Source organism: Molothrus aeneus, chromosome 1 (assembly GCF_037042795.1).
Source record: "Molothrus aeneus isolate 106 chromosome 1, BPBGC_Maene_1.0, whole genome shotgun sequence".
Taxonomy (NCBI): domain Eukaryota; kingdom Metazoa; phylum Chordata; class Aves; order Passeriformes; family Icteridae; genus Molothrus; species Molothrus aeneus.
Window position 1 is genome coordinate 135,897,396 of NC_089646.1, and position 72,089 is coordinate 135,969,484.

General features: G+C 38.6%; 2 protein-coding genes across 3 annotated transcripts; both read right to left on the reverse strand.

Annotated features, from left to right (window-relative positions):
• Positions 1-7,151: 7,151 nt before the first annotated feature.
• Positions 7,152-22,463, reverse strand: LOC136555383 (carbonic anhydrase 3-like). The gene is made up of 7 exons (XM_066547995.1): positions 22,297-22,463; positions 21,221-21,418; positions 14,242-14,360; positions 13,316-13,408; positions 12,412-12,477; positions 11,379-11,534; positions 7,152-8,330 (listed from the first exon to the last, which is right to left on the reverse strand). Exons 1-7 carry the CDS (start codon positions 22,340-22,342, stop codon positions 8,211-8,213), a joined length of 798 nt encoding a protein of 265 aa, XP_066404092.1. The 5' UTR covers positions 22,343-22,463; the 3' UTR covers positions 7,152-8,210.
• Positions 22,464-39,063: 16,600 nt separating this feature from the next.
• Positions 39,064-50,848, reverse strand: LOC136566508 (carbonic anhydrase 3-like). 2 transcript variants are annotated; one of them, XM_066565680.1, is made up of 7 exons: positions 50,812-50,848; positions 50,535-50,732; positions 47,062-47,180; positions 44,955-45,047; positions 43,228-43,293; positions 40,812-40,967; positions 39,064-39,619 (listed from the first exon to the last, which is right to left on the reverse strand). In XM_066565680.1, the coding sequence occupies exons 1-7, from the start codon at positions 50,846-50,848 to the stop codon at positions 39,500-39,502; spliced, it is 789 nt and encodes a 262-aa protein (XP_066421777.1). In that variant the 3' UTR covers positions 39,064-39,499. The 2 variants fall into 2 exon arrangements, with proteins under 2 accessions (XP_066421777.1, XP_066421786.1); XM_066565689.1 differs by having other exon boundaries at positions 43,228-43,263; positions 44,931-45,047.
• Positions 50,849-72,089: the final 21,241 nt, after the last annotated feature.

The window sequence follows — 72,089 nt, forward strand, 5'->3', positions numbered from 1 at the left end:
GCAAGATGTGTCAGGAGACATAGAATTCATATGCAAACATAAAAGCAACCTTTTCCAGAAAAGCACACCAATTCCTGATTTTATTTTTTTTTTTTGAATGCAGAAGGCTGTAATGGATCAGATCTCTCAGTTCTAGCCAAGCTGGTAACAAGAAAGTGAGTACACATTCCTTACTTCCTGTGGAAAACTACTCAATTATGTGCACTCCTGAAGAAACTAGGAACAGCAAACTAAACCCCAAAGTTTTTAGAGGGGAAAATGTCTACTGTTTGTGTTCTTGTTACTGAGAAACAATTTTCAACAAATGATCACAGGGTGGATATCCTTGAAATTCATTGCACCTTCAGAGCTCACTACTGCAGAGTGGAGCAGAAGAACAGTCCCCAGGACCCTGATATAGATTTTCTGCTTACACTATCAGTGGGACTTTGCTCAGGAGAAAGGGATTGGACCCAAACAGTGGGAGCTAATATCTCAACTTTATTCATGAGGCAAACAGTTTTAAATGCACACTTTGCCTAGACATGTAGAACATAAAATCCATTAACTAAAATCTTGTAATACCTTGAAAAAATACAATTGCAATTCTAGTATATGAGTATAGAATAGTATATGAGATTATTTGCTATCAGATCAAAGATAAAGTTTCTTCTCATATATTTGTTGTTTACAACTAAAAATCCAACAAATCTTAGCCAAATATAGCTGCAGGAGTACAAAAATTGAATAAAAATAATTCTGCAAAGGAAATAGAGAAGCCTTCATATCTGGACTGACAGCTGCTCTGACACCTGATGTTTCAACAGCATGCAAACTATAAACATACCCTACACTCAGAATTTTGCTGTATTTCTTGACAGACCCAAGGAGCAGCCATATAGTAAGCTTTTTTTTTTCAAGCCAAACTAATAACAAGTGCAGAACAAAACCTTCTCTAAAGCAGTTTTTGTCACTTTTCTTTAAAAAGTTTTGCTGGGACACTCTGCATATGTGAGCCTTGCAGCTGTCTAGGCAAAGAGTGTTCAGACATAAGACTTTTGCCAGCCAAGGTTCATACACTACTAACTAGGTCCTGGAGATTCTTTGTCCTCCAAGAGTTGAAGGTGGTGAGTTCCTGAAGAAAAATGTGAAATATTCAGGGGTCTGGAGTGAAAGAAGGAGAAAAAAGGTTGCTCAACTCCCTTAGCAGGACAGTTGTGATTTTCACATGGATATAAGACCCATCTCCTAGTTCCAGAGACACTGCATCCACTATGTACAGCGACTGCTTATCCTAAGTCATTGCTTGGGCCAAGCACTGGCAGGAGTTTACACGCCTTCTCCCAGGACTAGTTGCTGTATTCCAGGGTAAAGATGGAAAGAAGAACCTGCCAAAGGCCATCAAGTACCTTAGTGGCTTGAGCCACTGACTCCAGTCATTGAATACTTTTGCAAGGCAAGATCAGCAGCAGTGTTAGCCTCAGGGCTACATTTCACTGCATAACAATACTGTGGGAAATTCATCCTGGCCTGGCTGGACAGAGCAAGACACTGGGGAGACACTGAAGTATTTGAAGTGAAAACCATCAGCATCTCTTCCTAGGTCTGCCAGAATAAACAAAGGGATAGATGTCAGTTATGTGACTTGTATGTAGGGCAAATATACACTTAATCTTCTAGTAAATCACCTTTTTTCACACAAAGATCATCAGTGATCCCTAGAAGAACAGCTGCTCAGACACATTGGGCCCTGGCCTCAGAAACCTCCCACACCAATGTCATGAGTAAAAAGCTATAAAAGAGTTGGTCTGCCAGTTTGGAGGGTCAAATAGCAGCCTGGAAAGGCATGTTATAGGAAAGAGTGTAGCTACTGATATTCATTCCTCTTTCTTAATGGCCTTATGCAGATGCAAATAGCTAGATTTTTTTTTAAAAGAAAAAAAATAGATGACACTCACAAAAAATTGATAATTTCAATTACACTTATTGCTGAAGTATATGCTTCAGCTAAGAATTTGCACTGATTTTATTATTTTTATTATTAAAAAATATCTATATTGGAAAGTATCATCTTCTGAAACACTGATCTAGAAAGATCTACCCACTATCAATCTCTTCTAAAGAACATAATTATTTTTATTTCCTTACAAGAGAACTAGGCAGAGGGGAGATGAGAGTGATTTAAAATCTCAGTAAAAAAGAACACAAATTTACTAGTTTCAAATAACAACCACTAAGCAAGCCAAGCTTACTCTTTATTATAAGCCATCAATTAAATGCATTATCTCATGCTTTGTGTTGAGCTCTTATCTACAGAAATTGCATTATTACTGTCTTTATTCATAAATTTAACAAAACAGTAAGCCCACAGAAATAGTGTCTTTATCATCTTATAAGAGAGAGAAACATATCTGCAATCATGAAATTTCAGGTGGGCAGGCTTGTATTTTTCTATTCTTTATAAAGGCCATTTTGATTTTTAATGCCTGACCATTTTGCTTAGCAAAACAAAATGTTCTTTTGTATATCCATATGTGCATACCTCTGGCAGTTGGCCCCTCCATGTTTGAATCTATTGGCCAAATTTGATAAAGTAAAAAATCGTCTCAAAGTTTTCAAAGTTTTCTCTCCTGCAGGTTGCATGGAGCAGCCAAGAATATGGGAGGGGACCTATCCATGCCCCTTCTGGGGAAGGACTATGACTTTCCTTGGGTTTGCTGCACAGCCATTTCAAAGAGGACAGAGCAATCATTCCCACTGTCAATTCCCACAGGCCACAGAGGCTTCTGAAATTTGTGTGTCATGGATTTTACCCTGACTCACTCCAAAATGAATTACTTACAGATGGCATAATAGTGTTTGCTTTCATTGAAGATGTCCAAAATGCCAATCAATACCTAAGCAGTGAGGAAGTTTATAAGAGCTGGTTGGTCACCATGGGCAGCACTGACAGAGCATTTATCAGTTTGTCTGTTTCTGGTTTTGCCTTTATCATTAAATGACACTTGAAATTGTATACACAGGTAGATACAGTTTTTCTCCTGTTGTATCTGTGAAGTATCTCTTCAGCTACTCTTTCTGAAGCTTATAAATTACTTTGGAACTGCAACCTAATTTACCAAAGTTTAATAAAGACACTTAGGAATACCATTCTGCATGTCATTTTACTGCAGGAGTTATCATTAGCAGAGTGAACCAAAATAGTCAATTTAAGTAGAAACTAGATATGTCAAGAGTTCATATCTACTTGAAGCACTTTGCTTGTTTCAATAAATCCATCAAGGATTTCACAGCAGGAACTTATCTCAAAGGCACCTTGCAGAAGAAACATGATAGCAAAGGTCAGAGCATTTCAAGCAGGAACATGACCACTGTTGAAAGGTTTATAAACTTTCAATTTAGTAGCTGACTTACCTCCCAGTATTCCTGGTCCAGACACAGTCATTCAAGCAAGAACCTCCTTCTCAACTGACAGTATTTCTATGCCCTTCTCAGCATTTGAATGGGAAGGAAGAAGTAATTTAGAGGTATTTTAAAAACTGGCTAAATGAACTCATGATTTTTAATGTCCCTCCTACATGTCATTTGTGTGGGAATGCAGAAGAAAGCAGTGGAACAGTAAATAAAGGAGTGCCAAGGATTTCTGCCTTGAACAGATGATGCCTAAGAAAGCGATTCTGTACAGTAATGCCAAGTAGTAACATCCTAAGAAGTGTGGTTTGAACTTGTGGTAAGATTTAGTTCTAGAGAATAATAAAATCTAATTGAAGGATAGGTTGGAACTGCTACAACAGAAGCTCAAACTGAAAAACCCTAAAGAACAACCAAGTCAGAAGGGCAGTTCTGAAATTAAATAGAGCAAAGAACCAAATATTATTTAGCAACAGCGCTGGTGTTTAGAAAACATTGGGTACAAAGTCTGTTATTCCAACCATCTTAAAGTCATCTGAGGATCTCAGTGTCTCATACCCTCACTGCTGCCATGTCCTTTCTTCCAGCACCAGCAAACATAACCTTTCTACTGTTTGCTAACATAATTCTCTTGTTCTGTCCTTTGGATTGTGTCACCGCCTCTATGAATCCTGGCTGTCTTTTTTTGTCACATTAAACACACAAAACTCACTTTGACTTTCAAGGTCCTTCACAGACTTCTTTCTCTTGACCTGTTATCTGAAACTGGGAATCCAAGTGCCATCTCTAGTCTCTGACCAGCAAGTGTGCTCTTAGGCTTCTAAGCAAGCATTTTCAAGCAAGATAAGGTTATAATGGCCCCAGTGATCTGAGAAAGAAGCATACCTGCTCCAAACTGAGGAGTTATTTTATTATTGGAAAAGGAGGGAAAGGGAGCTGTTTCCTTTGCTACTTTATTCTGGAAGACAGCTAGGTGTGGCAGGCAGCCAACCATAGACAGGTTTGTCAAACGCACACTAACTTCTCTAGAAGGATGCTTTTTCTCCTGATCCTGAAATTAGCTGTAGTTTCAGACAAAATACTATTGCACATTAATCAAAATCAGCAGCAGAATGTGTATTTATACAGTACATATGTTTTGTGTATATATTGATAGACACATATGTATACATATCCACAGACAGACAGTAAGCTGTAAAAACACTGAGGTATAGGCCTGTTCAGTGGCAAAAAGGCTTTGAGGTGAAGGAATGAAACATTTTCCAAACCAAGCCAAACTTGATGCGTCCTGATGACCATGACAAGGGATTTGCTCTGTGTGCTTCTGGATGGGTGGCTTTCCCCAGCTGACAGACTGGAGTTCAGCTCCAGTGAGCTGCCACTGCTGCCACACAGCTGGGCAACAGGACAGAGCATCTGTCCCAATAATCATTTGTGATCCCAGATCTGAAACTTGAGCAAAACAATTCTGAATTCTGCTCATGGTAGGAACAGCTCTGCATACAGGTTGCAAAATACTGTTTTATTTATTATTTTTAAAAGGGTCTTAAGATCTGTTCATTTTCCTATAATTACTATAATGAAATAGAGAATAGGCTTAAATTTGAAAATAAATCAGATTTAATTAAGTTTCGTCCTGTTCTAAAGATTTGATGAGTAAATTCTACAGAAATATCCATCACCTGAATTTTGATTCTTCTTCAACACTAAAACCTATGTATATTTTTATATAAAATTTTAGATTATCTATATCTACCTCCTCTTGCTCACCTCTGAGAGGTCCCCAAAGTGAGACTGCAGGTTGATGGTCTCCTGCCCCGCTGCAGACACGTAACCCATGGATAACTTCTGTTATCAACATGTTGGGGCTAGAGAAAAGGCTCCCAATGAGAAGCATAAGAAAGTGGACTCCCCAGACATTTACCATGGGTATATTTTAGTTTGATGAAGTTTAGAAGGGGAGATCCTATCTAAAGTTAATTGTGGAAGAGCATAATCATATCTTTGGTGCTACTGCAGCTGCCAATTCATTCCACAGCACTTTCTTGCTCATGTTTAAGATTGTCAATTACATGGATGCGGGTACAGCCATACCACTAAAATGTTTCAAGTTTTGAGAAGACTTGCAGCACCACAGAGCATGGCCATGTCATTTCTGAGCTCTGCAGTAGATGAAAAGTGACTTGGAGAAGGGGCTGCAAATGAGCTGTGCAGTGTGTCTGTAGGTCTCATTTTTGTTTCATAGGGGCTGTTTCTAATTAGCACTGATGTCACCAAGTGTAGTCAGGTATACCTGGTAAGAAAGTCAAATACAGTAGTAATTCATTGTGTTCTATCCCACCAAGATGAATACTGGGTGTCTTTTTTTTGACCAGGTATTTCTGAACACAGTGCTCCCTGCTCCTGTAGTGCAGAGTCAGCTCACATAGTGGGAATGTGCAGGTAAGAAGTGAGGTATGACGGATGTTACTACAACGTGACCTGAATTCAGTCATATCAGTGATTAATTTTTCTTGTACTTGGGGAAAGCTGCAAAGCAAAGGGTAACTACTGCAGAATAACAATGAACCCAGCCAGAGAGAGCAGGAAATTGCATGACATATGAGCTCATTCTAAATGCTGACTCACAGCACCCCATATTTCTCCCTGTTGCCTTCAAAACTCTCCCTAAACTCCTCATATATTCAGCTTACAGTGTGATTCACAGGGTTCCTGAAGCACCCCACCCCCATTCTTTGGCTTTTTATTTTCCTTCTACTCTTTCCATTTTTCCCCTGATGCCTGTCGTACCATTGTTTTCTGGATCTGTCATCATTGCTTCCAGCAGTCCCTGAACATAGGAACAGGGTCTGTAAAACAACTGCCAAAACCCTTTTTCACACACTTCCTCCTATCTGCAGCTCTCCTGGGTCGAATTTAGTCTACTTTTTACTAATTATAAATACAGATAAAATGAAAACAACTGCATGGAAGAGTCAAATGACACTTTCTTTCAAGAGATTACTTCAGCTTTTAAGTTTCCAAATTAATAAACATGGCTCTGGAGGATGAGGCTTACCTCACCTTCATTTATAGCACCCAGACAGCTCCTTTGCAAAGCATGACTGGGAAGCCACCATATCATTAAAAACCCCAGAGATTACTTGTTCCAGATTTGCAATACCATGAATTGCAAGGAAAAAAAAGCGCCTGCTCTAGGATATGCAACTCATTTTAATAAAGAGCCTTATAAAACAACTTACCTTGTAACTCACAACAAACTAAGCATTTTGGAAAATCAATTTTTGCTTCAATTTTCCTTTTTGTAATGAAGGATCATTACCCTTCTCCCATCAGCAAGCTCAGCAATGTCCTCCTGCCCCTTAACATGGCAGCCAAGAATCCAGGCCAGAGCAGCACATGCTTTGTATTTCCTGAGCTCAGTGGTAAATTACCTTTTGGTTTAGTGAGTTTGGATACAGACTGAACTTTTCCACTCTGCAATCAACTTGTGAAGTTGATTCATATGATGTTGCAAGAAAGCTATTGTCAGAATAGAGATGATCTCACTAAAAGAATAGATGTGGATGTCTCAAGGATGTGGCTATTTTGGTGTCATGTGAAATCAGTACTCTTGTAGTTCAAAAAAATATCTGAAAAAGATACTACACATCATCAGTTTCTATAAAGATATAACACAGAGGACATTGACAGGTCTTTCTTTAAAATTCTGTACTTTTACATGTTTCTAAATAGTAAAAAAACTACAAAACAAAAAAATCTTAAGTAAATGTTTTATTATTATTTGACTTTTTAATGCAGAAATAGTGTTATTCAATTAGAGGCTTACAACCCTGTTTCATTGCTCTTTGTGCCAAAACAAGAGACAAGAACATGTTGGTCAATTGCATTTTGATTAAGAGTCCAACTGTGGTTTCAGATGTTTATGCACAAACTTCATTGACAGCAGGATTGATTACATTTGTATATGAAATGAGAATTTGTCTCAAAAATAATTAAAAAGACTAAGGACTCTTCTTATTTTAACACCCTTTTTACACAGAAAAGCTATTTGCATACATGAATAAAATATATACGAAGGATACAAAGAACAACTTCACAAAATTTATGTCACCTTGACTGCTACAATATTAAAATGGAAATTAGTCTTCTAATAAAGAGAACCAGTTGTGACACAAAAAGAAAGAGCTCTTCCCCCTTCCCATAGTTTTAACTACATATAACTCGGTGAATACAATTTTCAGAATAGACCTCTACTTCACCTGTCCATTGTTTTAAGAAAGTAAAAGTTTAGCTCTTTATTAGTCATTATAACACAATTTCCTGTCCTTTCATATTTTACGTACCAAAGACCAAAAGAGTTTATAATTTCCAAGAATGCCTTGTGGATTAACTGGTGCAGCTCAGAGCTGGATATGGGTAATGCTGAAAACATCTACTGAAAAATATGTCTTTAATGGTGAAAACAATCACTTCTCTTAACTGAAACCTCTTTAGCATGCAATCAGACAAGCATCAAGGGTCATGTGCACAATAGGAAATTGTCTTGTAATTAGTAGTAGCATCTTCCTTCTTCCTTTGAACTATTAACAAAAGCGAATGTTAAAGCAGTCATGAAGAACCAAACAGACTCTCTACTTCCATTTTAACAGTAGGATTTGCCTAAATAAATGTTATCCTCTGAAAGTGAAATTCTCATTCCACAACTCAAGTTTCAGCCTCCAGACCTACAGCTGGAGTTCTGTGTAAAGGACACAAACAAAACCACCTCTTATTTCTAGAGGCTGCCTCTCTCAGAGCCACCCAAGAGGAGGCAGGTCCTAGAGGAACGACGCGCTCACCATCCTGAAATACCGCGGCTGAGTTGGGCGCCAGTTATCAACCAAGGGGTGATCGGGTTCGTTCTCGGCATTCTTGGAGAGGCTGCGGAGCTTTGCCATCTGCAGAAGAGCAAAAACTGAAGTGTCCTGATGGAAATCCTTTGGGATCAAATCCACAGCCCAACAATTAAACTAAGGAGGCTGGTCCAGCTGGGGAAAAAAGTCTCCTTCAAAGTTGTGAAGATGTCCTTCACCCCACCACCAAAAGAACTCTGAATAATCCAAACAGAAAAATGGGTCCTATTTGAACAGCATTGTGAAAAATAGTGTCATTTAGGTACTGTCTACAGAACTGTGTACAGACACAGAAACTCTGGGAAGCACTCAGAAAATGTGAATACAGCGGCACATGCTGTAATAAACCTCTCCGACTCTAACCCTGCCTTAGTGCCTGATTGTTAAGAATGCTTTAGAATTACAAGGTTTTAAAGCTGAATTATAAACTAATAGTTCATGTTCATGGTAGGTCTGCAGCAGAGGATATATTTTGCTGCAGTGACACAAGAAGTTCATTATTAGAAACAGGAAGTGGAATTTAAATGTGGATAAAGACTTGGTGAAGGTTTCAAATGGTTTGTAAAAAAGGTCTGCAGTTTGAATCTCCTTGGCCATACCAAAGTATGTTTCCTTTTTCAAGAGATGCCATATGAACAGTTCTGCCCATACTCATCAAAATTATTTAATACTCTTTCTGTATTGCTTTCTAATTTTCAAAGGATGCAACATGTATACAGATACCCTATATTCATTTGTTGTCACTACCACGCACTGCACTAGACCCAAAGCACATCAGCTGTGATTCAGACACTTGAACCTGTCCCTGTTTGAATGACTTACTGTGAAAAGCACTCACACATTTCCCATGTGTAACTTGAAAACATAGCCCCATGCAGGGATGCATTACCTTTGTCTGTGAGGAGCTTCAATATGCTGAGGTATCTACTTTTCAGTACAGACTTCAAGGCCAATACAAGCAGAACTTCTGTCTAGATTGTAAAGCCTAGGTTCACTGTGATTAAACTTGTTCCAGTTTCTGGACTGAGCTAGCTTGGGCATCTCAACATTACTATTCACTGAACAGCTCAGAAAAGCCAGCCATCTCAGTCTGCCTCAAAAATGATGGGATCACATTTATAACCAGCATAATATGCATCCAATGGATTAATATTCTGAAATTAAATTTCAGATTTCAGATGAAGAATAACTTGTACAGGAAGAGATGAAAATTGTTCATCAGTTTTGTTAAAACTGATAAATTACTATTGGAGAAGGGTGCTGGAGTTTATTATTTGTGGAAGATCTGCTCTACTCAGTAAAAAAACCAACATGTATTCAGGCTACAATTACATAAAGATGAAAAAATTAGTCTGCAATTAGACAGAGTTATTCCACAGTTAAATTCCTGTTCTTTCATTAAAAGTAATCTGAGCAGCTAGGCCACCCACACTATATCTCCCTGGGATTTCTGGTGAATTGATTTTCCTGCAGAGCACTGATTTGCAGCAACTGCACTTCCCCTTGTGGCTAATATATGGTTACCATCTGGCTGCAAAAGCATCCAAGAAATCCACTGCAAATGCACACACACTTAAAATAATCACTATTAATGAGGCTGCCATGGTACTACACTGTCTAGGATTAGAAATAATTGGCAACACAATCCTCTTATGAATACGTTATTTAGAGTGCAGGCACTCTGGCGTGAGGGAAGTATTTCTATTGTATTTCTAGACAATAACTCACACACGCTGCCAATACTGCCTGAAAAGCAGCTACCTCAGGGTAAGAGCCAATGTCTCGTCTTTATGTAGCAATTTCATCTTCCACTTAAATGCTCCATTTTTTCTAAGGAGGGATAGTTAAAGAACAGTCTGTATGTTTCCTGAAACTCACTACTTTTAGAACAGCTGAGAAAAAGACCATGACCCAAACAAAACTGTAGTCAAAAAGTCTTTTCATGAAGCTGGATCAATAATGTGATCAGTTATTTCTTTAAAAATGCATTTTAAATAAGAGATGCTCAATAATGACTACACTTTTCCTAATATAATCTGTAGCTGATCTTCTGTAATATAAACATCTAAGATGATTCATTTGGTGGAAACCAGTAACAGCATATTTGTATTTTTAACACAAGTACACACTTTAAAATAGCCCCTGTATTTTAATTTTTGGATGGACAAGGAAACAGAAGGCAGAGCAATTCAATAAGGTCAGAAAATTAAGCCGTAAGTTATATGAACACATTACCATATTTCATCTATTGCCAGCTAAGTTTCTCATCATACCTGAGTTACATTACTTAAAAGATAAAGAGCCACTTAAATAAAAAGTACTAGAAAATAAAAAGACTTCCTTTTTGTCATAACATCCACATCAATGAATGCACTAAACACATTATCATCTTGAAAACTTAAAATGAGAAGTTTTGTGTCTAAATATAATACCTACATAATATGTCAGTCTCTTGATTAATATTCATGTGCTTTGTATTCTGGAGCCTTGAAATCTGTGGTATTGCATCATTAGTCTGCTGACTAGAGGAATAACCTCAAGTGAGAAAACTGACTTGTGTGGTAAGAGTGGAATCATAGGCTGAAATGAGCTTAAAGAGGGCATTCAAACTCCTGTAAGTGGGTTGGGGGGAAATTAGGATAGGAATTAACAAGAAATACTTCTTTACAGTAAGTGACAAAAGAAGTTTTTGATATTAACAATAAATTGTAGTTAGCTGATGTTGCTCCAGTTTGTGACAATTTAGCTGGTATGCCTTCCAGAAACAGGTATCAAGCATGTAATTCAACACTTCCAACTTGCACTCCCATCTGCAATACAGGGCAGATAGAATCACCAGTCCCATTACATTTGTATTCTGATAAATGATATTTCTGAAAAAAAAAACCCTGACCATCTACACTGTGGTATGTTTTTACTGATTTAAAAAGCTCTCTGATGTCTGTGGGCTTGAACTACCATGGCGTTGGATATGGGGTAGTTCTTCACTCTCCTTTTAATCCTGCAATTTCTCACAAATCCAATGACTGTTTTCCTTGTGAAAAGAATAAATTCAGGTTATTGCATGTAAATAAAATGAAGGGTGAAGTTTACCTGGTCTGAACTGACTATGATGGGCTCTCTAAGAATAATCCAGGTAACACACTCTTCACAAGGTGGAGTAGTGACAGATCCATGGTATGTCCAGTAGTCATGAGATTTAGGGAAAAGAATTGAGGGATCAAAGTTTGGAAAAGGAGCATTTTTCCCCTTTAAAATAAAAACAAAAACACAACAAAACAAAACAGAAAACTTCAACAAATCTAGCCAAGATTCACTTGCAGCTCTGTTATTTTAAGAAACGGGGAGTGACTCAGATACTGCAAATGTATGAACTGAGGAAAGTAAGCACAGATCTACACAAGGTATAATGGTGCAGTGAGACAGGGGAACGAAATGACCCTCACAGATGGGCCCAGAGAAGCATGATGAAACAGAAAACTCCCTGATGCTGCTTCTTGTACCTCAGTTAATTCATGTGAAGCAGCGTCCAGTACCAATGTGTTTCACTCATTTCTGTGCAGAAATACTCCTCCTTCTGGCCTCCTTTCTTATGGAAATTCTATCTATTGAATATTGCATTAGGTCATCATGCAATGAAGTGAGACAGGTACTGCTTTTATAATATTTGTGCTAATAACAAACAAGACAGCCTATGAAATGTAAGATTTATCACATAATGTTATCTAAGACACAAATGTCTAGTCAGTGGCATTTCCAGAGATCCATTAGGCAGCCTATATATTAACACCAAATGGACCAATTTCTAAACATGCCCTTTATTTGGCACTACCCACTGAGGCAATAAGGTTACATGCCTAGTTTTTAGGTGAGCAAAGACTGGGTAAATTGCTCATTTTCGCCAAACTCATATGCCCTGCTAAAGTCAAAGAAGGCTCTTATGTAAATGGAAGAAAGGACTTTTCATGTTAAGGAAAAGCTACTCATGGTTTTATTCCCAAATATATTCTAGAAATGTTGCAGAGCAGAATCTGAAAATTAGGAAGTCAGACATTGTTATTCTTTTTTTTTTTTTGTCCTGAGACTTTGAGCAATCTTCCTATAATGAAAAGCTCAACATCATTACCTTTGTTTTGATAGCATTTATTTCTTCAAGAATTCTCTTCATCTCTGGTTTGGGAGTTTCCCCTACCTGTAGAGAACAAAGTGTGAGCTAAGCAAGGAGTTCTGCTTGACCAGGTTTCTTCTTTCTCCTATTTTTCTATATGAGCATCTATCAACTATAAACCTATGAGCATCTACCTAAACATCTATCAACTATAAAATTATAATGCATTAACCCAACCTATCACCCCTACCAGCTTGGTAAGCTATGTCTTCTGTCTGTTACCTCTGCCTGTATCTCCCAACAGATATTATGATACAAATGGGGAAATTGTTTCAGTACAGAAATTTTAGCATAACAGATAATTTCACAACACACATTTCATGGTCAGATATATTGTTTGCAATTGATGATCTCAAAAAAGACATCCAGCTTTCTATCTCTAGTTCTGAGTCTAGTGAATATGAATTAAACAAAAGAGAGCAACAGCTAATATTTCAGGCTAAGGCTGCATGCCCCTAAAAGGATTTAAAAAAAAAGGCTGAGTAATATGTATATTGCCTGCGAGATATTTTGTTTGAGAGAAAGTTCATGTAAAACCTAGAAGAGATACATGTCCTTGAAATTTGTCCCCAGTTAGCAAAAAAGACAGCTGACTGCTGTTGGTGAGAGGGCTACTTCTGACACATGTCTCCATTCCATGACACAATAGCTGCAGGGACAAGTGTGTGTAGTTTTGGATACCACTTGAGATAATATGACTCATGCTCTGTAACTTGAAAGGGATACATTACTGAAAGTCAACCCCTTCAATGTGGTAGGATCCCTAGAAAATATACCCACCAGAGAGTTTTGCTTTTTTTTAAGCCTCTAAAATAGAAACTTCATAGTATCAATGCAAAGAAAGTTGCATGCTTCTACTTACTTGCAAAAATATGGCCAAAACAGCAATCCCATCAGTTCTTCTCTTAGCATCAAGGTAATTACTGTATTTGGGATTCCAGTGTAACAAATGTAGCTTGAAACAGAGGAAAACATGTAAAAAGCCCCATTATTCAAGAGCAAGCCATCAGAAGGCTGAATTTACAGTTCTTCATATAACTGTGTAAGTTTGAGGAAAAAAGGGGTGATAATGAGGTCTTCCAAAAAAAGAGATGAAAAAGGGACAGCAAAGTAATCTAATAGCTGTATCTAGCTATCTAATAGCATAACTATACTATTTGCTTTAAAAGAAACTATTAATATCTGAATAAGAAATTGAAAAAAATAACTGTAATCTCATCTTAAAGCTGATCAAAAGTTGCTGAAGTAATCAGGTAGACCATGCAGTTCAGACATCCTCTACTGATATGTGACTCATTTCCATTTGGCATTTGAGTTACAGCAATTCTATCAAAGAATCCATATGAATGTCATTCATGTATATTAATAGTCTACATTTCTCATGTTCTTTACAATCCTAAGGTGCTCAAGAATCAAGGTAATTCATTCTTCCCACCCCTTTCTCTCAGTGCAATTTTATACTTCTACTATAATTCTGTGTTTTCAGAATACTGTTTTAGGAAGTTTGGACTGCATCTGAGTAATTCAGTCTTGCTGTGCTGTTTCACACCACACTGGTTTGAGAATATGGAAACCTTCACTTCATACAGAATTTTTCTTTTCTCCTGCTGTGAGAATGACTTCAACATGATTTATAAGAATCAATGGGAGTAAGAATAAAAAGGCACGGATAAATAAACAGAAAGAACTTCCAGAAAAACAGAGAAATGACAAATTTTGTCCCAACAGAACAATAGTGCCAAATTTTATTTTACACCCTGCTTTAAAGCAAGAAGTGGTGAGTCTTACCTCTCCTGCATACCTCACTCCATTCACGACATGCTCCGAACCGTGGTCGTCAGATGAGCCCCAGTGGAAGTGCAGCTGCCGCAGCCTGTAGACTCCGGGAAGTGGCCCACCTCTCAGCACTGCAATTGATAATCTGCAACAGCATCAGACTCAAGATCTCCCAATGCTTTTAAATGAAATTCATATGTATCTACAATATTTACTCATGTATTTACATATTTGCTGTACAGATGCCCTGTGCTCTGAAAATCTGCACTGATTTTAGCCACATGTCAGGCAACCACCTCCAGCCATACGCACCTACAGGCAGCGGAGAACTCTGGTGTCTAGGCTTCCATTACAGTCACCAGAGATCACTGGTTTAATTCAGGTACATGAATGTGCACCTAGTACTTTCTGGAATAGTCCAGAGACATCTGGACAGGACTGAGAGATCTGATCCAGGATCTGTGGAAGATCTGGTAGAAGATCCAGATCTTCCAGGATCTGTGGAAGACTGAGAGATCTGATCCAGGATCTGGAAGGTTGGTACATTCTAAACCAAAATCTGGAGGCAAGGGGAAATAGATTAGGTTATCAAACATGTCACAGGATGCCTGTGTTTGGGTAACTGAAGTAACCCCTAATCAGAACAGTCAAGCCTCTACAGTAATTCTACTTGCCTTAAAGTACACACTCAACAAAACAGTGACCTGAATTGCTCTCTGGATTCCTTGAACTCCAACTCTGTTCCTCAAATGGCAGTTTAGATATAACCCAGCAACTTTTAAAATCCCACAATAAAACACCTAAATTTAGATGTCTTAATCTCCTCCTGAATTGAATCTAGGATTGGCTGATGGGAAAGTACACAAATATAACCAGCATTAAGATCAACTACTGAAGTGCTAGATGATAAAAAAATTCCCAGAAAACACAACAAAATTGTGTATCTTACTGCAGGCTATGACTTATTTGTTTAAAGAGTTATGAAATCAGTGATGCTGCTTCTGCTCTAATAGCTGCTCCCTCCAGTTATGGAAGAGGAGAAAGAATGCAGAAAATAAACCAAAGAAAAGCAAACACTAAGAATGCAAGCTATTTTCCTAAAGAAAAGTCCAGCCACTGATGAATGATATCCAGTTTTCTAAATAATGTTACCATTCATAAATAATATTGTAAATGGAGGTGGTCTATTGAAAGAATCAAAGAACTAGAAAAACATATTTACATTCACCAAATACTAGAAGATACTCAATTCTCATTCACTTTTTTTGAGGATAGAAGTTATAGCATTCCTATAAAACTTTCAGGAGTTCTCAAGAACTGCTCTTTATATGCCAGAGGAAAAAATATCCTTCAATCTGAAAATAATTAAATACATTATCATCTCAAGAAATACAGCACTAAGAGTTGAGCAAGCTGTTTTTCTCAACAAATTCCTTTTACTTCTTCCCACAGACATTCATAACTGGTGAATAACTGGTGAACACAGTCAGGGTAAGAGTAGTAGTTGACAAGGCCATCAATTCTCCATTAAAATAGATCTGTAAGGCCAAGTAATCCTCTTTAAGGTAAAAGTATGTAATTATTTCCACTGATGGGCCATCAGCAGACATTTTTGATTGGGCATTAGGTGAAGCTCTGCATCATCTCATGCCAACACATTCCAGTTTTACTCATCTATAAATAGGCAGTAACTTTTACCTAGCACACTTTAAGCAGAAAGAATGATGCAAACAACATCTCCTGAAGGACAAAAAGGTATTTCCTTTCTTGTAATTACAAGTGTGTAGTATTAAACATAAATATACATGAAATGACAGTGTAAATAAATTAAATCTTCCTGCATTTTAAAAAGGGAAAAATAAACAAAAATAAACAAGAATTAAGTTCTCTAATATTTAAAACATTAAAAATCCCAAACTATGTCTACATAGCTCAAAATTAGTAAGGTTTTTGTATTTTTAAGCATGTGCTTTGGAACTTAAATTCTAAACATATCTTTACCCTCTTGGGCTTCAATACTATGCAAATAAAAATGCACAACCACATGACAAAAAAAGAATATAAAATAAAGTTTATAAAAGAAGAGATGGTATCTTGACATTATTTTTCAACAATGTTAGTACATGTAAGAGGGAATTTTTCTGACAATTGTTAAACAGGAAATGTTCACCTTAAATATCTGAGAGTCATGGTAGAATTACCAAAATATAACTCGGCCCAGGTTCAGGAATACACAAATCAGATCAGGAAGACAGGAGAGAGAAGTATTCACTCCTTTTTAATGCCTTATTGTTGCAAACTCTCATCCCATTGCTCAGTGACTGACTCCAAATGGGTTTGCACATCACCCTCAGTGACCCATCAGTGCCTGATACCAGATATAAAAATGTCAGTCTGTCTTGCTCAAATTCTGTGCTCTCCACACATCCACAGTGAAGAATGATCTATCACGAAACAATCCTACATGGACATCTGCTCTGGAAAAAAAGCTCACCTTTTATTTGATATGTCATCAGCTGAGCAGCATGAGGCAAAATGGGCTAATAAAAGAACAGGCTTTTTTTGACTTTCAGTGTAATCACTAGGGTAAGTGTTACACAGAAGGATGTAACCAAGTCAAAAAACCCCGTCTCTCACTCTGTGACACAACAAAAGGAAGGTGTCATGCAGTTGAGTGGAGATGGCTCCTCCAGTCACTTTATCTCAACTAGCTGGGTTCCCTTGACAACAGAAAAGTGACAAGAAGCTTTTCAAATATGTGCATCCACTTGCTGAGCAGCAACCAACCCTGTAGGGGTCTGGTTGTTAACCTGTGCTAGTGTCAATTGTCATTGCCCTCGCTAAAAGTAAAACTGGCAAAGTTATGCCTACACAAAAGTGTTCCCTGTCTGCTGTAAAGGCAGATGAAAAAAACCCACAGAGATCAAAGCAGACTTATGAGATGAGTTGTGTTTATAAACATGACAAGAAATGACTGTTCTAGGAAGATTTATGATCACACAACCTCCCAAATCCATTAAATGCACTGGTAAACCCCAATGGAATTAAATTAGAAATGTACTACTGCATGACAATTGAAAAGATACATTACCTTTGTTATGCTGCTTCATAATAGAATCTAACAGTGCAGTACAGAACCCACAGCTGTTTCACATCAGTGGCACATTCTAAAAGTCATAAGAAAGCCTCTGCTCAGAAGAGGATCTCTGTACTGAAACCGTCCAGCTAACTGCAGGGATAAAATGTGTTTCCTAAAAGCTTTTGGAACTCAAATTTCAGTTCTCACTGAAATATTCTTTAAGCAAGCACTGAATATACATGTAGCACCTTTGTATGCAACTTTGTACTCTTTTAGGGAAGACTGGGAAAGAGAAGTATCAGACAGAAGCCTGTCAGCTTGCCACCCACCCTCACCTACACTGTAATACATCTTTGCCAGTTTTGTGCCCCTGGATCACAGCCGGTTCATCAGTGAGCTCCCAATTCATACTCATTTGTGATCTGTGTGGCTGCCCCACCTCCAGGGACAGAAAACTGTCAGTCCTCTGTGTAGCTGTAGCCTCAGCAGGCCCTTGACTAGAATTAAAAGTCAAGCACTTTTAATTCTAACAATGGAAATTCAAAGTTAACAGAAGGTCAAGCCCTAAATTCTCTGTACCCAAGTACAGGAGTTCTCAATACCTTCATGCAGACATGACAAATGTGCTATTACACTGAAGGAAGAATTTAACTTTGCTGCCTTTTGCCTTATGCAGTACAGCCACTGAGTGGTACCACAGCTACAAAAGTACTGGGATTTAGTGGTGCTATTTTTGTAACAGCTACTGATTTTCTACAGTGTAAATTCAGCAGACAAAATGTTAAGTAACATTTTGCAGGAATCAACCAAAACTAGAATGTCTATGGACAGACTTCCCCCTGGTTCAATTAAAGTTATTGGGGTTTGTCTTCACTCTATAAAACCAGTGAAAAAATGAATGTTTCATTTACCAGAAGTTGATAATGAAAAATTTCATTTGCAAAAATAAATGAGATTTCACACAAAGGAGTATTTGAGGAAATGCTGGCCACAAGCCCTGGCCATACTAAAAGAGCTGATTAGCAACAAGCTCTGACTTCTTACAGTAACTGTCTCTATTTTTTTTTTCTTTTTTGCATCATCTACTTTCAAATCCACTTTTTTTTTTTGGATAGGAAAGAGTCTGAAAACAGCATCAAGGTAAGCCTGTAAGAATGTGTGCCTGCACTGAGGTACTCCAAACCCTTAAATGTCACCCATCTGAAAGCCAGTAAAAGAAGAAGTAGGAATCTGTTTGGTTGATGAAAGTCCTTAGGAACTGCCGACAAAAACAACAAAGAAAGAGGGAAGATGAAGGCAGGTATCCATGTGACCTCAGGGTATCTCTGTCCAGCTGCTCTGTCTGGGTTCCATTACCAGACTTTTGTATCTTTACTGTTTCTCAAATAATCAAACACTGGAATAACCATCTAACCAAGGTATTACAACAAGAGCCAAATAGTCATTAACTTTAAGAAGTTATATATCTCAAAGAACATCATGACAATAGTCCCACCAGCTAGAAGCTCTCAGGACACTTCTCTGATATGAATATTTTATGAATTTTAGAAATAAACAGATTCTGATAGTGGAAATAAGATTTCAGCCCTAATTCAAACCAAAAATGGGTCACTGCTGGATCTAAAAGAGTATCTGAATTGCCAATTAGGCCAAAAAAACACAGCGGTGGTAGGCTGCCAAAGTACCCAAGTTCTGGTGTGTTCTACTGAGCCCAGCTACCTAGAAGGTTTGATTTCAGCTCCCAGTTCTTTCCTTAATTTTCAGACTCCAGCCCCCACCTGCAATCATTTTACAGTGCATAAGATCCATCTACATGGGTACAGTAAGACTGAAAACTGAATCCACAGGAATCCATTGACTTGGATGGATAGGCAGCAGAGGAATGATACTGCTCCTATAGCAACTTCATCTGTCAGCAAAGTCAGCAAAGCTTTCAATTTTGTAGCAGATTCTCAAAGTCAATCAGACTTTATAAACAGCTGGAAATAAATTCACCAATCCCTTCCACTAGGCTAACCCTAAGCATAAAAGTAATAAGGCCTATTTTGAACATAATACCTGAATTACATTGGATGATATTGATACTTCAATTGTTTGAATTTAAGAAACTGTCCTCAATTGTGAATTCTCCAACTGTTCTTGGCAGGATATACAATGAATGTAAAACTTGGAGACATCCAAAGTAATTGATTTCATCACTCACCTTGGCAATTTATTCAGCAATCTATTTTATCCAAACTAATGAAAATGTAGACAGAAGTACAGATATGGGTCATACAGGTATGACCACTATAACTGAAAAAAGTCAGGAAAATAAATGCTTAGTTTTCTGGTTAACTCAAAAATAATTCAGATAGACAGAGTGATAGACATATACACAGACATAGAGAGAATGAGTATCTTTGTCCAAAGGAATAAAAGCTTCATTCCTATATGATTGCTATTGTATATGTATGTTTTGTGCAGCTGGTGGTTCTTTTACATAAAAAATAAGCCATTGTACTTATCCTAAAAAACTGAAAATGTGTTCAAGTCAGTAGGAGTATGCACAGTGGAATGTGTCCTGCAATTAGCATTATATTAGAGAAAGAACACCACCCACAGACTCTGCAGGCAATGGTATAACAAAGGAGACATAACAACAAACACTGAATGTTTCTTGACTTCAAAGAGTTGAGATATGCACCTACTTTTTTTGCAGTGAGTCTCTTTTTATTTCTGAGATCAAAACACAACAGTTACTAAGCAGTTTATCTGAAAAAAATTTCAGAACATTCTGAAACTTTCTGTTCTTTGTGGTGAGCATTGCATCCATGCTTTAGATTACTGTGCCTGGATACTCCCTCCAATTCAAAATCTGAGTTATTTTCACAATGCTTACACTTTTATTTTTATGCAGAAGATGCAACCATTGGTATATCTGATGCAGTTCTAACAAATACAACAGATGGTAAAAAATGGTAATAGTCATGGAGATCTCATATGCCACAGCTACCTTTCTTTACTTTTGTATCATTTTAACTGACATTAATAATATTTTTCTTCAAATAACATTGAAAATTCCCACTTTGCTAGCAAAGTTACAAAACTCTTAACTGCATATTAATTTGTGAGTTTTGATAGTATATTAACTAGTCCAGCATACATACATTTTGATCCTCAGCTTCATGAAACCCAACTAATGAGTTAAAAATCCATTAAATTAAATCCATGTCCATATATACTTAACAAGAAACAATCTAAGAGTAAGATTTCTCATAGTAATTAGAGCTGTCAGTCCTAGTCATATAGAAAGTGTAAGTTTCAATGCAGGTAAGAAATATGTCTGTACACTGTATGCTGTCATAGATGTAACTGGATAAAAGCTGACACAATTAAATTTATCAGCCCTATAATCTCCATTAAGACAAAACCTCATTAATGCCAAAAAGACTTTCAACTGATTAAATGCCATGACGTTGTGGCAACATCTGGCTTGTTACTTCATTTATCACAAATTACATGGATAGAATTTTTAAATACTGTAATTTAAGATGTTCTGCAGGGCATCTCAAATAGGCAAAATGGAATTAAGTTCTCACAGAAAAAGTCTGGGCCTCCTTCATCCTGAAAAGCAACACAACTGCAATGACTTTTTGCAGCCCCAGAAATTTATCTTACACCTTAATTCACCCTGTACCAAGTTTCTTTGCGCCTCTCTCCATTCCCTGGGATTTTACCGATGAACTTTAAAAGGAGACTCAGACTTTGCAAGCAGCAGCAGCACAGGGTACCCAGTCAGAGAAACCTCTACATCACACACAGGCAGTACACAGCACCCTTCTGAGAGCCTGAACAGTCAGAGCAGGCTCTGCCATGCAAATTGAGAAACAGTCACTTATATGTAATGACAGAGATGAAAACAAAACCGACCTGATCTATCGAATGAATCATCAAATACAACTCTGCAGGTTTTCCCGTTATTGAGGATGGTCTTAGCTGCACCAGGATCATAACTAGCAAACCATGGCAGTAGAGAACTATCATAATGCACCTCTTTGTTATTGATTTCAATTGGTGACTGATGGCGTCCTTTTGCAAAAGGGTAATTTTTGTGCCACTGATCTGGTCCTACAAAAAAGTACAGAGAAGAATCAGGAAAATCTTTTCCAGAGAGATATGAATTATACTTGTTACAATTAACACAAGCTTAGCTTTGCTTAAGTATAGAACATAATTTAAATGCATTAATAAGTAATTGCCTAGTTGTTATTCATGCCCTGTCAAGAGTTTCACTGTATAAAAAGCAACTAGATTGATTTCTAGCTGGAATACTGGATACTTAAAGTCCTTCAACTGAACCTAAACTCTTACAGCAACCTCAAGACTGACAATTAGGAGAATGATAATATGCCAAGGAAGAAAACCAGAGGTGTATACTCCAAGTTCAGCAGTGGCTGGAAATCGGATGGGATATAGCCAAATTATTGAAATATGGCACCATGTAGCCATATGGAAAAGGCCACTGATCCCTGGACATGCCAAGAAACGTGGATTAAATCATCATCATAGTTTTACCAAGAAGTTCATGTGGAAAAAGCCTGACCAATGCTGAACTGCTCTTCCAGCAGCAGAGGAGAGAGCAGGAACAAGAGACCACCAATATCCCAACCTCACCAGGCAGGCGGGGCCTGCAGCCCAGCACTGCTCTTCCTGCATGAGGGCTGCCCTAAATTGGACGTATTGCTATGTCCAATTTTAACTTACATTAACTGTAGGAAAACTGACTTTATTTAACTCAAAGACGCCCTGCCATTGACCTCTCCTTCCGCCAGCTTCGCCTCTTCCGTGCCTGCGAGCGACAACCGAGCGGCCTCGGCCCCGCCACCTGCAGAGCCCGGGCCCGCCTGGAGCCCGCATCCCCGCCATGCTCCCTCGGGAAGCGGGGTCCCCGTTTCGCCCGGGTTTCGGTGCCGGGAGGAGCGGGCCGGGCGCGGCCCCCTGCTCACCGTTGTCGCTGTCGTAGCCCCAGGGGTAGTAGTTGGGGTTGATCATGGTGCGGTGCCGGCGCCGCGCCCCAGCCTCTGCCGGCGGCTCTGGCAGGACGGTGGCCTCGCCTCACGGCGGCTTTTTATAGACTCCCGCCAAATGCATGCCCGTCCCCGCCGCCCGACGGACCCGGGAGGGCCCCGGAGCCGGGGGCGGGGAGAGCGGCGCTGCCTCGGACTGCCCGCCCCGCTCCCGCTGTCCCCCGGGAATGCGGGGGAAGGAACGGGCCGGGACGTCTCCGGGAATGCCCAGCGCGGGGAAAGGGCTGCCACCGCCTGCCAGGGAGAATATAGTAAAGCACGAATGTCCAGCACTCGGCACGGGAAACGTAGGAATAGTTTTCAAATTCAAGTGAAATAGGTGCGCATCCATGGGCGACCGCGCAGCCGGATCAGCCAGGGAGCTTTAGCCGGGCTGGCCGCTGAAATGAAACGTGCAGGTCCAGGCAGGCTGGCGGGGCTTTTTATGGCCGTTTGTAGAAAGCCTCTTTTGGCGTGAGGCCTGTGCGGTTCGGAGGGGCTGGGTGTCTTCCCAGGAGGCCGCGCTGGGGCCGTGTTTCCCTCCTGGGTGTGTGGCGCAGCCCTGATCCAGCGGCCAGCAGGGGGTGAGAGGATGAGTCCAACACCTTTCGTGCAAATGGCTATCACAGGTTCACACCCTTCCCTAGGAAATTCCCGTGTATTCGCCCGGGTTCCAGCGCTGCTCCCTGCTGTGCGGTCTCCCGTTGCCTTCATAAACAGCTTCCCTGCAAAAATTCAGTGGCATTAATTGCTCCAGCCTTTAAAAAGGTGCTGCTTCCTCTACTGCAATGTTTCTTGGTAAATGGAAATCATTAAGCTAGCTGAAGATCCAGTTCCCGTCAGCTCCAGATAAAATCGTAATTATCAAATTAAGCATAGGATTTGTTTGTTTTGCTTCAGCTCTAATTCTCCTTTCATTTAGCAGGGTGTTATGCATCAGATTGCACTTAAAATTGTAAGCATACTTGCTAGCAGGCATGTGTTCCTTATGTGGCACACAGAAATCAAATGACTTCTAAAAATATTTGTTATTCTGACACACAGAGAATTGCCAGATGAGATAAAGACAGAGGTTAGCACCAATGGTGTAAAATGGATGAGGGGCTAAGTAGAAGACAAAACAGTAGATTGAAAGATGAATGACTGTGATTTAAATTTTAGAAGACTTTCTGTATAAGAAGGATTGAGCTTATTTTACTTGCTTATAATGAAGTGAGGTAAAAACGTACAAGTTGGTTGAAGAGAAATGCAAATGGCACAGGATGGAAGTGTGGAGTCATAGTGCAGAAAAAATCAGTATTCCTGAATGTTGTGTAAACTACAGTGGGTGATACTTAGTTGCTGAAGGTGCTACACGGTGGTCTTGAATCATAGCCCTAGCTGAAAGATTTTTTTTCTGATATGAAGAGGAAGTGAAAGAGAAGGAAGAGTGGGTCTGTTAGTGATAACATGTCAAAAAGCATTACCAGGCAGGAACTGCTCACAGAAAAACCCAGGAGCAAACCAAGGACATGTCCCTGGAGCTGAAGAGACCCTGGTGTGACCTCTGAGACAGGTCTGTTGGCCTCATGAAGCTGAATTACGATGAATTGCAACAGGTGCAGGGGAGACAAGGCCATTAAAGAGCCTCTTTTATAAGATGAGACTATAAAAGCTTAGTGTGCTTTGCATAGCAAACAAATGTTAAGAGGGTAAGTGACAGCTGTCTTTCTATGCACTGCATCAGAGAGGTAAACACCAATAAATTAGAAGAGTTATTGAAGCTAAAGAGAAGTGTTAGCTAATGAACAATTACATATAACTTTGCCATGAACAATTTGAGGCAAGATAACAAATCAAGGTTTGGAATCACCCAAGGTATTCCAGTGACTTCGCAGTATTAAAGGTGGAGACATGAACAAGGTTCACAGGAGCTTTGTATTTATGTCTGACAGAGCACATACTACTTCCCACCTCTTCCCCAGTTTTCACTTCCATTTCTGAGCATCTTCTTACTGCCATGACCCAAAGACAAATCTCCAGAGAGAGAGCATGTGACATAAAAGTACTGCGTCTTTTAAACTGACTTTAATGTACAGATTTGATGTTGTACTTCACGGCCTGAGTAGGAAGACTCAGGAATTTTGAGATACTGTAATTTCTGTCCTGAGCTCTCATGCACAGCAATTTTTCAGAGTTAGCGTATGTTCTGAACTCCTTGACATTTAGATAACCTAAAAATGGCTGTGGGAAGAAAGAAGGAGCAATCTAAGAAAATATTTTAACATTAGACACTTTAATTCAGACCTTTAAAGCAAATAAATTATTTCTGAGGAAAAACAAATATCTTTCATATATCTGCTTTCACTGAGCTCTTTCTCTAGGACTTGAGGGTCGTCAAGAGGACAAAGTGAGACAGGAGGCTTTCTTCTAGCTTCTTCTACTTTGATCTTCTTCCTTATTCAAAACAGTGTTCTCACCCCTTTCCTCTGGATTTACTCCTTTCCCCAAGCCTGAGTATCCTGTGTCCATCAATACCTCTCTCCAGATAAAATACTCACTTCATTCTCAGAAAATACCTGTGTGGAATCCCTTAAAAACACTGTTATTCTCTGCCAGTAAAAAGAAAGCCTTTAAAAGTCCTTGTTGGGCTCTTGATTATTGAACGTGGTCTGTACATGAGAAGTGTTTTAAGAAAATGCCCAGATGGCATAGAAGACAAGGTCAAGATTGAATTTGGTCTCAAGCAGAGGTGATCTAAAAGGAGAAGGGAAGCAGCTAGTTAATCAGGAACACTAGGAGTAGTTCATGGTTACAAAGCAGAATAATGAGGGAGTTAGAAATAGGATTCCAGGATTCTTGATAATTCATGCCATGCACAAAAATCCCTATAACCTTGACTTCCAACACGTTTTGTTGTTCTTATATCTTGATGAGATACAGAAAGTTATTTCAGGGCAGACCACAGGTCACAATTTGGCGGGTCCCCTCTCTGTGTAATAATTCTAATAAATCTGCTGGTGCTTTAAATAATGTTAAAGTCAGATTTATCAAAAAAATGTAAGACAGGCTTCGTGACTAATTTTAAAGTGATTTAAAGGACAATCATTGACTTCAGAAATGAAGATCATTCAGGAAGTGAGATTCAAATTCACCCCACAGCATCTGTCCATGAAAAAATAAACACACAAATTCAATACATAGATTCCTATAAGGTTTCTAGTTAGTTAGCCATTATGGTGTTGCTGCAAGTACTATCCAGATGGCATATATGCTGAAATGTAAGTCTCCACTGAAGTGTGGATCAATCTGCTCATGTGTGCTCTGTCACTGAGTAAGAACGATGTCATTACTTCATAAAAGCAAAGTTTGCATGTTGTGAAAATCCCACAATTTCATCACTTCGGTTCACTTAGGTATAGTTTATATTAATTTGTATTGAATTTAAAATGGAAGTCAGAAAGGGAAAGGACTAGTCCAGTGTTAAACAGGTGATTAAGTTTACCAGAATAATTATCTAAAGCTTGTATAAACCTTTTATCCTCAATCTTCAGTAGTAAGTGATATGATAAAATTCTTAGTCTTAAGATCCAAACACACATAAGGAAGGTCTGGAAGAGAAACCCACAATCTTTATAAACTTAAACGGCAGTCCTGCTTCCCAGTCTGAAATGCCCCAGCTCTTGCTCTTCCTCTGACCTTGTTCACTGTAGCATGTCTTTATCAGAAGACATTTATGGTTCAAATGCCTTTAAATAGTCCATGAAATGGTTTTGATGTCGGGTGAACCTCAGCACTTTAAGATTATGGTCCAGACCCTGCACTGTACCTACCTTTATAGAAGGGCTGAAATATATCAGAACTTAAATAATTCTACAGTATAGCTAATGAGAGGCAAAGTCCTAGGACAGAAAGTGCAACATGAATCCCCTTTCCTTACATGTCATGGAGAAGTGCTTACAAAAGCTTCTTCTGTGTCAGCAAACTAAAAACTCTGAGGAACATGGTGGGAGGGAAGATCTGCAATTGTGAGGATCCATCAGCCAAAGCCTTGATACTACTGATGGTGCTGGGGACAAAGATACGAAAATTACTTCCAGAAATAGATGAAGAGGTTGTGTTTGCTCATGTTTCATAACTCACTTCCAGAGGGTGGAGGAGGTTGCTATTTCTAGCAATCCTGACATAGCGATTCCTCCCAAATGACTTTATTTAGGCTTTGCTCAAGGGACCAGGAATTAGTGCAAGATCCTTGACTGATTAGCAGACTATCACTTCTCTATATTGTTTCCATCCTTCATGATTATTCACGTCTCCTTTCAGATACATAAGATAAAAGATCATTTACACAAGTGCCTGTAGTCTCATTTTGACCAAGTACAAGGATAATTCCTGTTCAAAGAGGCAAAGGCACATAGTTGGCCAGGAGATTTAGGTTGGGCAGTTATATTTACTTCTCAGACATATGCTTGGACTTTACACTTCAGATAGATATTTTTCCACATAATACTAATCACCTTTAAAACTAGGGATTTGACAGTGGGGATGGAGAAATGTTTGAAGCTTATTCTGAATTTAGGTACAGAGCATAGACAAATGTGCTTTAATAAAAGGCTGTTCATTCAAATCAGATTGATACATTTTCAATCTAAGAATGACTGTATTTCTCTGTAGTGTAATTGCGTCATCAGTCCTGGATTTAGATGTGCAATTCCAAAACTCATCAGATCAGAATGTCTAAATTTTGCTTTGATTATAAATATAAAGGTAAATTTATTCTTTCAGGTTATCTCTGTATCTCCCACACATCTGAGCAACTATGATGCTTTCATTTCTATCTTCAAAAATTCCACATGCTGTCATTTTGCTGAGAAAATGATAAAATAGAGAGAAAGCTGTAACACAAGCTAGCCAGACAGAGGGTCAAGTTATAGAGTCAGTGACAAGACTTAATGTGTAACCATAGAAGTTAATGAATAGCAGACACCTTCTTGCATAACAGAAGAGTAAAGTTTAGGAAAGTTCTGTGGTACTTTTGTGATTTCTGTTGTGAGGTCTTGGAAGAATCAGCATCAGATGCATTAGGTTATTACAGGATTCTCATCCAAAGAATCTTGTTCCTTGCATGTTTTTTATTTAGAACTAAGTGAAAAAAGAAATACAGTGATTGAGAAAAAAATTATTAAAGCAGAAAATTATTATTAAAACAGAAAAAATATTCAAACAGGAATAACAGAAAAAATCCTTTATTAAAACAGAAATTATTAAAACAGAAAAATTCATTTTCCATTACCAGTTGGATCAATAGAAATTGCAAGTAAGATCAGACCTATTTTTCATCACATGCTGCCACTTATGTAGCACACCCCAACTCCAGTTTTGGCTTTTTCACAAAAACACTGATACAAACTGTGTCCTTAATTCAAGCATTCTGTCCCAGTTGTTGTTGTTTTTTTTTTTTTCTTTGCCTCTTCCTCCTTATTCTACTTTGTTTGTACAAAGAGAACAAGGCAATGGAAAAGCATTGATCTCAGGAGCTGAGCCTTTGCCAAAAGGCTATACTTAGTAAGGCCATGCTTGCTAATCTAGAGTTATTTCTTCAAGAAATGGAGAATGCCAGCTCACCCTTCTATAGCAGTTTAACCCTCAAAATAAACTTTTAATATAGTATTTACAAAATGCAACACAAGACTAGAAGGAACAGAGAAAAGATCTGTGGGAAAATAACCCAACCTATTTGGGGTTCCCAAATTGCAAGTAATGAGGGTACAGCAGGTATTTCACACTATGTTCAGAGCATCAAGAGCCCTTAAATGTTAATTTTTGTGATGAATATACATAACAGCTTAAGTAGAGGGAATTTGAAAGTCCTCTGACTATTTTGTGGATCACCAGGAGAGAGCAATAAAGTCATACTTAATATACCACCAGGAGAAAGGAATGAAGGCCCACTTCATAAGAATGGCTATCAGTTGCTTCTAAAGGAAGCAGGCAAAGTTGTCCATAGTTTTACTTGAAGAAAGGAAGATGCAGAGATAGTTCAATTGTTTGACCCTTATTGAATATAAACACACAAAAACTTGAAAATCAGCTGATCACAGCCAGAAGAGTGATGGGCTGAAAAGACACTAAGCAGACCTTTGTCGTTCCATTATTATAAGTCAACACAGGGGAATATTGCTGCTAGCAATGACATGATCTTTTAGGAAAGTGAATGAAACACCACTTTTCAAAAAGATGTACTCAGAAAGCGACATTTTAGTCTTGCATCTGTACATGAAAAGCAACTAATTGGAATAAAATCCCAGTGTTGTTAGTTCTTACTGAACTGGTGGTCAGTTGCAGTGCTACAAGTAGGTGTGCTATTCAACCTGAAAAATATGAATATGCAATAGAATAGAAATTTGAGGGAAATGTGCTGACAAATGGGAGGTATTTTAGTACCTGTGATAAATATATATAAGCTACCCTAAAACTAGCCTAGAAAGATCCAACCTCAGAACTGTGGCATATTTCAAAAAAGTGTTTGGATCAGCATCATATAAGCCAGTTGGCTGAATGTTATGACATCATCTTGATGACATTTCTCTCTGCTTGGAAGTAATGTGATAACAATGGAATGGGCAGCACCATAGCACTCCAGTAGCCTAAATAACTCTGCAGTTTTCTGCAGATCAAATAAACAGACAGATGGTCACACCAGTTAATACTGTTCTGCCCAGCTATAAACTGAATGTCTTCCCTATTCATCTTCACAAATAGGCATATTTATTGATAAATCACTGAGTGATTTGTTGACCAAGCAGCAAGACAGAAGAAGGAAATAAAGGGAAGAAGAGAGTTATGAAGCCTCTCTTGTCTCATAAGGAGAATAGCCTGGACAAGGGACATATGGGGCTCTTGTTGTAAGGAGAATGGGAACTAAGCATGGTAAATGGGTTACTGAGACTGGTATGAGTCCTTGAGACAAGCAGAAAAGAGAAAGGGGGCCAAGTGATAAGGAACAACCGTGAAGAAAAAAAGTGAAAAAAAAATATTAGCGGTACAAGAATTATTTGCTTGTTGCCAGGAGTCCATAAAACAGAGAGGAGAAAATAAAGGCAGATTACAATGTCTGTGAGTAGAGAAGTGACATGACTAGATGGCAAGGTCAGTAAATACATTAAGTACAGTAAAAGTACAGACGCATTGGTAAAATGCTCCAGGTTACACAGAGTCGCCATCATTGAAATTTTGTACACCTAGGATCAAAAAGAGACAAGTCAAACAGATAATGACAATTTAGATTAACTTTATTCAGATTCGATGAACAAGATTTGCTGCACCAGAGTATCCATTATTTTCTGGAAGGAAATTTTATTTTTCTTATTACTGGCAGAACTTAATGACCTGGACAATGACACAAAATCAGCAAGTTTAAGGATGAAATAATGAGCTGCTATCCAGAGGAGCCCAGACAGGCTGAAGAAGTGGCCTGACAGGAGCCTGAAGCAGTTCAACAAAGGCACTGCAATATCCTGCACCTGGGGAGGATGGGCTGGGGCCGACTGGCCAGCAGGCACCTTTGTACAAAAAGATGTGGAGCTCCTGGTGGACAACAAACGAGTTGAGCCAGCAGCATGTCCTTGCTGTGGTGCACACTGGGCTGCACTAACAAAAGCACAGCCAGCAGGTTGGCAGGAATGATGATTTCCATCTTCAACACTTGTGCAAGTTCTAGAGTCCAATTGAGCCTGCTATTGCAAGAAAGTTGTTGAATAATCATTACAAGTACAGTGGAGGGCCAGCAAGAGAGTGGGCTGGAGCACCACAGGCAAGGAGAAGCAGAGCTCACTAGATTTGCTCAGTCAGTAGAGCAGGCTAAGATATACTTGCATCAACTCTGTTTCAGTGCAGTGCCAGACTTCAGAGCAATTGCACCAAATTACAGAACTGTTTTGGAATTATTTTGTGCCTTGTGCAAACATTAGTATAGTCTACCTTCTATTTTTATAAGGAATGTGTGGAAAATAAAAAAGCAAAAAAAGAAGCTGCAGAAAACACCGTATTGTTTTGCGGCGGGTTGCGCATAGCATGCCTGGCACTGTGCAAAGGACATTCACACAGTGCTTTTCATTGGGCATGCCATAGTTGGTGTGGCATGTTACAGCCAAGAAGCCAGTTTGTCATATGCCTTCCACTTCACTGAAATTTGTGCCAGGCAATGGAAAACATGGTAGGCATGAATGGAAACCTATCAACAGTGAGATCTTTGTCTGCCAAAATAAGAAAAACGACACACTGAGTTGAATTATTTTGCTATTATGTCACAATCCCCATTTTCCTCCACAGTTTCTATTCCCCCACAGTTCTATCAAGGAACTGATACTTACAGACTAGGAGTATACAGCTCTATAAAATATCTTTCTACCAGGATTTATAATAGTTTTATTGCTACTCATCTACAAAATCAAAGAATTGCTATAGCACAGTCTGCTCATCCACTTACATTATTTGAGTCCACATAGACAAAAATCTATACTGAAATAAGAAAAAAAAAAGGATTGTATTTTGTTAATATCAATATTTTTGTAACATTTGTAGGTAAAAATTTTTATACATGGATAAGCCAGAAATAAAAGCCCAAGTAAACCTATCTAGATGAATGTTAAAAATGTGTTGGCACTCTTGGCTGGAATGTGGGTAAAACACTTGGCCTATTTCAGCATATGTTCCCATCTACCCACTTTGCAATGCAGTGCAGCTACAACACATAATTGTGAGCTCATTTGGATACTTTCTGAATGCCATCCAGGCATTTCTGTCAACTGGATTGTTTTGCCTGCTACCTTTCAATTCCTTTCAAAGCCCTGGAAAATACCTGCGTCTGCAAGCACACACACACACACACACACACACACACACACACACACACACACACACACATATCACCCAAGTTTAATTGTGGAGCCAACAGGTTCACTGCAGTGAACAAGAAGTATATTACTTGGTGGGTGGGGAAGCACCTTAGGGATAACAGCTTGTGTCTTTGGTACACTTGAGATGGCAGTGCAGGATAATCCAGAAACATGCATTTCTGTAGAAAGATTGCACCTGCAAAAATCTATATGGTGATGAGATGGGTCAACCAAACAGCTGCTTCATGCAGGGAACTAAAGAATACCAGGGAATTTTGCAACTCTGTCTGCCTGCTAGGACAAAAAAATCCAACAAGTCCACGTTGGCTCTGCCAGTTCAGTTTGCAGCCTGCGGTGACCATCTCCCATGGAAAGAGAAGCAGCCTGTTCTGGACCAGATGTGAGTAAGCAAGAAGGCATTGCCAAGAGAAAGGTGGAAGGCACCCCCCAAATCCTGCATCCATGAGGCAAACTCTAAAACAGACCCCACTGCTAGAGACAGCCGTGGCACAAGTCAAGCAGTAAGACAGCCATTGAGGCAGGCTGGCATAATCTCTGTAGATCTTATCAAGTACATGCAAAAGAAGCACAAGGAGAAAGCATGTCCACAGCAAGATCTGATGCTTGCTACATAACACTGATTCATAGATTATTTTGGAAACATAAGCAAGAGGGATTTCTGGGCTGTGGCCAGTGTAGTCATGTGTATGGAGAGGGGCTTAGCCTGATGGTAAAGATGCTGCCATTTCCTTCCCCAGTTGCAACCAGGGGTGTTTTACAAGTGAAGTAAGTGTAAATAAGTAATTTGCATGCTTTAATTAAGTGTCCATGCAGTAATGGAAAAATTACAACCAGATCATAAATTCCAGCAACTGCTAACAGGATAGATGGATTATACAGAGATTCCCGGTGACAAGGTATAGACAGGAAAGCTTCTGCAGGTAATACTGTCTGTGCCCTCTCCATCTGGGCTGTTTGGCAAAACTCCACATCCTAGTTTAAGATTATGTGAATGTTCTCACACATTTCCTTCATCAGTTCCAACTAGGGAAGCCTGACATTTTTGTGCATCAGATAGACCACAGAGTGAATCAGAAGCTGGAGCAAGGAGAGGTTCAACAGCTTGTCTTCTGCTGTTGATAACCAGGCACTGCTATGGTGCTTATTTATTGGTCACAAAAACTTCTCCATGCTTGCATAAATGGAATTCATCTATTTCTTGAGTTCCCTTGATGACATGGAAATATGTGCACCCACATTCATGAAGTCTATCCAGGCTACAAATTTTAGTGCATGTGTTTTATTCAACAGCTATTTATTCCACAGTAAATATTGCCAAGTGAAGAGATGGCTCACTTGAACAGGTGCATCAAGAGCTGGACCCTATATCCGGTGATGTGAAGATACAAATGCAAGTAATGGATTCACTGTTTAACTTGAAGTTTTATTGTTCTATGCATATTGTGAAGTTGTTCCAGGAAGATCTTTTTCAAATTATGGGGCTTCATTTCCTGATTAAAGACATTTCAATACAGTAAGGAGAAAAAAAGAGAGCTCTAATCTAGTGTTGCTTTTGGTTCAGCATTTAAACAAAAAAAAAAACCAAAACAAAATCAGCAAACACCAAAAACTTATGTAAAAATGGCAAACCCTTCAGTCAGATTCTGTAAAAAGGGAACAAACACTGTGCTTCCAGAAAGGGCAAGAGAGACTAACTAGGACAGCCAAGCTCAGCAAAGTAGCAAAAGCCACAGATTTTGTCAGGATTTCAAAATGGCAATTTAATAGCAATGCTTACTTTTATTAACTTTAATACAATTTTAGTTGTTGTATGCTATTAAATATGAACCATTAAAAGATCAAATTGATTGAAACCCAAGCCAGACAGCAAACCTCACTGTAACTCAGATCATATCCATGTTAACAGGTCACAATCAGAGCGCAGCAAGGAGTTGCTTTTACAGAGAACTGCCAGTCAAGATTGTCTGCAGTGGACTTTTACCCCCCATTACCTTTAAGATGAGGAGAAGATACTTGTATGCACAGGGTATACAGGGGTTTTGAGGCTGTGGGAAGAACATATAGAAAATCTGATTGGAAATGTTCGAAATATTTTATGGGACTTCTTACACTGGCATTAAAATAGTCTGATGATGAACACCAGTATAAGAACATAATTATTTTCCCTATTAATTAATACCGTACCATATTTAATGTATGTCCTGGCACAATTATTACCTTAAAGGCAGAAGAAATGTTCCAAAGCCTCAGCATTATTTAGATTACATGAGCTCTCTCCCTTTCGCAGAGTTTTTCAGTGGTGGAAGTTACAGCAAAATACTCCAAGACATTAGGCATGGAAAGGATTGTTTCTAAACTTGTATTCCCTACCTTTCCCAACAGAGACAATGAAATCAGTGTTTCAATTATAGATCTGACACACTATTGGGCAACAAATCAACTTTCATCTGTTTATTCAAGGGTCAGTAGCATTTGCTTAGCTGTAAATTTAGATAGGCTACTGATACTGTTGCCATTTGTTGCTCAATGATGTTTGACAAGAAAAAATATGTGATGATTGTACTCTTTCTCCAGCAGAGATTTATTACGCAGACAATTCACAACATTGTGGGAGCTCTTAATTTAGGGCTTAATGGCTGGTAGCCTGCAGTGTTAAGAAAAAAAAAGTCACTGTTCTCTGAAAGAAGTGAACCTTAATGGAAATGTCTTTGTTTTATAATTCAATGTAGAAATTATCATAACCATGAAGGGTGACCAAGACAGGCAGAGACTGCAATTGTGATTCAGCCAGGATATTGCTAATGTGGAGGGTCATGTATCCTGCAGTCTTGGTCTCATAATTACTCAAATCAGGAACCAGTTCAGTACATACCAGTGGGAGATTTTCACCTCCAACTCCTCTTACCTTGTGATAGGATTCTCTGGGACTTTAGGAATGGAATTATCTGTGCTATTCTCAGCCTGTGAAAACAAAAGCACTTCCTTACACAGACTTTGCATGAATAAACATGCAGACAAAATACAGAAAAAATTTAGATAGAAATGAATACCAGTCCATTACTATCAATATTTATTTAAACACCAGATCCTGTAGCTCAAGAAGAACTTGGATAAACTGCATTTGTTTCAATGCTCAGTTACTTATGCAGGACTAGAAGAAGTTGCACTGCCCAGGCGTCCTGTTAGCTGAAAGGGATGTCAGGAAGGTGACTGTTGAAGAACTGGCTCCACCGTGTGGGCTCTGGAAAATGACCATCTCAAGCAAAGCAAGAAGCAGCATCCTTCACTCAAGTTTTCAACAGGAATGTTTGTGTTGTCTATGAGGTGAAGGTAGGATTACACATGGGAATGTCAGTTTAAAAAAAAGAGAAAATATTACTGGGAATTGGAAGAATTAAAAATCTTAGTCTAGTAAAGTTGTATTATCACCATAAAGCTCTGAGACAACTGGTCCATGGGCTTCCTGGACTAGTGCAGCATGGAAACTGGTCTAACTGCAGGAAGGAGTTTCAAGTTCTTCAACAGTTTTCTGACACATCTTCTGCAAGATATTAGTAACAATCAGAGTGACAGTGTGCTACTCAAACTTACCAAAGGCATATTTTTTTCCTAACACCTACTGCATATTCTGCTTACTGATGGCATGACAAGACTGCAAAAGCATGAGTTAATGTCAGCCTCTGACTTAAAGAATCAGTGGCAGAATCAGTGAGATTTACTTTGAGAATTCCCATGCAGATAATGTTCTGTCAGTGCTCCTGCTTGTGCTAACTAAAAGCATGGTTAATTAGTGACTGAAACCTTTCTTTTGCATACCTGATGGCATCATTGCTTCCAACCTTCCTGTTGGATTTTCCTGTAGAGAGGCAGGATACTGTCTCCAGGGAAATCTTGTGAATAGAGTGCTCAACAGAAGGGTTGCAATTTATTATGCCAATCTTTTTGTTTTCTGAAGCAGAAACAACTCCATCTGTATGAAGTTTGCTCTGCTGTCCTACTTGCTTTACCATCTCACTTAATGGTAATTTTCATTCTCACGTATATTAATATATTCCTATTAACCCTTCTTTATTTGTACTCATGTTCTTCATGGTTATCCTTATTGAAAGTGAGCTATTAATTTAGACTATGGACTTGCATCTTCACTTCATCAGTTTGCAGCACAAATTGCATTTCTTTCTTCTCCATCCTGCTGTTTTACAGAAAATTTTCCATCTACTATGTATTTTTTTTCCAAATAATGGTCTAGTGGAAAGCGTACCCGCCCATGGAAGGTGTTCCAGCATGGGGGCTGGAACTAGATGGTCTTTAAGGTCCAGCTCAGGCCTAGGATTTCACAAGTGTTTTGCTCATTTAAGTTCATGGACATTCTTGCAAGTATTGTGCTATTCAGTCCAAACATAGTTGAAATTTTCGATAATAGCAATACTGTGTTGGTGTTTATTTTCCCAGTAATATCACAAATTATATTTTGTATTCAAATCTGTATTCAAATCTGTTGATGTGTTTTAAGAACACAAAACTCTACAGTTTTTCTGTCTCTCCCTCACAAATAACCCTGAATATGTTAATTTAATTTTATTGCACTTTTTTGCAAATCAACATGTACAGCAGCCGTAAACTGAAAAGAAGATGCTTTAAAAAATATGTTTTTCAAAAAACATCTTGAGTCTGATTTGCTCTCTAATTCATCATTGGTTGTACATTAACCTTTTGGGGGAGTGAGGAATTTTACAAAAAGTTCTATGGAATTCTTAGGAGTGAGGAATCTTATAAAATGTTTTATTAAATTCTTGGGCTTGGAAATAAAATAATTCCCGAATACATGTTTTGTTCTCCAGTATTGACTAAGATAAATGCCAGAATTTATTGAGATGGAAGGCAGATAGACAAGGTAGAACACACATCATACAACTGCTGCCTTTGCTGAGGCTTGGGAGAAAATGCCTCAGGAGGAAATAGATACTGTTCTATTTTGTCCAACTCCCTGACAATATGAATGTTCTTCACCACTGATTACTCAGCAGAAAAACATCAGCAAGGACATCCAGGAGCATCTTTCTTTGAGATACAGAAAAAAAAGGTACATCTTCATTTCATTTTGTAGTCTACTACAAAAATTAAAATATGTTATGAATAAGAATAAGAAAATTATTACAAAAAATGCAGCATCATAACTGGTTGTACACAAGTGCCATACCAGGAATTCACAGTTCAGTTACAAATTTACACGTGACTGAAAGATGGCGACACCTGTATCAGTTAGTAAAGAAAAGCTTTGAAACTACAGGAATAAGTTTTTAATTTTTCTAGTAATTTCACTTGTGAAGTATGGGAAACTGGGCAAGTTTTTGTCAAAACCTCATTGGTGGTAATCAATGTGAATCACTTGGCTGCCCTGCTGTAATTATTATATACATTATGGGCACGAAATTCATAAGGATTTTTACGGGGTTTGTTTGTTTGTTTTCTCTAAGATACATGGGGCAGCAGCATGATTAGAATCCACATATTCTGATTTTGTCACCAAAGTAATCAATGCTGAGCTACTCTATTCATCAAAGGAAGAAAGGCAATGGAACAAAACTGTGTGCACTTTATTCTTCAAGGGAAAAAACTTTAAAGCATATTTTCAGTGAGGCTGATGCTTTTGTGTAATAACAGTTTGAAGAGATAATGGCACCAGAGGAGATGCATGAGGAAACAACATAAATTTCAGACTGTATTTTCCTTTTTACCAACATACAAACCAAATGTTTGTTGTTGGAACCAAAACCACTCTTTCAGTAGTTCATAAACTTCTGCCTATTCAGCCTTTCAAAAGGAGTGGAGGAAACATGCAAACCAAGCAAAGTGCACTCATTGTCTGCTTTGCAGGCAATTATTCTTCAACAAGTTTGTGTGCTTCAAAAGTATAAACTAATCAGGAATTTTCAGAATTATGTAACATTTCAGCTAACTGATTGATGTGCTTCTTGCCTAAACTCCAACAGCTAAAAAGTACTAAAATGTCTGTTCCCCTTGGATTACAAGCACATGTATCAAAGAAAGGAGCAGCAAGGTTTTCTACTAAGTTTTTGCTACTTTCAGTTCATCACTTAGCATAAAAACAGCAAACAATTTTTTTTTATGTAAGTCAATTTATTGATTCTCTCAAGACATAAAAGCAGTTATTGCAAGTGCAGACAACTAATCTTTTTTTATTGCCTCAATAACAAGAGATTAAAACATCACAGTCAATGGCTTTTAGGTCAAAAGTCTCAAACCCTTGTCTCAGTTGTGTTAAAATTTTCTCATCATCATGGTCAACTGCATATGGATGTGAGAAGACATTTTGTACATAAGACATAGTACAGTAGAAAACAATTGTTGCTTATAAGCTTTCTGTAGTAACATTTTTATGTGTTGAGAAGATTCAAAGATTCAAGAGTTTAAAGAAGATCTAAGGGACTCCTGAAATCAATACCCTTGCAAGTGCTGCACTCATAATATCAAAAGCTGATCTTCTGATAAAATTAAGCCAGTGCCAAAACATTTGTAAACAGGATTCAATCAATACTTTAGCTTCTACTCACATGAACTACATTTTTAAAAAGAAACTGCTTTATACTAAGCAAAATACAATCCTAATAAACTAGAATACTAACTTTCAATGGAAATTTAGTATTCCTTAGAACAATTCTAAATGAATAAAAAGGATCAAAATCTGCCCTCAGTTTAATTTCTGGGTTCTCACTGAATTGTACTGGTAATAACAGCAGAATTTTTCCAGTGCTGCCCGTTCATTACTTCCCTGTTGGACTACCCTTTTTCTAATAAAATGAAAGTGAAATAATTAAGGAGAACTGGGAAATGCCTATTCCAGCCATTTGTAGTCTGGTGTTTTTTCAGACTTTGACATATCCCTTATAAATGCTGCTGTGAACATGTTTGTGACAACATCTCCAGAAGAACACCCACTGCTACCTACAGTACCATTCCTCTGAGTTACAGGAACACAGAGAACCCAGAGCTGCCTGTGCAGTGGGATTTACGCACCACCTTTGACCATCCAATCTCCTCTATGTCCAATACTGAATAATCACCTGGGTGTGGAATATAATGTAGACCTTTAGTCACATGATCTCTTTGTGAGTTCAACCTAGATGGTACTTGTACACTGAAATGATGAAGTATACACGATGAAGGACAGGGGAAGTTGATATAGATGTTTCTGTCTGCCAGTGATTCCTTGCTTGGATCATATTTGAAATCTGATGTGTCTCCCCAAAAAGGAACTGAGCCAAACAAAATCCATTTATATTCTCCAGCTACAGAGTCAAATAAACAAACACTTAGATGACTTAATCTGGATTTTTCCCAAATGACACATATGAATCATCCAGAAAGTTCCTTTCCATATGCAACAAAATCCCTAACAGGCAAAACTATTAAGGTGTCAAATATAGAAAGCAGGCAGAGCATCAAAAATCCATCATTATGGGAGATAACATAGAGCAGCAGAAGAAAGACACTTCTCCCTCAGCAGTATTAAAGCTGGTATACTAAATACAAGGCAATATAATGCCAGCAGGAGCCTGCACTGGGTGGGTGAAGTAACAGCAGTGGTGAAAGAAGAAAAGATCAACAATGGCAGGAGCAGGATATGCTGAAGACAGCAAATGCTGAAATGACAGCAAGGTCTCTTTTCTTCTTCACACAGAAACTGAGTATGCCTGATTTTACCCTCAGACCACTAATCTAATCTTGGATAAAAAACTATGAACAAGACAGGGAAGGGAAAACCTGGTATGTTAAAAGTGTACTTACTCTTTGGATGTCTCCTCTGAGGGTGGGGTGTCTGAACAAGATCACAGTGTAGAGACAGGCATTTCCCTCCTGTTCATCTACCATTACTTCTGCTTTCCTGAACTACTGGTTCATTTTTTTTGCCTTACTATATTGCCTTTGAGGTTAATTTTAAGTATTGAAACTGAGCCTATTTTTCTTACAAGACTACAAGGCAGAGAAGTGACCATAAATGCTGAGGCATTTTCGGTCAAGAATGATTACTTCTCACATTTGCTTATTATGTTTAGTATTTGCATACAATATTCTTCTGCTTTTTAAAACAGATTTACTACTCAGAATTTCAAACTGAGAAACACAGACTTGGATCCAGAGGAAAAGCAGTAGACAGCAAAAAACTACACTTTGGTGATGTAGGGATTTTCTCACTCAGGTTCAGCAGAGTGAGACTTGAGATTTCACTTGAACGAGGCTCTCACTATCCGGCCCTTCAGGGGCTGCGGTGGGCGCCAGTTGTCAACAAGAGGGCTCATGGGTTCATTCTCAGGGTTCTTGGAAAGGCTACGGAGCTTTGCCATCTGCAAGGAAGAAAAATTCAAGCGTCCATGTGGAAGCACTGTGGACCTTACTGCCTAGGACAAAACTCTGAGATGAAAAAGGAATTTTCTTGCATAGTCACAAGCACATAATGACAACGATAGTCGCTAACAATGCTGAGATTAGTGATAAAGATTGCTGCAGCCCAGGAGCTTGCACTTTTTCTGTGGATCTTCACACTCTTCATCCACAGAACAGTTCATCATCTGACCCTTACCTGGGCTTCTTTAGGATTTTTCTGTGATTCACACCCACAGTGTGGAAAAAGAATACAGCCAGCTCCCAGCTGGAGCTGGACAGCAGGCAAATACCTTGTGAAAATACAGCTATCTGTGAAGGAGGATCCAGACCTATGTCAGTGCAAGGCAGTGATAGAAAAAGCTGGTGCAGAAGTTTGTATTTTGATCTGTAAGGCACAGATATGCCAACTGGATTATTAAGTTGAATCATGAATTCAGCACTCAGCTGCTGTTATTCAAATTAACCTAATTTCAGTGTTGATAATTGTCATTAATTGTTACCATTTCATCCAAATTCAAAATAAATCTATTTTGAAAACAGCCATTTCAGTAGAAAAGATATACCCTGACTTGTGTTGCTGAAGCAGAAAGTGGTATAAATAGCCAAAATTTTGGACACAAGAACTAAAAACGTCACCTTATCCAGACAGGCCTTTTTTTTTTCTTCTGTAAATGCAAGTGGTACATTAATTTGTATGAGTGTTCAGGGTTGTAGGTTGCAGATTGTTTGATTTTGCTCACTGATAGCTTTTAAGAAGTCAAGGTCTGGACCAGCAATTTCTTAAACCAGGAAACCAGCAAAATATTAGTCTCACTTTCCACTTAATTGTAAAGCATGTAGAATGAACTGAGGCTTCCATGATGGCTGAATTTTGTTGCTCAGGGGCATTTCTGCCTGAGCAGGTTTTCTGGATCCCAAGAACATCACTGCTGAGGCTGTTCCAGGAAGTGTCCTGCAAGAGCACCTGATTCTCAGGGTCACTTTCACAGCCCATTTCAACTGTCCATTCAACAGGCAGATTCTCACTGTCCATAGCTAAAGCTTCCCCTATTAAAAAGTGCAAGTTAACACAGGGCTTGCAAATCATCACCCTGGCATACTGAGACACTGCTGAGAACTGGAAAAGGAGCAGCAGAACTGGCTGGAGTTTACCTGGTCTGAGCTGACTTCAATTGGCTCCCGCAGGAGAATCCAAGTGATGCACTCCTCACAAGGGGGTGTGGTGAATGAACCATGGTAGGTCCAGTAGTCACGAGATTTGGGGAAAAGAATTGAAGGATCAAAGTGCAGAAAAGGAGCCTCCTTCCCCTTAGGGAAACAAAAAAATTCTCTGCAGTAACTCTAGAGATCTGCATCTTAAAAGTCATCAGTATCTACGTTATTATAAAGGAAGCAATTAAATACCAAGATTCATGCAAGAAATCAATCTCCTTTTCTTCTTGTCAAGCACTATCCCAGAAATTAATAACTGACATTTTGATTACTTTCATAAATTAAAAGAAGTTACAAACTGAATTGTGTGGGATTAAAGCAAACTAATTTTTACATTTTTCTATTCTGGAATTATCAAAATTGTGTTTTATTTTGGGCCATTGGGATAAAAGTTAAAGCCTATGGCATTGCTGGAACTGTTACCCTTTTTATCCAACAGGATAATGGCCAGGCATTTATCCCAGATTCATTACAGCCTCCTCTTCTGTCTGGAGGAATTTAAATCTGCACCTCTCTCCTCCCAAGATTTTGCTCTAATTATATATTCATGGTGACACTCTCGGTCTTTTTGTTGGTGCTATTACACTTAGAAAAAATTAAAATATTTCTTGTAAGAGTACTGGGTCCTAAATATCTTACAATTCAAGGTGATTACTACCAGACAAGGGAGAAAGCAGACATGAGACAACACTTCCTGCTAAGTCTGCCACCAAATAGGATTGTAACTTCACAAGACTGTGATGAGTATTCCTTGTTCCCTCTGGGCAACAAAAACTAACCAAGGAAATGCAGTTCACTTCTCTATTGATATTTTGGATACAGTTCTGGGAAGGAAGACATATTATTCCTATTTCCTTCTTCTATCATGGAGAATCTTCTCTAGATTAGAACAAAGTGAGTGACAGAAGCTGAAATTGTTTCCATGCATCATTGCACAAATTAAGAGTAGAAAGAGTGACTCCAGTTGTATCCTCCTGAAAAGATTATGCTGTAAGTTCAATATGAATTTGCAAATAATTTCACAAAATTGTGCTTTTTCAGTAAATACAGTACAGTGACCAACTCCTCTGCCTGTAATGCATCAGAGCAATTGAAACTGCATGTGTGATAAATACACCAGCAATACCACCCACTAATTTTTCTGAAAAATAAGTAATCTTGGGAAAATGTCTGTGATGGCAGAAAATAAGTAAGAGATAAAATACAACATGTGATCCTTTGCATATGCACTTATATTTCTCTGCTTTACTTCAGCTGTTGCTTTTTTCAGAACTGCTACATGTAAATGGCCAAAAAATGATATAGTCATTATGAGAGAAAGCTGAGGTAGGGGCATGGATAGGGTGAAAAAAAATAACCTTCAGTTGCCTCAGCAGAAACAACTTAATTTCATTTGAAAACTGAGTTGAAAAAATAAAATTAATATGACTCTTACAAAGGAGAGAAGAGCAGTCAGGCTCAGATCTGCACATCAATGGCAGCACACACATACAAGCATTAAATGCAAGGAATTCTGGCAAATTTGTAAGAAAATGCCAACAAATTTGGTGATCTGGTAGCATGTTCAAGGAGAAGTAAAAAAAAAACCAGAAACAACAACTTTTAGCACTACTAGAATCACAAAGTTTATAATGAAGTAGAATTGCTAAAGTATACCTAGAGATTAAGTTTATTGTAAATGATAATGCTAAGTGACAATAGATGCAATATTGCAGTTCTCTGCAAATAACTCGCTTCAGCCACTGCATCCATGTGATAGGTATGGATTGGTGCCTCAGATCATTATTTTAACTGAAAAACAGTTTGGAATATATTTGCAATGCTATTTGTGCTAGTATCATAGGAAGAGAGAACTCAGGACTGGGCAGGAACTGCACCATGTAGTTCCTTTTATAAATACAGTACCTTCTTAAAACTAGTAACATTTTTAATCTCCCTTTCACTGACTGGGAGCCTGTTCCATAATTGCTACTAGTTTCTTCTCATTTTAGGCTAACTAAATTTCTGACTCTGCTATGTGCATTTTTTTTGGTCACTGTTGTCTTCAAATTCAAAAAGCTTTCAAGTTCTTCTTGGTATTGGCCCACTGACATATTTTTTACAGAGCAGTACCAATAAGACTATCAATTATGTATGCAAGGATTGATTAAAAAATCATCTTCAACAAGAGTACTTGCAGAAGTAAGGAGTTAAATATTTAATTAAGCAAAAGAAAGTATCATGCCCCACAGTAAAATGGATCATCTCTGGTGCTACGGTTTGGCATCAAAACTATGCCAAAATATGAATCTGAACTACTGATTCTGGCTTCTGTGGCTTTCCAGCTACATTATATCACAAAAAATTGTTTTGATACCTTAGTCTTAATGTTTTCAATTTCTTCAAGAATTCTCTTCATCTCTGGTTTGGGAGTTTGCCCAACCTGTAATGCAAAGCACAAATACTCTATGTTTTTCATACTGTGTTTTTCATCACGTTCCACAGTATTTGAAATAAATTCAGCACATCCCATCTGCCACATTAGGCAACAGCAGTCTCAGAGAATCGAGTAGGGACTGACAGAAAATTATGTGTGTTCAGAGAACATCCAAAATAGCAGACTCCAGTAGCTGGCTTTGCAATTTGGACATGTGTTGAAGGACCCTACAAGGCATCCTGCCTGTCTGAGGAATGGACTGCACACTCAGTGTCACTACCCAGGGCTAAGCCCTTGGCTCCTGCTTCAAAAGCAACCCACAGCCACCGTGGGACGTCTGAGCACTTGGCAAACTCTTGATGGCCTGAAGGGCTGTAGTTCCTGCAGACACTTCCTTCTGCAGCACACACACACTCAGATCAGACTTGATGTAAGACATGTGATGAATTCATGTCTAGATGACCTCAAGCTATAAGGTAAACGGGTAACTTTATTGCTTGTGTTCATGACATTTAGCACTTCCAAAAGCTTTGACATCCCAGAAGAGTGAAGGCAGTATGAGTAAGATGTACAGTTATTGCCATGTCTTGTTCCAAAATAGATTAACTTCAATTTCTCAGGAGATAATTCAATCCTGTTTTAGTAGTATCCCAAAACCCAGTAATGGAACATGACAAATTCAGGGAAAAACAACAGCTCCTTCATCAAAGAGCAAGAAGGAAACAGGGAAAGAGGGCCAGAGAAGACAATGATACTACTTACTTTTCTAGATCTTTTAGCTGACCTTAGCATGGTTAATAGGAATATAGTGATGTGCTTTTTAAGTTGTGTTTGACAACATAAAACTTTAGCCTAAAATAGACCAAAAAGAATAATAAAAGAATTGAAGGACATAGTCATAGGGGAGAATCTGGACAGGTGCTGACCTTCAATTTCGACTAACCACAAGAGAAAAGGTCAGGTTGGCTCACAGTGTAATAGAATTAAAACAACACTGCATCTAGTCTGTTCAGGGACACTGTAGCAAAATTAATTACATCCACTTGCTCTTGCTTTTACAAATGCCACTTCCTAGTGATAAAACAATAAAAGGACACCTATTCCCTGATGGTGTGTTCAAGCTGAAATGCCCACCTGCAGCTGAAAGGACTGAAGTTTCTGTACTTTATCACTATTAGGCTTTGTGCTCGTTAGCATTTCTCAATGTCCTAAACCACATGTAGATCTGATACGAGGATTACTTTCTTTCTGTTGAATTTATAGAAAATCAATCTGAAAATACTGGTGGAGTATTATTTTGTTTAAAATTTTCTGTATTTCAAGGTTAGAGTGTTGAGTGGTCTTATTTCATCATCAATTCTTTCTTTTTGGAGTAGGTTCATTGAACTCATTTTGGTTCCTAGCTTGTGTGGGAATCAATGAAAGACCAGAGAAGGGAATCAGTCAACATAACCTTGCTGACAGGCAGATACAACACCTGCTAGCAGCCAAAAGACACAAAAGATGAGAGGAAAAAAAAAACAGCCTATGCAGACCCTCCTCCTCACCAGTGCACACCACAGGAAGAAGCTGCAGTGCAGGAAAAAACAATGGTAACTTTTCCCCTAGTGCTAGAGAAAGAGGAAAAATACAAAAAAAAATACAAAGACTGAATATTTACTACTTACTTTCAGAAAAATTCCCACAACAGCTACACCATCAGGTTGTTTTAAAGCTCCAGCAAAATTACCGTGTTTTGGGTTCCAGTGCACCATATGTAACTAAAATCATAATTGAAAGTCAGTTCAATAAAAATCAACTAAAACTCAGTTTTAAATACAAGAAATTGTCAACAGCACAATCTGCACTTTAAATTAAATTAAGAAAATATTCTGGTACACAGTAAGTAAAGGAATGGACATGAAAAAGAAAACTCTATGTAAGTATTTCTTACTGCTGTTCCCATGCTTTTATATGCTTATGCTTTCCATAAAGCATTGCTTTGCATCTAATTGAAGCATAGAACAAAGAAAATTGAGTTTACCACATAATATCAGACAATGCAACTATAAATAGTTTAATCCAAGCACATGACACGCACACATGCAGTGCATAAAACACGTACTGACATGCACTTCATCTCAAGTACATTTTTAGATCTTCAGGTTATGCAGATGTCAGCTCAGGGATTTACACTGGGTTGTATGCAATGCATACGTTACTGGTTTGTACCTCTTACTGCTCTCAGCACATTGTACTGGAAGGGAGTGGGGATATAATGTGACATTTCCTTCTCATATCTACTGTGGGATATAATGTGACATTTTTTTCTCATATCTACCTTCAACAATGCTGTATTTTCAGGATATATTTCAAGTTTTCAAAAAATTTGAAAAATATTTTCAAAAAATATTTCAAAAAAATCCCTGTCCAGAAAATCTCTAGCTCATGCATAAAGCTACAAATGCTGCAACCAGCAGTGTGCAATCTCAGATTAAGGAGCGCTGGAACACAGTCATACAGGGGGAAAAGAAAGTATTTTTTAAAAAGTTTATTTAAAATAACAACAAAAAAATTGTCTTGAATATGAATTAATCTATTGTTCTCTGTTTCTTTTCTCTTGAGGATAAGGATTTTAAAGCTAAGGATAAATCTGGAGCAACCATATATCTTTGGTTGAAATGTAGCTGAAGTACGTATATTCCAGGCTTTCTTCTCCCATCAATGAGTACTGCTAACAAAAGTAACATAAAAAGTCTGTGCTTGAAGTAGCCAAGAAATAGTTTGAGGAAGCAGATTTTTTCTCTTTAGTTGACCACAGAAAGCAGAATACCAGCAAAGATTAGCTGTGGTTAAGAAACGGGAAAAAAATCCTAAGCCATCACCCACAGTCCTCTCTGCAATGTCTGTGCACATTGACCCTGAAAATATCTGCCTCAGTTTTGTCCTGTGAGAGGTGAGCAATGCTTCTCCAGGCTCTGGGCCTTGAGAATGTAGCTGGAAGGCAGGGAAACAGTACTGCAGGATTTTTGTGGGCATAGGTATGTATTTTGAGCCTTTTCTCAAATAAGGTAGAGGAAGGAGGTAGCCTTTGTTAGCAATTCTCTACCCTCAATAGCTAATTCACTTACATTTAAGAGCTGAAAAAGTCTTCGGGGGTCTAAAGTATTCATGAATTTTAACAAACTAGGACAACAGCCCTGCAGTGGTTTACATTAAAAAAATTAAAAGCCAAATAAACAAAACCCAAACATTATATTTTATGTGGTTCCTGAAACTAAACCCAGCTATTTTAAAGCAGAGATGTTCATAAACTAAAACATGCTCTGAATCAGTTTTAAGATGGATCTGATTCTGAATGTCAGCTTATAAAATGTGCTTTTAGTGAGTTTTTCTATTCTTTTTGAAACTAACGTGATAAATCAAGCCATACCAGAAATGACTAAAAGCAAAAAAAAAAAAAAAAAAAACCAAAACTTCAGCAGCTCTTCCTATTTGGAAATAACAGATTTGGAAATAACAGATTGCTTTGTCGCAAATATTTTTGAAACATTGTAAGATACCAGCAAAAAAACTCTGGCGTGAAGAAATCCGTGTTAGTAGATACTTGCAGGGATACATTTGTTGGCAGATGCGACTTTATCCCACTGCATGTTAAGCAGCATCCACGAGTTTCACAGGCGCAGAAAAATTAGTAGCTAAATACCTCCAAGAGGGAGCATGGTTAATGAGTTCAGATGATGCAAAACGAGTCGAATTCCATCACGGAACGCCGCTGTCGAGAGCCCGTCCTACCTCTGCCGCGTACTTGACGCCGTCGATGACGTGCTCGGAGCCGTGCTGGTCGCAGGAGCCCCAGTGCAGGTGCAGCTGGCGCAGGCGGTAGGCGCCGCTCAGCGGGCCCCCCCTCAGCACTGCATTGGGGACACGGCGTCAGCCACCGCCAGCGCCCCGCGGCTCCCCGCCTGCAGCCGGCCCGCCGCCGGGCGCCCGCTCCGCCCGCCAGTTTACCTGGCTGCGGCTAAATTGTGCTATCGGGAAAACTGGAGCGCGCTGTGAGTCAAGCACAGAGTCAAACCCCAGCTGCCCAACCTTCCCTTTTCTCCTGGCAAGTGGACACACTACAGTTCCTGGTATGGAGAGAGAAATGGGGTGTTCACAGGTGATTCTTTTCAAGAAAGGGTCTTTTTAAAAAAAATTGGTGTTAGGGCCACTCAATTAACCAAAAGGTGCTTCAGAAAGTACTTCCAGTCCATGACTGGCATACCTTTTACAGGTCACCTTGTGCTGCCCAAGGTATATCCATTAAAGCCTACTAATAAACACCTACTTTATTCTTTAGCTCCGTGTAGTCTCTGTTCTAGGTCAGCCTTCACAAGGCATCAAGACAGCTAAACAATGGTTACAGATAGTTCGCTGTTTCTAAAAAGCATATTAAAAATTTTAAAATTATCTATATTCTTGGAAGTGAGGGAAGACAATAAAGTTTAGGTCAAGTGAGTTAGAAAATTGTTCTTGAGCCACCAACAAGGGAAACTAAGAAGCTGTTACTTCTGCTGTGCTTAGCTAAATAATGCTGACCATGCATCAGTCTGACAGTTGACATCAACTCTGACTTTCAAAACATCACACCTGCTCTTTCAGCCTGGAGATTCTTTTGAGCAGGGACTGCTTAGAGGATAAGCTCTCAAATGTATTTTTCATTCATTACCTAAGGTTGGAATGAGTCGTGTTTCCTTACACAGAAAGCTGATAATGTAATTCACAACTGCTGTGCCAGAAGGCCTTGTTTAAATAGCATTCAAGTTTGAACTTCTACCAATAGCTTTGAAGTTCAAAGTTAACATTGAAATCCTCTTTTGCCCAATGGTCTCAAATGAATTCTTGATATCCTACAAGTAGGAATACCTACACAGAGCAAAAGGTTTAACTTTGCAGTTTCTCTTTTTAGTTGGTAGGTGTCACAACCATCAAGAGGAGGGCCAGAAGAAAAGCACTTTTGAGACTTAAGCATGTAGGTCCTCTTACTTCTCTACTTTTTTTCACACATAAAAAATCATAACTCAGTATAGTATTGAGTAATATTGAGTAAAACTTCTGTAGAAGACTTCAATGGAAAAATATTTACATTGCTAATATTATTTCACCTTTAAATATGGGACAAAAAAGGCATAGAATCTAAGGCCCAACTCCTCAAAAGGATTTGGTCGCTATTTTCCAGTGGAATCAATGGGAGGCAGGAGTTGAATTTATTGTGATCTACCTACATTTAAAAGCTAAGTCCGTATCAGGTTTGGGAACTCATTTACCACTCATTTCTTACAAGTGGCCCTTTCCAGAGCTAAAATACTGTGATGCACTTGAAAACAGCATACAAATCTCTCTAGCATAAAACCAAATCATCTTTTTAACATCCAAATTTTTCCATGTGTTTGGAAAAAAAATTATCTTCAACTATATTTCTTTTTCCAATTAAAATGGAATCTGTGACAATTACTTATCCCCATCTCTTAGCACTGCAGAAGCCAACAAATGAAGGTAGTAAAGTGGTCTTTCAAAATTCTTCCTCATGGTCTTTCAGAACTGTCAAGTATTGTATTTTATTCTGATCATACATGTGCCTAAGAAACAACTGAGTCCTAAATTACTGCCCAGCAACCTGCAGAAAGTAAGGGCAGCCAGGAGTGACTGCACACACTGAAAAAGCAGAGGTGACTGGGAGGGGAGAGACAGGGAAGAAATGTAAGGAAGGTGATTTAGAGGAAGCGCCGCACCAAGGGCTGCATTTGGTTTGGCCAAACTGGAGGCAGACAACTTCTTGAGCAGCCTAAAACATTTCAGCCTCTAGGAAGCTGTAAAGAAGATAGAACAGAACTACCATGTGAAAATGTTCATTACCAATTTCCTTCCCGTGCTTTCAGTCATGGCATCTATTTTATGCAGAACTTTTGGAAGGGCATTCTGGTTTTTAAACAGAACTTGTCACAAGGGCAGGTAGTGATAGGGCAAAGAAGAATGCCTTCAAACTGAAAGGGAGTATGGTTACATTGGATATTAGGAAGAAATTTTTTACTGTGAAGTTGATGAGGTGCTGGAAGAGGTTGCATGAAGAAGCTGTGGATGCTCTATCCCTGGAAATGTTCAAGGCCAAGCTGTATGCATCTTTAGGATCCTGGTCTAGTGGAAGGCGGTGATGAGGGTATGGTTGGAACTAGATGATCATTAAGGTCACTTCCAATCCCAACCATTCTGTGTTTCTATGGTAATAAAAGTGCAATTTGAGAGCACTGTGTAGAAACTGTGCTAGTGAATACTAAAGGACCATAAAAATACATAACTTAGGGACAGTCCTCATTCTAAATAGTTGAGATTCTGTCTGAGAGACATGGAACAATAACAAGTAGCTGTAATGATAAATAAAGAAATCCAGGAAACAAGGGGCTCATCAAGATAAGCAGGAAAGTGATCTTTCAATGTACTATGGATATATTTCATTAGTGATATAGCTGACTATGAACAAAATCTCAATACAAGTGCCATCAAAGCAGATGCACAAAAATACAATGGAAAGTAACTGTTTTCCATTAGATTGCTTTCCTTCTTGGTGAAGGACCAATCAATACTGTATGCTTTTGAGATGCCTTTGCATTATATGATATTGTGAATTTATTATTCATTTTGACAGTTGTTGCCTATCTGCATCCAGAGCTATACAGATAGAGCTCTACAATCAAGTTTTGAACAATTTAATTTAGATCTATGAGATTGTTTGCTCTAATTAAATAACAAAGCTGTTTCATAGTTTTCCAGAAACTATAAAATGCTATTTACATAAATGCTATTTTCATAACTTTTTCAGGCTCTGAAGTATCTGAAGAATTACCATGCAGAAGAAATCAAGATCATAGTCAGCAGAAATGCATATACAAGTTTTTGGTTTACAAAGTGCCTCAGAGCTTTCTAAACCCCTCTGGGAACCACTCTTGTCCTTTACACAAACCCTGAAGATGTGGTGTCTGTGTTGAAGGAGGAGACATAGGGAGAAGTCCACCATCCAGCAGAGTATGTATTTCAGGGGTTCCCCTGCAGCTAACAGCCTTTCTGTCCCACTTCAGATCCACCAGAATAAACTCCTGGAGCACCTTTTTTACGTCCCCAAGTGACTTTTCTCTGCTGGCCTGCACAGGCTGGATACTAAAGGATGCTTTTTGATACCCGGCGCTTTGCAAACCTTGATTCCTAACAACCCCCAAAAAATACAAACCGACCTGATCGATCAAAAGTGTCGTCGAAGACGACGCGGCAGGTGCGCCCGTTGTTCAGGATGGTTTTCGCTGCCCCGGGGTCATAGCTGGCGTGCCAGGAGGCGAGAGAGGAGTCGTGCTGCACGTCCTTGCTGTTGATCTCAATGGGCGACTGCTTGTCGCCCTTGGCCAGGGGGTAGTTTTCGTGCCAGCGCTCGGGTCCTGAGGGACAAAGACAAAGAGACGTCGCCCCTGCTGAGCCGGGCTCATGCGGCCCCGCGGTGGCCCCGAGCCCGCTCACCGTTGTCGCTGTCGTAGCCCCACACGGACTGGGCCATGGTGGCGCCGCCCGCTCCCCGTCCCGCTGCCGCGGTCCCTTCCCTCCCGGCCCCTTTGGGGGCTTTTATAGAGCGCCGCGGCTTCGCGTCCTCCCCGCGGGGCTGGGCAGGGCAGGGCTGGGGGCGGCCGCGGGGCAGAGCCGCGTTCTTCCCCGGGGCAGGCAGGGGCTGCCGGCGGGACCCGCGGCTCCCTCCGTGCCCGTCCCGCTCAGCCCGGGGACACAGCGAGCCGGCGGGAGCGCCCCGCAGCCCCGCAGCCCCGGGGCCGTGGCTCCCGGCTCGGGTGAGGAGAGGCTGCCTGGAGCGCCCAGCGGCTGCTCCAGCGCCGGCAGCGGACGGAGGGAGCTCGATTCTCCCTCCGCGGACAGCGCCGCGGGCGTGAAGCAGCCCCCGAGATTCTGGACGGGCTCCCAGGGCGGGCAGGCTCCCCCAGTGCCGCTTCCCTGCTTTCACAAATGCTCCCGTGCAACAGCTCAGACAGGCCCTATGTCTGCCTGGAAGGATGTCTCACAGCCAGCAAAACCACTGAGCAAAGGGACACTCTGCCAGCCCCAAAGGAAGCCGTTGCAGACCATTGGCTCAAGTCTGGGTTTGATGTTGTCCAGTCAGTTCTTCACACAGGGAGCTTTACACGGAATATATTTCTCATGTTAGTCAACTTAGCAGTGGGTATTTTAGTCAGGAGAGCATTTGGTTTTCAGATGATGGGGAGTTAGCGACTGTATGGTTGTGTTAGTTGGCTTTGTCTGCACATCTATTTTGGACTCTCAGAGCTTTTCTCTCAAATGCCAGCTTCACTGTGATCTCCCATAGCTTTGTCAGTCCCTGCTAACCCTGCTGCAACTCTGTCTACCTTGAGCTAAAAACTCAAACTACATAACTCAAACTAAATAATATTCCAAGATAAATATTTGAGAGTCAGTCAAAAAGCATCACAAACCATGGAGGTGCAGTGAACTTGTTCAAATGCTCCTTGTACCTATTAGCACTGTAATGCAGCGTGGAAATAAACCTGCAGCTTTGAGAGGTTCCACCCTTTGTGTTGGTGAGGTACAAGAAAAAGGTTGAGAAGCTGCAATATACAGAGCTTAGGACTAACTTGGTCCTATTTGATGTCCCAAAACCAGATGGAAGATAAAGTTTCCCCTTCTAGCTGTGCTTTGTAGCTAAACTAATAAATATCTAAATATGGACTTTGTTTAGCGTAACTAAAATTGCTTTATTAAATTTGTTTAGTAAATACTTCTTGCTCTGAGTATAATCATAAGTAGATGCCCTTAGTCCTTTAAGACAAAGGTAGGACAGGATGTCTCACTTAGGAATCTGCATTTGAGAAAATTTCTGTAGTGATGTACATAGTATTTTTACATAGAGAAGATACATCAAATTGAAACTCAATGAACCTTAGCAACTTACACAATATTGGAAGAGGCATCCTTTTACTATCTTTAAAGGAACAGAGATGCGTTTGTCATCAAAGTAGCCTTCAAAACATGTAGTTCCTCATATCTTCTTTAGGCAGAATTCAATTAAGAAAATACGAGGAGGTGACTTGGATACAATGGTATGGAAGAATATATGGTTTTGATTTCAAAAGAGAACTTTGGGACGAAAGAAAAAAACATTTTTTTACTCTGTCATCAATCAAATGGATAATGTCACGTTTATTGGAAGGGCAGGCATGTAAAATTGACACCTGTTGCAATTTTAATTCAGAAAGCTTAGACATTAATCCTTTTGAATTGGTTTTTACCTCATCTGCCTAGAGAGAAACACTTGTGAGCTCATAAAATTCTAATTGGAGCAGCTCATTTTCTGTCTGTATAAGCAGACAGCTTTAGTGGGCATGTTCATGGAAATCTCAGAGAGACTTCTAATCAACTTCATACACACAAAGAATGCTTATTTGAGCCCTTTGTGGAGGTGAGGAACATAATTTTTATTACACAGAAAAAGATGCAAGTCAGTTCTTCCCCTAATATTTAAATTCATTTCTCAGTGTGAGAATTTTTACAATCTTCTTTATTAGAGAGACCCATCCAACAGTGAAAGTCTTCATATTTTAGCTTTCCAGTGAGCTGGTCCTGTTGCACCCAGAGGAGCATCTTTTTGCCAGCTTCTGCACATTGTGCCTTCCAGGCAGTAACTTCCACACAAGTGACAAATGTTGGTACTTGGAGTCAGCCCCAGGTGCTGAGTCATCCCACAGTGCCTCACCGACTGCTTTCTTTTCCTGCTGCTTTCCTCATCAAAGGTAGAGCCAAAAGCAATAGTAGCATTACCTGCCTTAAGAGATAATCAGAATAACATTATTTTTGCATTCCTTAGGATCTACCTTTTTTCTTTTCTTTTGATATTGTCTCAGAAATTCATTATTATCTAACTTGTAAAAAGTTGCTTTTCCAAGAAATAAACACTTCTGTCATAGAAATGCCATTTTAATTAAGAAAAGATCACAGCTTCAAACATTTAAAAGTGATATTATCTAGTGCATTCACAACTTTATTACAGTGATTTCTTTCTATTTTGTAAACTTTGGACATGTAAAAGCCATCAGCCATCTGAAATAGAAAAGGCAAGAGCATAACAAGTTCAATCTATACCATTCATGAAGAAGTTCAGGATTTCAGTAATTGCAGAAATGGTCTTGCCCAAATCTGGCACCCAGTCACAGAATGACAGTTGGGTGCCTGATGATAACAGCTTATTCAAAAGATTATCAAAATAGGTAAAACAGGGTGGTACTGTTGGATACCTAACACATAAGGTGCTCTTCATCCAAAAGAGGAGTTTGTACATTTGTTACCTAAATGAAAATTTGAAACAGAGGCTTCAGTACAAATAACATGCTACACCTGTGGAACACCATCTGTTGGATGTGCAGTTCAGATGCTGCATCTGCTTCTGCTAAACAAAAAGCATAATCATCCTTATCTCACTTACAAAAATACCTTACCTTAAGTCATAGAGACTTTCTTTTTTGAGAATGGAAAGCAGGAATAAGCAGAGTCTGGAAAATGGCTCAGAGCCATGGCTTTACCCAGAGCACACAAAGCGTGGACAGGAGAATGATGCATGGAAAAGTGACTGGCAGCAGTTTTGAGCTCTGACATCCATGAGTGACTGGCCAATAACTTGAAATAACTAGAACAACCAAAATACTGCTTCACCTCAGCATGCCAATTTCCAGCTGTCTCCAGGAGCCAGCATGAGAGCTAGGAATGGCTGACTGTGAGGGAACACACAGAGGCAAAAATGCCAGCTGCATGAAATTCAAGAATGCCTCTACTCGAAGCTAAGGTTTTCCAAGTTTCACCATGTCCAGGGATATTTCCCATGGGTGATTTCATGCAAAGGGCTTTGCTGGAGCACAGAATGTGCCCACATTGAGTACACTATTAAATGAGCAAAAGCATTTGCTCAGTGCCTGTGGCCAATCTAAATATAAAATATATTCTACTATATTTAATAGCTTGTGGAAGAAAACAGTACAACAAAAAGGAATCTCATAATACACAGTATGGAAGGGGCAGCAGTGCTTTTTGACATATTGCACATTGCATGCCAGGCAGTGCAAGAAAAGCATGTCACTCAGTGCTTTTGATTGAGGGATGCCATGGTGGCATGCCACAGCCAAAAAGCCAAATTGTCATATGCCTCCACTGACATGCCATGCTATGGAAAACACTGTAGGAATGAATGGAAACCCCTACTGACAGCCAGATCTTACTGGAAGATCTGCCAAAGGAAAATAAGAGGCATATTGGGTTGGTTTTGCTGGTTTTATACAAAATGAGGTTTTTAGCTACATTAACACTTTTATTTGTGTAGCACCTCTAGACAAATATTAGGCAGACTTTTACTGCATGTTTCCAGTTCAGAAGGTGTGTTACTCAGCAGTCTGCAGTTTGGACTTTAGGACCTTTCCCATCATCCTTTTGTTGTGGTTTAGAACTTGCATTACCATTTGCAAAACTTAATATTTAGTCTGTGAGATACAATAAACATGAAAATAAGCCAGACTGTAGATTTAGCAAAAGGAACAAAAAGATGAACAAGCTTTCCTTGTAGCAGTCTACTCAAATGAGCACAGATTGAAGGACAAGTACTAGCATTAAAAAAAAAAAAAAAAAGAAAAAAAAGAGTAAATTTATTATTTATCACATACAAATCTGATACAACAAAATTATAGCGTGTATTTCAGACACCTCTTCCAGATCTCAAAAACTAAACAGATAAACTCTGCAGGAATATGACTCTCCTCTTGATTCCCATAGGGCTTTTCTTGTATGCACTCACACCGAAATCCAAATCTGAGCTGGGCTGTCTACTTTTATATGCATGAAGTCTGACACTGGCACAGTCTGACTTGAAATAATCCAAGTACAGAGTTTGACCTGTACTGTTTGCTTTTATAAGGTTTGTATGTGCCTGTTTGGAAATTCAAGCAGATTGGCAACTCTTCTATATTGAGGTAGAGTTTTATGTATGACCTTTATCTTGCATGATACTCTGGCAGTAGCATTTGCCTGGGAACAGTACTAACCACGCCACAGAAATGCTAACATGGCTGGAGGAGTCCAGAAACGTCCTATAAGAGGCATCTCAATGAAATATATAATTAATGATACACCAAACCAGAAATACTTCATGCATATTTTCCAGTGAGATACATCTTCCTCAAAGAGAATTTTATGAGAAAATCATGTGTTTCCAGCCCTTGAAATATGGTCTTTGCAGGCAGAAGAGTTTTCATCTCATAGATATTTTCCAAAAATTCTGTGAGATGTGTTTCCCAGAGTTTTCAGAAAGTCAGTCCTTCTGAATCCATACAATTTGTGCTCCTTTTAAAGGTCAGAGCATAACATCCCATTTCTATCAATAACTGTGTTTCACTTCAATGGAGTCAACATTGCACTCTGAGACCACAAAGCACCTTTGAAAGAATCATCTGCCAATAATGAAAAGGTAACTGGATGTGTGTAAGTATAAGCATTTTTATGTGCATTGCAAGTTAAGCAGTATGTAATAAAAAAGGACTCAGTATTAGAAAGCCCATGCTTGTTACACTTATTTAACAGCAGGTATTACCAGAAGAGAGGGGAAACAAAACTGTAACAAAAAGCCTTTAGTAACCTAGAAACAATATTGGCTGGGAGTGTTAACGTTCTTTCCAGAGCAGTGTAAGAAAACAACAATCTGATTCTATCATGAATTGACAGAAGCAGATTGAAAGAGTGATATGCAATGATCCTAAGATCTAATCTTTAAAAATTGATCTGGCAATACAATAATAGAGCAGTACCCCATTTTGCAGTTGGTAGTGCATTACAGTACATTGCAGACAAAATCTTCAGATTCCATCTTCTGCATTCTAAGTCTCATTTATCTGAATTTATACTGATGGATCTTGATGGACCCCAATGCAATATTCAGCTTTCTCTAATAGAACCACATACAGGCTTGGGCTATGGATTCTAAAATACATCTCTATTTTAAAGATGGCAGTGCATCTAGCAGAAATGCTGTTTGTCTCACAGTTTAGCACAACTCAGCACAGAGATTTGTCAGAGCAAAAAAAAAAGGATTTGCTAGTTTGTCTTTCACTAGTCCTACCTTTCTGTGTCTTCATGTTCCTCAGCCTCTTTTTAAAAATTTCTCTGTGGTGTTACTCTCCATTCTCTACAAATGCGTTGGTTGCTTAATGCATCTTTACACTATGTATTTTGAAAAGAAAAACACAATCCTACTCTTTCCTTTTAATCACATGAATGGATGCCAAGATTTCATGGCTGGTTTAAGATTGATGGCAGACATATTTTAAGTGATCCAACCAAACATTTTCATTCTCATAGTAATTTCAGTGAACTTACTCACATACTCACAGCAGTGCTGAGGTACAGAAATATGTTTGAAGTACAGGGACAAAGTATTCAGATGTTTTCAGAGGTAAGCTCTTTACACTTGACCTTAAGGATGCTTCTGAGTATCTATAAAAGCAGTCAAATATAATAGGCCAGTTTAAATATTCTGAGGGGTGTTTTTTTGTTAGTAAGCCTTTTATGTCATTGTGGAACTGTTCCTCCTAGGCAAGGACAGAATATTTTCCAGCACGAATTCTCCTATCTTCCTAACTTCCTAACTGTGTGCAAGGATTAGTAAGGGCTTTGATATGACAAACTAGAGGTAAATAAGGCAATTATGCTTCATCCTTGTAACAAAGACAGTGATCACTGTTGCACTGGGCTGCACTTCAGACTTTTTTGAAAACACTATCTGCATCATACCAAGGAGTGACTCTGAGAGGGGCCCACTGATATTTGCTATTTTACTGCTACTGCAATAATGGTCATGGCTTATAATCCAACACATAAAGAATTCAGTAATAGTGAACAATTAAATGCCTTTTATTATCCTAGCTTGGAGCTGCTAACCCAGAGCACACTGGTAGCCATCTGGATCTACAGACTTTGGCCCTTCCAGCAGTGGTGATTGTACATCCTCCCCAGATTGTCACAGGCACAGATCCTGGTCACTGTCATTGGAAGAGAACATGGTTTTGCCTGTGGAAAGTAGCTGAGAATATAAATAATTCTATTTGGCTCTTCACATTTGCTTGGTGCTGGCTTGATATCTTTCCCTCAATTCTAGTGATGGCCAAGAACATCCACCATTCTAGACTTGTAAAATGTTTTTGATTTGCTCAGAACTGAGATCAATGTAATGTTTGTGTTCAGGTGCATTCTCTGAGGACATGAATAATGCACCAGTTCACTACAGCACAACCCAGGTACAAAATGAAACAGACCTCATTCGGTAGTAGACCTTACTGGTTAAGTTTAATAAATATGCTCAGCTGAAATGGAGAAATAAGGATTAAATATATGATAATGAAGAATCACGGATCAGGAAATGCCTATAAGAAGTCTCAAGCCCATCAATACTGGCAGCTTGTATAATCAATCAGCATCTCCCAATTTCTCAAACATCCCACATGGATAGAGGAAAGAATTCCTATCTATTAAAAATACAGATTCCTCCAGGACAGCACAACTGTAATGAAAGGGATATGACAAAAAATGAGGAGCCATTAAATTTAGTCCTATCTCAAACAGTGATGTCCTCTGAGGAGCTGTGGTTATCAGTCCCTGGCCACTGTTCACATTGCTGTAGCCATGCAGAGAGCACAGCACCCTATTCTCTACCTCACAGGACTGTGTTAAAGATGATTAACATGATTCTTGCAAACTGTTATTCATCAAAACAGCCACACAAGTGCTAGATGTTAGCTAACTACTCATTACAGGAATACCTTTATTGAAGGGGTAAATCTGGCCTGTTCTGAGTGTCTCCATTGCAAAACATCACCAATCTATTTCATTATTTTCTTGCAGAGTAGTAGTTGGTAAGCAGCATGCTGGATGCAACAAACAGCAGATCAAGCACCCGCAACATCCTGAAATACTTGTCAGTTTGTGTCCCTAAACACTGGTGTTTGTAAAGTTAGTTTCACTATTCAGTCTTCTTCCATGTGCTTCTGGCTGGGCATTCCAGGTTTAACCACGTGCTTTTTGCAAAGGTTCTCTCAGAAATTACAGCAAAGTATTTTAAGGCATTAGACATGGAACATATTTTTCTAGCCTTGCATCACTATACCTTTTTTGAGAGGGGCAATGAACCTAGTGTTTCAATTATAGGTCTTACACACACAATTGGGCAACAAGCCAACAATTTTCATCTGTGTATTTCAAGACCAATACCATTTGTTTAGCTATAAATTTGTTTAGCTATGCATTCAGAGATGCTGAATGCATTGTATTTTTACTTTTCTGAGCTCATTAAAGGTCTGAGTTTGACAATGTCTTTGAGTATAATAAAATAATAAATTGCAATCTTGTAAAAAACACGAAAAATTATTTATTATGGTAAAATAACCCATAATATACCCAAGTCACAAGGAAATACAAATAATTTAACTTCAATAGCTGGATGCATAGTCCATGAAGTCAAGCAATCCTTACCCAACACAATTTCTGAGAGTTTAAGCAATCTCATGTGGGCTAGCAATGATCTAACCGAGTCTCTTTGTTTCATCACAGACAGACAACACCTTCATTAAACCCTTCTGGATTTATCAGCTTTGACAGCAGTCTTATGCTTTTGGCAATATTATGACTTTTCTTTTCTGGGTGCTAGTACACAGACTAACAACTAATAACACTGGCTACTAAACATCCTGTCATACTGAAATACAGACATTCAGGATGTGCTTTTCCACAACAGATTTATATTTTATATAGTCAGTCATGCTTATATACAGATCCCAATAGCAAGAGTGAAGATAAATATGAGCCATTTTGTATTACAAGAGTTCTACTGTTTTTCAGAAAAATGATGCATTGGAAACTGGTGTCTTTGCTTCAACAGCCACCACTATAGCTTTTGTGCCTCTGTGAAAACAAGACATCTTCCTGTGGAAGGAAACCTCCTTATGGATTACAGATAGAAGCTGTATTTTATATCATTCAAACAACTCTTAGCAGTGACTCAGAAAGACTAAGATTTGCTAGACAGTCAAATATTCAGTGAGTCACTTGCTTCTATGGCATAAGAGCTGAAGCTTTCATTTCTGTAGTACAATGGGAGAGGAAAGAGGAGTTCAATGGACCAGTAATACACTGTAGCAGTGAGAAATTTGTGCTGTATAGGACAAAGTGGTTGCAAGACTTTCCTCTGCTTCCAAACTGCTGCTGGACCACTAAGTGTTCTCTACAAAAGCCCAGCCTAACCAAGAATTTAAGCACATGAAGGACTTAAAGTTCATCACCAGATCCTTTGTTTTAGCTGGAGTGCTTATACTTGTACACTTTATAGGCACAGTTCAGGTAAATAACATCTTTACTTACTTTCTTTACTTACTTCAGATATTGGAGGTTTTTTTAAAATAGCAGTTGTCTGTTTTTAAAGTCGCATAAAGCTTTGCATTTGAAGAAACTATGTATTTATTTAAAAATTAATGTAAGTTGGTCTTGTTACTGAATTAACTTACCAGATGTTCTTTGGGTGTGCTGGGGGAGACGTGGGAGAATCAAGCCTGAGCTTCCCTGTTTAGTCTATGGATGTCTCAGCAAGGCACTCTTTGCTCTCTGACAACTCCAGCAGATGGTAGAAACTGCCTGTCCTTTGTAAGACAGCATTAACCATACTTCTGAAAAGCCTTGGCATTGCTCATAGTCCTCCTTCTTCTCTGGTGCTTCCCTCTGTTATCCATGTGTTGACAGTAAAGGGCAGGACACATTTGCTGGCTCTCTGTGAAAAGAAAGATCTCCCATGCTCCTTCACTTATTTTCAGTCAGGGTTTGAACCCTTGCTTATTTGCAGACTTTAAAAACTCTCTACACACAGAATAAGATTCACACAGAAGAGACACAGCCATTCTTCCTCAAGTTTTTATGTTAACACATGAATATTTGTAAACAATAAATAAAACAGCTCTGAAATCACTCCTGAGAATACTAAGCTTGCTTTTATAAGACAAAGGATTCTGGTTTTTTTCACCAACCCATCTGCCTTCTTCAGAATTTACAGCACAATCTAGAGATTAAAGCATCATCTATAAGCATGTAAATAAAATCAACATAACTTGGTGACATTTAATTGCAATGTGTTTGTTATCTATAATAAGTAAACAGTCCTTCAGCAATCACAGCATCATTAAAGGAAAAGTATCTGTTCCAGAAAGTTTAAAAGATTGCTCTGAAATAATTGAAGACAATACTGTTTGTTTAAGATTTGTTTTTCTTTCTGTACTTACTACATGATATGTGATCTCTGAATGGTAATGCACTTTAGAATGGAAAAACCTCAACAGTTTAAGTTAGGCCTTTGGGAAGTATTAGCTAATTATAGTTTTTATAATCCACTTCATTTAGATCTAGTCTCCTGTTTGTAATAACTCAGATCATCCCCATCTTGCAACATCCCACACCATGACTTACTGGATACTCTTTTTATTCTGTAAATATACATGTCTGAACTCTCCATTTTATTAGTTTATCTTAACAAAGTGATAAGTTTTGGACTGCTGGCTGTTTCACTTTATTCACATGATAGTTTTCACCACAGATAAAAATTCAGAGAACAGCCATTATCTATGCATGTTCTAATCCAAATTAATGAATTATAAAAATCATTGCCCATCCATGTTCAAAATTCCTAAGGCGATGCCCACATCTCTGACTCATTCTTCTTGTCATTAATTCTGGACATATTCTCTGTACAGCACAATCTAACATCCCTGAATCTGTTCATAGAAAATAAATAGAATAAACAGGAACTCAGTAGTCTTATCTAGTGTTGCAATATTTTTTTATAGTGATAGAGAAGAATTTTATAACATTCCAGTCACAGAACCATAAAAAGACTCAGATTAGAAGGGACCTGAGACAATCATCTAGTCCAACCTCCTGCAGAAATAACAACCTAAAAATATCTCACATGTATTTCAGAAAATATAATAAAATACTTTATATTATTTTTACTTTGCATAAGAGCTGCTTTCATAATTAATTCTTAAAATGCTTGCTAAAATTTAATTTCACTTACTGATATAAAATTGGGAAAGAAGTAGAAGAACCAATGTTTTCAGTGGTCTCTGGATGAAATGCACTTTCAAAATGGTTGGCCACATAAAAAGAAATATGTAGGGGTTAATGTATATGAACTATTAATGTACACTATATGCTGATGTTTAATAAGAGTAAAACAGCAAGGGAAAATAACATATCAGAAGTCCAAAGTCTTGAATTAGACAAGATTAGCCTTCCTGCAAGGACAGCAAGTTTTAGTGCAAAGGCAACAATAGCTTCATATAGCCAACTAAAAAAAAATTGAGAGCAGTATTTCTGTAAGAAAAACAGTGAACCCAAATTCAGTGGTTGCTGTATATGGCAGAGAGCCATACAAAGATGAGAAAAAGGGTCATCCTTCATAGACAATTAGTATCTCCATCAAAGTACAGAAGGATTAATGTAAAGGACAGAAGCAATTTGTTTCTGCCATCGAGCAAAGCTACGATAACCTTTTTCTGTGTATACACATTAGAGGTACTCAAGGTGTACAAGTGAGGCAGCCACAAGCTAGAACTCTGATCTCACCAGGTTGTCCTAACATACATTTCATTTCCATCTTCCCACATCTTCAGATCCAGCCTGGTCCCATATTATTCTACACAGATATACTTTCCTATAAATCCTACATTTCTTGTTTGCATCTTACAGCCTCCTCTTCACTTTTTTTTTTTTTTTTTTGGTTCAGTTTCTAAAACACAGAAGCCAAAATATCTTTATTTAGATCTGTTTTCTTGTCACTTCAAAAAGCTGTCAAAGACTGATGTTATTGAGGTCATCTGAGTGGTTTTAATCTTCCACTAAAGAAACACAAGGGTATAGTCCTTTCAAATAAAGAGTGGGCATTTTTCAAGACACTGATACTGGGAAGCATGAAATTGGGGTAAACTGCAAAGAAACAAACAGAATATTAATTCTTCACAAAGGCAAATCTTTTTTTAAAAAAAAAAGATTTTTTAACTATGTGTCCTATCAGGTAAACATGTTCTTCAGAGCTGAAGTGAAATGGTGGGGAGAGTCCTTCATGGTCTCCCATGTTCCTGCTCTGTCAGCCTGCAATGGGATGGATAATGGCCAGGGAGATGGTAAGGGAGAGGGAGATTTTTTCAAGATTTCTTCTTTTCTGAATAGGTAGGAGCATGAATGCGCAGGAGTGCCATCATGCACCTATCTCCATTCAGCAACACTCTTGCTCTCTGTCTCTTGTCAAACTGAGATCAACTCCTTGGCTGCTTGCCTCCATCTTAAGTCTGTTCACGTTGTTTCAGGTTTTCAAGGCCATCTCTGAGAAGAAAACAGATGAAAAAACTTACTTTAATCTGAAAGGAGACCTGCAGCCTGCTCTGTTGACCTGTTACTCACACAATTCACTCTGATGCTTTGGCAGTATACCGGAGTTTATTTTTTTGTACTTCTGTGAGAGAAGTAGGATAACTAGGTAGTACAAAGTGTGTTTTCATGGTAGCAGGGAGCATGGAATATGCTAAACTGCAGCAGAAACTCAGGGAAACTGGGCAAGCATGCCATATTTTTTGACATTTTGAGACACATCACAGAAATTTTTATCAGAAATTTCCAAAAGCAGATGTTCATTTAAGAATAGAAAAGCTATCATGATTAATCGATTAAAAACAACTAATTCTGCCTCCTGTTTAGGAAGGGAAATCACAAAGATAGGGAGTAGGCATCACAAAGCTCACTCACATCCCAGTGGGATGCCCACTGTTGAAGATGGTTATGGAATATGTATGATTTCTTGCAAAAAACTCGTTCAATTTCTCTACAATTTTCATTAAATCTTGATCATTCCTTACATTCTCATACTTCAGTTTACACACTAGTATTTCTCAACTGGGATTCTTGTTAGGTGCACATCTATAAGAACTCTACACAGGGCTAATGTGGAGGGGCTTTTAGTGCAAATACAGAAATGGAGTGTCTGTAGGTGACAGAGTTGGTCTAATGTCTCTGGGGTACTTGTGAATTCTGTGACATTCCCAAAGCTATTTCTGGTTCTTAACAAATATGATTATTCATTTGCATATGCAGTAGATTTCAAACATGCCCTAGCGAAAAAGGAAAGGTACTAACAAGTCACATTGTGCCAGACTGTCTATGCACCATCAAACAAGTGGATACACTTATCATAGAATCATAAAATCACAGAGTGTTGGAAGGCAACCTTAAAGATCATCTACTTCCAACCCCTATGCAATGAGCAGGGATATTTTCATCTAGATCATATTTCTCAGAGCTCTGTCCAACCTTAAGTTGAATATTTCCAGGGATGGGGCATCCACCACCTCTCTGGGCAATTTGTGACAGTTTTTCAGCACTCTCTTTGTAAAGAACTTCTTCCTTTTTTCTAATCTGAATCTACCATCTTTTAACTATAACATTACCCATTGTCTTACTACTACATGCCCTACTAAAGAGTTTATCCCCATCTTTCTTATAGGCCTCCTTAAAGTACTGAACAGCTGTAGTGAGGTCTCCCTGGAGCCATCTCTTCTCCAGGCTGACAAAGCACAACTCTTTCAGCCTTTCTTCATAGGAGAGGTGTTCCAGCTCTCTACTCATTTTTGTGACTTCCCTGTGTTAGACTTGCTCCCACAGATCCATGTCCTCCATGTGCTGGGGTTCCTAGGGCTGCACTCCAGACTCCAGGTGGGATCTCATGAGAACAGAGGGGTACAATCACCTCCTTGCTGGCCAATCTTCTGATGCAGCACAGGACATGGTTGGTTTTCTGGGATGTAAGCGCACATTGCTGGGACATTTCCAGCTTCTCATCCACCAGCATCCAACTGTCTTGCACTTTGGAAACTTCTCCAACTTTCTTGGCAAGACTACTCTCAGTCCCTTCATACCCCAGTTTATATAATCCTAGGGCTTGTCCTGACTTAGGCACAGGACCTTACACTTGGCCTTGTTGAACCTCTTGAGGATCTTCTGGGCTGGCTTCTCAAGTTTGTCCAGGTCCCTCTGGATGGCATTCCATCCTTCAGATGTGTTAACCCTACCAATCAGCTTGGTGTCATTTGAAAACTTGTTGAGGGTGCACTTGATCCGTTAGCCCATGTCACTGTTAAAAACCATGAAACCATACTTGTCTGCACATGGAACCCTGAGGGACACCACCTGTTTGTTACTGACATACATCAGGATATTGAATCCTTGACCACTGCCCTCTGCATGGTACCATAGCTCCACCAATTCCTCACTCAGCAAATAGTACACCCATCAAATCCATTTCTCTCCAATTGAGAGTTGGACGCTGTGGGGCACTGTCCCCAAGGCCTTACACAAGTCCAGACAGGTGACATCCATGGCTCCTCCCTTGTCCACTGGTGTAGTCAACTCCATCACAGAAGGCCACTATGTTTGTCAGGTGAGACTTGCCCTTGGTGAAGCCATGCTGGAGGTTGTGATTCACCTCTCTGTCCTCCGTGCAGCACAGCTGCCATGAAGGTCTGTTCCATTATACTCCCAGGTGGTAGGGCTGACAAGACAGTAGTTCCCAGGATCCTCCTTTATGCCCTTTAGGAAAATGGGTGCAATGTTTCCCTTTTCCAGTCACTTAGGACTTCACTCGACTGCCATGGTTTTTCAAATGTCATGGAGAGTGGCTTGGCAGCTACATCAGCCAATTCCCTCAGGACTCTGGGATTTTTTTCAACATCCCATAGACTACTGTATGTTCAGGTTCCTCAAGTTGTCACAAACCTGATTGCTAACCATGAGAAGGATTTTACTCCTCTAGTTCCTGTCTTGCAGTTTGGAGACTTCTCCAACTTGCACTACGCTTGTGGAGTTTAACGTGGAACAAAACAAGAGAGAACACTGCCTGTGTAATAAAATCTTAGAATGGAAATCAGCTAAACTACCACTGCGATGCATAAATATGCTTATTTTCATAGGTACAAATCTGAATTTTACATTTGTAATAAAACTTTAATGTGTTGCTTGTGAAGGTGTGTTTCCAGCAGCTCAGCAGCTCAAAGAGAAAAATAGTTTAGAGTAGTAGCAAACAGTTGAAACTGAAATGATGATTTTTTCCCCCTGTTCCTTTGTTATTAAGAATTCTATTTGAGAAATTGTGAAAGAAGCACTGTATCCCTCACTGGCTCATAGATTTTATTATTTGTGACTATCACCAATGTGGACACTAAAATTAAAAGGTATGGCAAATTACAGGCAGAATAGTCAGCCAATAATATAGACAAATAAGCTTTGAATTAGTTTTTAAGCAGTATTGGATAAAAAAAAAAGGTTCATCAATAATAAAAAGAACAATAACCTTTCCAGTAACCCTATACTTTTTGGTTTTCTACTTCTGTTTTGATAGAAGAGTTAGTATTTTTTCTACACATTGTTTCAGAAGAAATAATGAATTTTAATGCTTCATCACTGAGAAAAGAAAAAAAAATCCATCTCAAAAGTTCTGTTGCTCCTGTTTCTCACTGATGAATCTCACAGGTGACGAGAAACAAAAAATATTCTTAGCCACCAGATGCAATTTACAATGAAAACTGAGTTAAATATTCTGTAGCATTTTGACAAAAAAATTCATATCACAAAAATGTTTTGGACAACAAATTTACCATATAAAAATAGTTATGTTAGAAGATGTTTTTGAACTGTTCCATTTTACCCATGTTTCAGGTCAAAAGTATTCAGGCTGCAGCTTATTGCTATTCCTTCACTGTGCTCAAGCCAACAGCAGAGGGCACAGCTCCCCACTGAAAGCCTCCAAGCTGGAGATAGTGTGACTCTGCCTTATTCTGATTAAAATACATTCTATCAGGAACAAGGTTTTGATTAAAACAATGCAGTTTCAACAGTGACACCTCTGAAAGAAGGCATTTCTCTTGCTATCTATTCAACAGTCAATTCTGTACAAAATAATGAGATTTAGTTAATGCCTAATGCAACTTCCAGAATAAATGCTATCACAAATCACTGAAGTATCATAGAATTATGGATTGGTTTGGAAAGAACTTTAAAGATCATCCAGTTACACCCCCCTTCCATGGGCATGGGCAGGGAACCTTCCACTAGACGAGATTGCTCAGGGCCGCATCCAACACTTGGCCTTGCACACTTCCAGATACTCACAACCTTTTTGGACAGCTTGTTCCAGTGCCTCACCACCCACACAGTAAAAAATTTCTTCCTAATATCTAATCTTAACCTACCCTCTGTTAGTTTACAGCCATTCCCTTCGTCCTGTCACCACACACCCTTGTAAAAAGAACTAAAATTTTTGGAACTACAAAAATTGGATACATTTGGTTATTACCTTGGACAAAGATCTGCTCCATACATACAGTACCACAGATACAGCTCAAATTGATTCTCAGGCAATAGCAGTGACACATATATATATATATATATATATATATATATATATATGTATATGTATATGTATATGTATGTACATACATACCTGGCAAAGCTATGTTCAAACTCATCCGCAGTTCCAGCTGAAGTGTGCAAATCATGAACATGTGTCATTCAAGCAACAATTTTTAGCAAACTTCTGACACACAAATATGATTTTCAACTTCAGATCCAAAACTCTGGGGTCTGTGGATTCTTTTAAATGTGAAAAACAAGCAAGAAGAACAAGCCTGCTGGGTGAAAACCCCTAATGTAGGGAAGGTAAAATATACCAACATAACAATCTGTCTTTCTCTTTCGTATGTTATAGCTATAAATCTGTGAGTCTGTTGTCACTATATATGATGTTTTCATGTTAAGATACAAAGTTAAAAGGAAAAGACAAAAACATAGAACTACCCTGTAATTTCTAATATTGTTTAATGTTTTGTCAGTATAATATACTGCAAAATATTTTTTTAATTATAATTTCCTGTCCACCTCCAAATCTCTTCTGTTATCTAAACATACATATTAGTTGCAATTAAATATATTCCCTGAATATGAGGTGCATGATGAAAACCATAAAGTTTTGTTGTTATTTGCTAGAAAATATGGACTAATATTCCTAGTACCTAGTTACAAGAAAAGATTATGAATCCTTCAGTATTTGGACACAAGTTCTTTCCTTGCTTCAGAGTTTGGCTGTTCTTTTAATTGGGATGGGGAGTTACCGGCTGCAGTTCTATTGTTTTTATCTATATTGATCTACTATATTTCACAACTTAAAATATATGCTCAATTAGCATTAAAAGCCTACACTATAGGCCATAGAAGATAAATTCCCCAGTTAAGAAGACACTTTCCCTGACACAGAGGAGCCAGGTTTGATCCTACCCACAATAGCCAGCTGTGCACACACAAACTGAGCTGTATTCTGACATCAGCAAAGCCCAGTGCATGCAGCAGGTGTGGGGTAATAGTAGACAACAGCTCTTCCATAACCATCAGGGCCCTATCTCACACCTTTATGCCATAGACCAATGTTTACTATGACTTATTTTATTTTTGAAGTGATCCTTATCTCTTGCACCAGGATGGCCAGAGCTTCCTCAGATCAAGCAGTGACAGGTCGCTTGGAAGCACCCTCCTGTTTCACTCCAGAACTTTCATGACTTTGCAACTTTTCCCCACTGGTTACAATAGCTGTATGGGAAGATTGTCTAATACAATATTTAATTTTGACCAGACCATTGCAAATAACGGTATCTCGATTCTCTATAAATGTTAAATTAAAAAGGTCACTACAAGAGCTAATGAAATATTTAGTAAGAATATTTGCAGAGTTTTTTTCACAAATCAATACACTATTGAGATATGTAGTATCTGAAAATTAAAAAATGAAAAAATAATTTCAATGTAAATATGATAATATAATATAATTAATATAATATTTTTCAGAAGAGCTTTCTAGGTTTTTTCCCGACTAGCATCCTTAAAATAAGACTATTTTTCATTCATTTCTATACTATGTTCATTTTTAACTTCACACTCTTAAATAACATCAGTAGGTGTCCTGCTGTGCATAAAGTTAAACACATCTATAATGTTTTGCAGGTTCAGAGCTTTAGACATTGAAATTTTGCACACATTCATCCAGAAAGCCAGGGATCGACTTCTATTTATACTGTGAAGGCTTTGCCAAGGCTATCACATTTCATTAATCCCAGTTTCCTGGAAGGGTGCTGACAATTTCGCTGCAGAGTGGGGTAGCCTAAAATGTGTAGACAATGATCAGTGGTTGATGGAATACAGGGCTGTGTTTTAAGAAGTGTATTAGCATTCATTATCCTCAGCCTTTCTATGCCCTGTGCTACTGGGACATTTTTGTGGCTTCTGTCTCAGCAATTTAGTCCCATAAGTTCTAATGTATTGGAAAAACATGACATCTGGACTACAAGAACAGTGGAGGAATGCACAAGAGCCACCAAAATAAACTGCTTTAAAGCATACTATTTTAACTTAATTTTTTTAAAAAATTGCTTCCATCCCTATGGCAATTTACAAAAACCTCTTATTTTTGGAAAAAAAATTTCAGTGCTCTTTGAGTTCAGGTATTTCCTCCTAGTGTGAAGTTGCTGTAGAAAAAGCCTTGAAATGAGTTTTGTCAGCTAGATAAGGGATCTGAAAGAGGTTGCCCAAATGAAAGAGCTGTGCAACAATCAGTAAGCTTTCAGCCACCCTTTCTAAGCTGCATTTCTTAGGACCTTCTTTAAAGTCAAACCTAATTTCTTTGCCATCTGGAGAAAGGCCTATTGCACAACCACACTGTAACTTCAAGAATTAAAAAAATTGAGAAGTCTATTCAAAAAAACACTGGACTCTTTTTCTTTGAATCCTGGCTCTTGGACTTTGCATGAGGTCAAGAGGTCCTTCATAACATTAAACTTACTCCCTGCATTCATACAGAAGAAAAATGAAAAGGAGTTGACAGACAGTTTTTTATTTAAAGTTCTAAGAATCAGCAGAATCAGAATTAATTTTCTTTAATTAAGAAATACTTGTGAATAAATATTTTAACAACAGTGATAGGATCACAGCTAAAAGCTGAAGTGCACTTAAGGATGTAGAAACAGAAAACAGTAATGGCAGGAATCATAAGCCAGTTGTGTTGGGTTTCAACAAGCAAAGCAGTTGTTGTGTCAGTCACACACAAGCTGCTGCATTAAACCAGAGTCTAGAATTACTTTATAGCCAGGCTGATGTGACAGTGAAAAGGTCACAGTTCCGAAATCTTGGCTCCTCTTCCCAGAGATCATTTTACCAAATCTCTGCCATCCTCACCTCGTACAGAAAGAATATTTTTCATAGTCATAAAATTGACGTTGATTATCTGATCAAGCAAAAGAAACTGCGGTAATATTTCCAAATTATATTCCCATTGCATCTGTATAACAAGATAATATTTATATTTCCTTTGGTATTATTCCTAAAACTTCATTCCTTTCTTAGAAAAATCAAAATTACCTTGCCCCACTCTTCTGTATTCTTTGTCACTGAATTTCTTTATGTTATATTGTCCATCTATCATGCTGTAATGCATCATCTGTTTCATACAAACCATAAATACATTTTCAAATCTCTCTGGGTTAGTCCCATCTAACTAGTCACTTTCTTTTTCAGCTGATAGTTCTTGACTGCAGGCAGAAGGTCTTTGATAACTACATATAACTCCATATATAAAGTTATAGATAGATATATAACTATAGAACTTTGATAAGTCTATATAATTAACTCACAGTAACAAACATAGTCAAAGATAACTGATGGCAGACAAGAAACTGAGGTGTCTCTCTCACCCTGCCATGAGTGTGAACAATTGCAGATGATATGGTGCTCTAACTCTCTTAGAAGTGAAGGAACTTATCTCCTCCATTATTATCAGGAGCAATGATAATTGAGATCAGATTTGGTCAAAAGTCAAAATTTCTGTTCTGCAAGATGCACATTCTGTTTCAAAATGGCTGATACCAGTTTAGTAATCTGACTTGGATCAGAGACTAAGTAGTTGAAGCTGTCTTTCAGCAGACATTTGTGGTGTTAATTTTTCTTTGAACATTTTCTATTCTGATGAAACAGAATTTCTGAACAACCCAAAAAAAAAGAACAGAAAATTGCAATCCACCTATGACTGAGAGGTACCTGAAAGTTGTCATATCCCTAATCATCACTGCAACAAGTTTTACAGGTTAGAACACAACTTGCACAATGGTGCCTGAAATTCCTGACGTCAGCTGCGGACATCTGCAAAGGCAGATATCAGTAGTTTCCCATTACTGAGAATAGCCTGTAAGAAAAACAGGAAAATGTCAACAGGTTCCAGTTTTGCAACTCAGGATGACAAGGCAAGCCTTACATAATCTATGATAAACTTTATTTTATATAGAAATAATTACTCCATACACTCTGTTCAAATGTTTACAAATATAGATAATACCACAACTACTTAACTACACTGCAGCACTTATCAAGCACAAGGTCCCAAAAGTCCAATCCTGCTTTTAAGTATGCATGAGACAGAGTTTAGCCAGGCAAAATACCATATGTGTTAGCAGAACTTAGCTTTAAAACAGCCAGGTATCAATCCCCAAAAGATTGCCTTGAAGATTCCCAGCAGTATAAAAATGGCATGAGATCATTCCCAAAACATCTGAAGCTGGTAGGACTTAGTAGGTTTTGGACCTTCTTTCTAATTGAGAGCATTGCTGGTTGTATTACTGTAGTATTTAATAATATATTGACCATTTTCTTGAACACTGATTGTTGTTTACCACCACTAAGAGCTACGGAGATTGACTATTTTTTAGTGATTTTTCAAAATCAGTATTCTAAAATCTTCATATAAATTTCTTAAATCACTGACATGGATTTTAAAAAAGGCCAAGCATCTACTGCTTTCTTTGTAGTCTTCGTTTTTATATCATAATTATCCTTTGGGTTATTTCGTGTAAAGGTCTTTCGACAGTATATTAACAGTTAAAATGGTTTGTATTTTAATTTGGCATCTAACTCACATCTGTTTTAGTATTTGTACTGAATCAAAAAGTAAAGATTTTCTGTAAAGTAAAGATAAGGAAACCACACTGTTTCCTTATTACAACCTTATTACAACCTCTTATCATAGTTTCTCATGCCATTCTGAAGTCATGCAAAATGAATAAAGGCTGGTTAGAAAATGCTAATGTCTTTATTGTTTGAGCAGACATATAAAAACCATTACATAAGCTAGAAATTCAGAACAAATTCAAATCAGAGCTCTTTCCTTAACAATTTTCATTGGCACCAGTAGCATTTTTTAAAAGAGGACAGCACCTTGCAAGGAGAAAAAAAAGGCAAGTTTAAGCTGCAGTTATCAAGGCAACAATGGTAAAAGTAATCTTTAACAGAAAACCAGATTTTTTAATAATATATTTATTTATTTTAATTGTAACAATAATAAGTTACATGGATTATATATCAAGTACCTTTATTATGTATACAATTCTGTGGGAAAGTGACATCAATTTAGTACTGGTACAGAATTAAAAGCAGAAAACTTCAATTACTTATTTTGCCTGGGACCTGAGCACTGGCACATGTTATACTCTATTGCCAGTGGAGACCTTCAGTCTCCTACAGATACTAAAGCTAAATAGGTAAAAAAAAGATCTTCTGTGCATCATTTGGAAACC

Excerpts from the sequence above, each read along its gene's own strand:
- LOC136555383 (XM_066547995.1), bottom strand. The coding sequence starts at position 22,342 with ATGATCAACCCCAACTACTACCCCTGGGGCTACGACAGCGACAACG. Across the intron at positions 13,409-14,241 it reads GAGTGAGGTATGCAGGAGAG|CTACATTTGTTACACTGGAA; the intron begins GTAAGACTCACC and ends CTCTGTTTCAAG. Across the intron at positions 11,535-12,411 it reads TAAATGCTATCAAAACAAAG|GGGAAAAATGCTCCTTTTCC; the intron begins GTAATGATGTTG and ends TTTATTTTAAAG.
- LOC136566508 (XM_066565680.1), bottom strand. The coding sequence starts at position 50,848 with ATGGCCCAGTCCGTGTGGGGCTACGACAGCGACAACG. Across the intron at positions 47,181-50,534 it reads CGACACTTTTGATCGATCAG|TGCTGAGGGGGGGCCCGCTG; the intron begins GTCGGTTTGTAT and ends TCCCCAATGCAG. Across the intron at positions 40,968-43,227 it reads TTGAAAACATTAAGACTAAG|GGGAAGGAGGCTCCTTTTCT; the intron begins GTATCAAAACAA and ends TGTTTCCCTAAG.